Source organism: Eurosta solidaginis, chromosome 1, assembly GCF_040869045.1.
Source record: "Eurosta solidaginis isolate ZX-2024a chromosome 1, ASM4086904v1, whole genome shotgun sequence".
Classification (NCBI taxonomy): Eukaryota; Metazoa; Arthropoda; class Insecta; order Diptera; family Tephritidae; genus Eurosta; species Eurosta solidaginis.
This window is the reverse complement of record NC_090319.1, coordinates 357069566-357141654: the sequence shown is the minus strand read 5'-3', so window position 1 is coordinate 357141654 and position 72089 is coordinate 357069566.

Genomic DNA, 72089 nt, shown 5'->3' with positions numbered 1-72089 from the left:
ATATGTCGAGCAGAAAAAATTGCACGCTTGACGTACTAAATGTAATGCATATAGCAAATAACGAGTTAAGCACGAGCTTATATATGTATATATGTATGTATGGCTGTATGTTGTTAGGTAAAATAAAAAGTCGCTCAGGCGCTTTTGTATTCTATGCTAACAAAGTCGAGTTGCGTTTGGTTGCGAAAAATGATTTTAAATTAATTAGCACTAATGAAAACGTTAAATTCTACATATTAAGCGCTTTTTTGATTTTATTTTAAAAAAATTTTCGCTTTGCAAACACAGACAATTGAGTACTTATCAACACACCTACATACACACACACACTCATGTGCATTCGCCTGATTATATTTTGTTGGTAGAATAAAAAAGTTTTTAATTTCACATTTTCGTACTTTTCAGGCAATGTGGCTCGTCTATTGCTGGCCGCTATTGTAGTTGTTATTTTAGTTAGTGTTGTTATTACTGAAGAGAAAGAAGCTTTTATCGCTAAAACCATTAGCATTGCTGTTGACTGCCACTGGCTACTAATACAGCCGCCGCCATTGTTTCTGAGGACCGGTAAATTTTTTTTATTTGCAATTTTATGCAGGTATGTAAATTACTTTGTAAAAAATGCGACTAGTTTAGGATGAATACGGCGTGAGTCGCAAAGGAGTATGCGACTATAACCAGTTCTGATGTCTTTATATGGGTTGGAGTGTTCTGTTTTGTCTGAGCATATCCTATGGAGAGACCAATTGTACCCTGAACGGGTAGTATCGAACTGGTCTTCTTTACACCCTACTGGTACTGTCGGACAGATCCTTTTTGTAATGTTCGACACTTCCTCTTTGTACCCCTACGAGTACTGTGGGACAGATCTTTTCTGTACTGTACGACACTTCTCCTTTGTACCCCTATGGGAGGTGTCCGACAGGCGCTTTTTGTATCCATACGGGTAGTGTCGACATATTCTCTTCGTGCCTCTACAGCCACAGTCACTTAAGTCCCTTTTGTTCGCCTATGGTACTGTCGGACAAGTTCTCTTCACTGAAAAGAAAAGACTGGTAAACTCAACCAAAATACGGGTCAGTTGAAGCGAAATTTCTGTCAATTTTTATCCATCGCAAAAAGGTAATGAATCAACTGCGCACAAATCGTTGATTCGTAAATGACCGTTTTTATTAGCTATCACACCACGGCGGCCCCCATATAAATACATAAATATTTGAATACATAAATACGCATGTTTGCTACATATACATACATATGAATATAGAAATGAAATAGTAGTCACAAAACTGATTTTCAATTCTTTCAGTTGCAGCTCAGTTCATTCTCAATTTCTTCTCTCGCGTGTAGTTGCCACACTTGATTGTTTCGAAACAAACTTGTGGTATAAATGTTTGACGTAACATTTTCAAAAGAGAACTTGTAAGTTATAGAAAAGTAAAGAATCAAATCGCAGGAAGGTAATTCACCACTGGAATAACTTTACATGTAATTCGGCAAGTTTAATTGTCGTAATACTTTAAGTTAATACGATTCCAAAACAACTCAAATTTTTATTTTGTCGGAAACATCAACATTAAAAAATGATGTTTTTTATTATCTTATTAGATTCGTTCGCGTGAGTGAAAATTCATAAAAACTTGAACAAAATGTTACTAACTTTGGAAAAATCCTGTTTGTTCAAGCAAAACTTTTGCAACAAGAGGGCGCAATTTTGCATTTCGCTTGGAGGAGAGGGTGCAAAGTTGTACCCGATAAATATGTGTCCCGATATCTCATAGTTTTTTGCACAGTAAATTCAAAAAAGGGCTTTTTCGTTTTGTATTGATAACTGAAAAACTAGTTTTTTTTATTGTTTTCCCATTTTGTGTGTTTTCTTATTTTGTGTTTTTTTTTATCAAGTGGCACCATCGTCATAAGAACAAAGTAGAGAGCACAGTGAGCGTAAAATTGTCTTTGAAATTTGCTCATGTTGATCGCCATTGAAATGACCTGTAAGATCAGTTGTGTTGACAGAAAAATCAGTTAGATTTATTAGGAATCTGTCAATTTTACAAATTTTTGTTAACTTAAGAGCGACAATTTCTTTTCTGTTGAAATGACTAAACTAGTTTGTTCGCTTGACAGAGAACTCGGTCGAATTAACCATAAATCGATCAATTTCACCGAATCTCCTTTAAGTCAAACAACAGAAACGATTTGTTGATTTTACTAGCACCATTTTTTCAGTGTTTCTATCCGTACGGAATTTCTTACGGATTTAAAAATTTTTTGTACGCTTAATACAATATTCTTAATTTGTTTTAGAATAATAACAAGTAAGGAAGGTTAAGTTCGGGTGTAACCGAACATTACATACTCAGTTGAGAGCTATGGTGACAACATAAGGGAAAATAACCATGTAGGAAAATGAACCGAGGGAAACCCTGGAATGTGTTTGTATGACATGCGTATCAAATGAAAGGCATTAAAGAATGTTTTATGAGGGAGTGGGCCATAGTTTATTTCGCCCTGCAGAACTTTTTCATTTTCTTCTACATAATATGGTAGGTGTCACAACCATTTTATAAAGTTTTTTCTAAAGTTATATTTCGCGTCAATAAAACAATCCAATTACCTTACCATGTTTCATCCCTTTTTTCGTATTTGGTATAGAATTATGGAATTTTTTTCATTTTTCGTAATTTTCGATATCGAAAAAGTGGCACGTGAACTAAGTTCATTAAAGATATGTCGATTTTTGCTCAAGTTATCGTGTTAAAGGCCATGCGGAAGGACAGACGGACGACTGTGTATAAAAACTGGGCGTGGCATCAACCGATTCCGCCCATTTTCACAGAAAACAGTTACCGCCATAAAATCTATACCCGTACCAAATTTCAAAAGGATTGGTTAATTTTTGTTCGACTTATGGCGTTAAAAGTATCCTAGACAAATTAAATGAAAAAGGACGGAGTCACGCCCATTTTGAAATTTTCTTTTATTTTTGTATTTTGTTGCACCACATCATTACTGGAGTTGAATGTTGACATAATTTACTTATATATTGTAAAGATATTAAATTTTTTGTTAAAATTTTACTTTAAAAAAAATTTTTTTTATAAAGTGGGCGTGGTCCATCTCCGATTTTGCTAATTTTTATTAAGCGTACATATAGTAATAGGAGTAACGTTCCTGCCAAATTTCATCATGATATCTTCAACGACTGCCAAATTACAGCTTGCAAAATTTTAAATTACCTTCTTTTAAAAGTAGGCGGTGCCACGCCCATTGTCCAAAATTTTACTAATTTTCTATTCTGCGTCATAAGTTCAACTCATTTACCAAGCTTCGTCGCTTTAGCTGTCTTTTGTAATGAATTATCGCACTTTTTCGGTTTTTCGAAATTTTCGATTTCGAAAAAGTGGGCGTGGTTATAGTCCGATATCGTTGATTTTAAATAGCGATCTGTGATGAGTGCTCAGGAACCTACGTACCAAATTTCATCAAGATACCTCAAAATTTACTCAAGTTATCGTGTTAACGGACGGACGGACGGACGGACGGACATGGCTCAATCAAATTTTTTTCGATCCTGATTATTTTGATATATGGAAGTCTATATCTATCTCGATTCCTTTATATATGTACAACCAACCGTTATCCAATCAAACTTAATATACTCTGTGAGCTCTGCTCTACTGAGTATAAAAAGAGAACAAATATTACAATAATGGAACATATGGTCCTAGTATTATAGGTTCGGTATAGAGCTCTGCATTTAATCTTTTTATTTTATTCATTTCGTTGCTGTTTATTATACTCAGTTGAGCAGAGCTCACAGAGTATATTAAGTTTGATTGGATAACGGTTGGTTGTACATATATAAAGGAATCGAGATAGATATAGACTTCCATATATCAAAATAATCAGGATCGAAAAAAAATTTGATTGAGCCATGTCCGTCCGTCCGTTAACACGATAACTTGAGTAAATTTTGAGGTATCTTGATGAAATTTGGCATGTAGGTTCCTGAGAACTCATCTCAGATCGCTATTTAAAATGAACGATATCGGACTATAACCACGCCCACTTTTTCGATATCGAAAATTTCGAAAAACCGAAAAAGTGCGATAATTCATTACAAAAGACCGATAAAGCGACGAAACTTGGTAGATGAGTTGAACTTATGACGCAAAATATAAAATTAGTAAAATTTTGGACAATGGGCGTGGCACCGCCCACTTTTTAAAGAAGGTAATTTAAAACTTTTGCAAGCTGTAATTTGGCAGTGGTTGAAGATATCATGATGAAATTTGGCAGGAACGTTACTCTTATTACTGCATGTACGCTTAATAAAAATTAGCAAAATCGGAGAAGGACCACGCCCACTTTTAAAAAAAATTTTTTTTTAAAGTAAAATTTTAACAAAAAATTTAATATCTTTACAGTATATAAGTAAATTATGTCAAGATTCAACTCCAGTAATGATACGGTGCAACAAAATACAAAAATAAAAGAAAATTTAAAAATGGGCGTGGCTCCGCCCTTTTTCGTTTAATTTGTCTAGGATACTTTTAATGCCATAAATCGAACAAAAATTAACCAATCCTTTTGAAATTTGGTAGGGGCCATAGATTTTATGGCGCTAACTGTTTTCTGTGAAAATGGGCGAAATCGGTTGATGCCACGCCCAGTTTTTATACACAGTCGTCCGTCTGTCCTTCCGCATGGCCGTTAACACGATAACTTGAGCAAAAATCGATATATCTTTACTAAACTCAGTTCACGTACTTATCTGAACCCACTTTACCTTGGTATGAAAAATGAACGAAATCCGACTATGACCACGCCCACTTTTTCGATATCGAAAATTGCGAAAAATGAAAAAAATTCCATAATTCTATACCAAATACGAAAAAAGGGATGAAACATGGTAATTGGATTGGTTTATTGACGCGAAATATAACTTTAGAAAAAACTTTGTAAAATGGTTGTGACACCTACCATATTAAGTAGAAGAAAATGAAAAAGTTCTGCAGGGCGAAATAAAAAACCCTTGAAATCTTGGCAGGTATTACACATATAAATAAATTAGCGGTATCGAACCGATAATGTTCTGGGTCACCCTAGTCCACATTTTGGACGATATCTGGAAAACGCCTTCACATATACAACTACCACCACTACCTTTTAAAACTCTCATTAATACCTTTAATTTGATACCCAAATCGTACAAACTCATTCTAGAGTCACCCCTGGTCCACCTTTATGGCGATATCTCGAAAAGGCGTCCACCTATAGAACTAAGCCCCACACCCTTTTAAAATACTCATTAACACCTTTCTTTTGATACCCATATCGTATAAACAAATTCTAGGGTCACCCCTGGTCCACCTTTATGGCGATATCTCGAAACGGCGTCCACCTATGGAACTAAGGATTACTCCCTTTTAAAATACTCATTAATACCTTTAATTTGATATCCATATCGTACAAACGCATTCTAGAATCACCCCTGGTCCACATTTATGGCGATATTTCGAAAAGGCGACCACCTATAGAACTAAGGCCCACTCCCTTTTAAAATACTCATTAACACCTTTCTTTTGATACCCATATCGTACAGACGCATTCTAGAGTCACACCTGGTCCATCTTTATGGCGATATCTCGAAAAGGCGTCCACTTATAGAACTAAGGCCCACTCCCTCTTAAAATACTCATTAGCTCCTTTCGTTTGATGCCCATATTGTACAAACAAATTCTAGGGTCACCCCTGGTCCACCTTTATGGCGATATCTCGAAACGGCGTCCACCTATAGAACTAAGGATTACTCCCTTTTAAAATACTCATTAACACCTTTCTTTTGATACCCATATCGTACAAACAAATTCTAGGGTCACCCCTGGTCCACCTTTATGGCGATATCTCGAAACGGCGTCCACCTATGGAACTAAGGATTACTCCCTTTTAAAATACTCATTAATACCTTTAATTTGATATCCATATCGTACAAACGCATTCTAGAATCACCCCTGGCCCACCTTTATGACGATATCTCGAAACGGCGTCCACCTATAGAACTAAGGCCCACTCCCTTTTAAAATACTCATTAAGACCTTTCGTTTGATGCCCATATTGTGCAAACTCATTCTAGAGTCACCCCTGGTCCATCTTTACGGCGATATCTCGAAAAGGCTTCCATCTATAGAACTTAGGTCCACGCCCTTTTAAAATACTCATTAATACCTTTCATTTGATACCCATATCGTACAAACGCATTCTAGGGTCAACCCTGATCCACCTTTATGGCTATATCCCTAAATGGCGTCCACCTATAGAACTATGGCCCACTCCCTCATAAAATACTCTTTAATGCCTTTCATTTGATACACATGTCATACAAACACATTCCAGGGTTTCCCTCGGTTCATTTTCCTACATGGTTATTTTCCCTTATGTTGTCACCATAGCTCTCAACTGAGTATGTAATGTTCGGTTACACCCGAACTTAACCTTCCTTACTTGTTTTTTTATTGAGTTCTTTATTAATTTCAAACTGACTGTTGCAAAATATACCCAAAATGGACTAGAGGGGATCAAATATACCCCAATGTGGACAAAGGAGATCAATCGCAGACCGCTCTTCTTAGGGATTAATCGCACGATTTTTTGCAAGGAAGTATGTTTGTATGTGTGTGCGTTATTTTTTACAAACTCATCAACGAAATGAATTTGACGTTTATCCTTGCTGTGTCAGCTCTATGTGCTAATGTAATCTTTATCCTATCCGCTGCTCAGTATGCAAAGTGATTTTATCTTTGTGGTGCTGCGAGCTTATAATACAAAGAAATAAAATAGAAGGAAAAAAAACGCAAAGTATTGCCCACAATGTTGAAAATACATAACCGCTACATGAAAGTCATGCAACGCCAACAGTGAAAAGCGATCAGCGGCAGTTGCACGGTTGGCATTTGTTGGGCGATGAGAGGGCGTTTGTAATCATCGCTTATTACTTACAAAGCGTACAAAATTCGTTGGGCATTACAGTGGTGTAACAAAAACTAAAAAAAAATTTAAAAGAGAAAGGAAATATATAATGACTCAAATTTTAACTAGAAAAAAACGAAGACGTTACAATCTGGCGCCACCGGATGACTACCTTGAAACAAAGGGGTCGTACAACAGCTGCCCTTCCGAATGCGTCAACTCTTTCAACACTGTGTAAAATGAGTGCTAAAAATATGATTTAAAAATCAGTAAGAGATAGAAAAAGTGCTTTTTGTTAATTTTAATGAGCTTTATACCAACAGCTTTAAAGCTTCTTAAATAATTTAGAGTTTTAAAGCGGTGCTAAACTCAAGTTGGTTGATTCAAACTAATGATTACCAATTTAAATGGTTGTTGAGATTAACAGTAATATCAATAACTATACAATAGGAATTTGTATTTTTTATACTCAGTTGAGCAGAGCTCACAGAGTATATTAAGTTTGATTGGATAACGGTTGGTTGTACAGGTATAAAGGAATCGAGATAGATATAGACTTCCATATATCAAAATCATCAGGATCGAAAAAAAATTTGATTGAGCCATGTCCGTCCGTCCGTTAACACGATAACTTGAGTAAATTTTGAGGTATCTTGATGAAATTTGTATGTAGGTTCCTGAGCACTCATCTCAGATCGCTATTTAAAATGAACGATATCGGACTATAACCACGCCCACTTTTTCGATATCGAAAATTTCGAAAAATGGAAAAGGTGCAATAATTCATTACCAAAGACAGATAAAGCGATGAAATTTGGTAGGTGAGTTGAACTTATGACGCAGAATAGAAAATTAGTAAAATTTTGGACAATGGGCGTGGCACCGCCCACTTTTAAAAGAAGGTAATTTAAAAGTTTTGCAAGCAGTAATTTGGCAGTCGTTGAAGATATCATGATGAAATTTGGCAGGAACGTTACTCCTATTACTATATATACGCTTAATAAAAATTAGCAAAATCGGAAGAGGACCACGCCCACTTTAAAAAAAAATTTTTTTAAAGTAAAATATTTACAAAAAATTTAATATCTTTACATTATATAAATTATGTCAACATTCAACCCCAGTAATGATATGGTGCAACAAAATACAAAAATAAAAGAAAATTTCAAAATGGGCGTGGCTCCGCCCTTTTTCATTTAATTTGTCTAGGATACTTTTAATGCCATAAGTCGAACAAAAATTTACCAATCCTTTTAAAATTAGGTAAGGGCATAAATTTTATGACGTTAACTGTTTTCTGTGAAAATGGGCGAAATCGGTTGAAGCCACGCACAGTTTTTATACACAGTCGTCCGTCTGTCCTTCCGCATGGCCGTTAACACGATAACTAGAGCAAACATCGACATATCTTTACTGAACTTAGTTCACGTACTTATCTGAACGCACTTTATCTTGGTATAAAAAATGAACGAAATCCGACCATGACCACTCCCACTTTTTCGATATCGAAAATTACGAAAAATGAAAAAAATTCCATAATTCTATACCAAATACGAAAAAAGGGATGAAACATGGTAATTGGATTGGTTTATTGACGCGAAATATAACTTTGGAATGTCAGGAATGTCCAAATGGATTAAAATGAATAGTCTCACCACGTTTATAAAAGTAATACATGTATTTGTTTATTTAATTAACAAAAGGTTTAGGTTAAATTATAATTCAAATGTTAAGGAAATTGATTGTACCACGAACTGACTACCGTTCTGCTTCACAGTCAACCAGCGAATGCCCCTCAATGCTCTCACACGCAAACTGTCGGTGACAGCTCGGCCTTTCCTGACATTTCGTCCTGCATGGACGAATCATCGTCGTCGTCCATACCATCAAGTTCAGGAATCAATGCACACCACGGTTTTATGTGGTCCACACTACATATGTTGCAATAACGTCTTTGTGTATGTGTTGAGTCTGGTAGATCTTCAATAATATATCTGTCGTAGTTAAGTACTTTCGTAACAATATATGGTCCTTTAAATGCGGGATCCAGCTTATGCGAGAGACCTGTTGCATTTGGAACATGATCAATGACCACTAAGTCGCCAACATCATATTTCTTTGGAGTTTGGTGTCTTTTGTCATAACGCTCTTTCCACTTATGTCTCTCTGCCATTATATTTTTTGCTGCTTCATCACGTTTCACCTCGATATCTGGATTACACTTATCATCATCGTTTATAGCTTGTATCATTCGGTTGTATGTTACATCTCTGGGATTGAAATAAAACACAAGTTCATTAGGCGTGTATTTTGTTACCTCATTACGTTGGGAATTAATCGTCCGTTGAATGTTTGGAAGCATTTTATCCCATGTTTTGGCCGTTTCGCTCATACATTTCAAAGCGTTGATAACTGTTTTATTTACGCGTTCGGCCTGTCCGTTAGCTCTCGGTGTTCGTACTGCAGTTTTGTTGTGTTGAATACCATGATTGGAAATGAATTCTTCAAATTGCCTCGAAGTGAACGCCGTACCTCGATCTGATGTTATTTTAAGTGGTTGACCAAAAATGGCCATGATTTCTTCTAGTGCTTTTACGACTGGTTCAGTTTTCGTAGTTCTGACTGCCTTTAGGATTACGTACTTACTGAATCCGCATACAACTACTAATATGTACGAAAACCCTGATTTGCTGCGTTGGAATGGACCCACATGATCAATAAAAATGTGCCTAAATGGGATCGGCAACACATCGCTTACGTGCAATTGGCTTTGCGGTTTACCTCCCGTCATTTTATTTAAGCAACACTCTTCACAAGCTGCTATGTATGCTTTGACATACCTCCTCATGCGTGGAAACCAAAAATGTTTGCATAGTCGCTGTAATGTTTTTTCTAAAGAAAAATGTCCAGAGTCATCATGACATGACTTAACAACTCGCCATCTTACTGCCTTTGGTACTGCTAATTTCATTTCGCCCTTAGCTTTTCTAAATAATCGACTGTTATGGATCGTATAATCGGTTTTCATTTGCTTAATTGTAGCTTCATCTGCCGTTTCTTTCCCTGTAATTATATCGCTTATTCGTTTTAAATTTTCATCTTGGAGTTGCATTGAGTAAATCCAATCATCCATCGTATTGCCTCGGTTAAGTTTCAATACCTTTTCTGCAACAGTGTTTGTACCTTTCGATATTTCAACAGGCGCTCGACTAAGTGAGTCTGCGTGCTGCATTTTAGACCCGGTCGATATGTACATGTAAGATCAAATTTTTGTAGTTTTAGCCACCATCTGGCAATGCGCGGCTTCAACGCTGTCGTGGACTTAGTTGTTGCAATTGCATTGCAGTCCGTTCGTACAACAAATGGAGTACCGACTAAATAAACTCGTAATCGTTCAAGCGTCTCTACGATCGCCAATACTTCTAATTCATGTGATGGATACGTAGACTCAGCTGCATTACATCGTCTGCTGTAATAGTGTACCGGCTTCCAATCCTCGCCTTCTAGCTGCAACAACACTCCAGATAGCCCTATGGAACTAGCGTCGGTGTGTACTTCGTGGCTCTTTGTTACGTCAAACAAAACTAACACCGGCTGAGTGCAAAGTGCATGTTTTAATTTTTCAAAAGCTATGGCATGTTCGTCTGTCCACACGAATGTTTGCGCTTTCTTTAGTAACGTTGTTAGCGGCATAGCGGTACTACCATAATCTGGTATAAACTTCCTGAAAAACCCTGTTAAGCCAAGGAATCGACGGACTTCACTTACATTAGTGGGTTGAGGAAAAGCTTTAATTGATTTTGTTTTCTCCTCACCAGGCTTAATACCATCTTGGCTTACGACATGGCCTAAGAATTTAACATTTCTTGACATAAAAGTACATTTACTTGGTTTTAGCGTGAGACCAGCATTTCGTACTGCATCCAAAAACTCGGCTAGGACATCAATACCTTCACTAACATTCTTTGTTGCAATTATAACCTCATCAACGTAGCTTATAATTTTATCTCGGTTCCTCAAACCACGTACAAGTTGAATAATCATCTCCTGAAAGACCATTGGTGCATTTCGCAGTCCAAATGGCATTACATTATACTCATATAATCCCTCAGGCGTCAAAAACGCTGTGAACTTCTTGCTCTCCTCATGTAATGGAATTTGATAATATGCTGCAGTCATATCAAGGGTGGTAAAAAATGTATTACCCCCAAGCTTTGACAACTGCTCTTCTACTATTGGCATTGGGAATTGTTTTTTTATGGTGACCGCATTAAGTGCCCTAAAGTCAACGCACATTCTATCTTCCCCGTTTGACTTCTTCACTATTACAACTGGAGCTGCGTAAGGTGATGAACTCTGACGAATTATATTGTGCTTAAGCAATTCGTCAATTATCGTGGAAAGTACAGGTCTTTGGATAAAAGGTACCTGGTACTGCCTACCTGTAATTGGTTTCTCGGTGCTGACAACGATTTCCATAGTTGTTGTTTTACAACGTCCAAGCTTTCCTAAATCTTCTGCAAAACAATCATCGTATTTTTCTAGTAAATGAAGTACTTCATGCATTTCCTCTTTGCTTAATGATACATTAACATTAAAACCCTTTGCCGTATTTTTCTGTATTTGCATATTTCCCGACTGTATAACCAGTGAACAATCTTTTCGACACAAAACATCTCGTCCAATGAACAGATCGTATGGCATAAACTCGTCGGGTACTACATGCAACTTCGTATTCAGTGTGCTGCCTTCTATAACTAATTCTACTTCAATCTCTTCTTTACTTTCAACGCTTGCACCCCCAAATCCCTCTAACTTTCTACCACATACTTTCTTTTCCACATTGGTTGGTACTTTGGATTCGGATATGATTGATGTGTCGCTGCCAGTATCGATAAACGCCGAATACTGGTCACCATTCAGCAAGACCCTTGACATTAACGGTGGATATAAATTTTCACTAACTACCTTCGCAACCGTTGATTTTTCATAGCGGCAAGACTTAGAATCGTGTCCCACCTTGTTACATTTTGCGCATCTTTCCTTTCTTGCAGGCTTTGGACATTTTGCTGCAATGTGTCCATACTCGTTGCAATTAAAACATTTTGTATATTTTTTCTCTGTAGTAACATTTCGTGTTACCTCGTTTACATTTCTATTATCACTATCTGTACCTTTGAACGCACAATATACATTTGCTAAACTATCAAGAGATCGCAATAAATCGTTACATGTTGATAATTTCATTGCCATAAGGGTTCGTGTTAAATTGCTGTCATTTAACCCCCCAATAATATATGTATTGATTGATTCTTCATCAACCTTACCTCGCCTACCAATATTTAACATAGCGTAATAGTATTGACTATAAGTTTCATTTGTTCGCCTCTTTCTTCGTGGTAATTCCGTGTGCACTTCTGCCGTACACATTGTGAAAGGAAAATCTGTTTGAAATGCTGATACACAAGCTGACCATCGTTGAAATACGGTTTGTGCATTGAGCCATTCTTTGGCCACCCCTTTCAACTTTGATTGAGCGGCTAACAAAATTTCTTGCTCATACCATCCGTATGCTTCTCGTAGCTGTATAACTTTATCAACAAACTGTTTCGATGTTAAACTCTCTTTTAATGGATCAAAATCCGGTAATATTGCGATGATGTCGTGTACTGCACTTCTTTTCCATTCACGTTGCGTCATTGGGACTAACAATGGACGAACTGCTATTGGTGTACCATTAAAATCATGTTCCGATGAATTTTTGCATTGAGCCATTCTTTGGCCACCCCTTTCAACTTTGATTGAGCGGCTAACAAAATTTCTTGCTCAGACCATCCGTATGCTTCTCGTAGCTGTATAACTTTATCAACAAACTGTTTCGATGTTAAACTCTCTTTTAATGGATCAAAATCCGGTAATATTGCGATGATGTCGTGTACTGCACTTCTTTTCCATTCACGTTGCGTCATTGGGACTAACAATGGACGAACTGCTATTGGTGTACCATTAAAATCATGTTCCGATGAACTCCTTGGTATTTCAGCGTGAACCTCTGTTGTGGCAGTTGAATGGTGGTCGTGGCAACTTGCTTCTGCTGGAATCGTTGTGGCGTTCGACGGTGTTAACGTTTGCCTTGTCTGTACTGTCACCAAATCGTTTACAGACTTAGCTAGCCCCGCAATAATGCCACGCATTTCTTCCATTTGCTTCTGCATAGCTGTAACTTCGCTGCTTACCTCCAACTCTTCAGCATCAACTTCATCAACGCCGTACATTTCTGTCAATTTAATAATTTTTGTTGCTTTATTGCCCATTACCGTCGCACCTTGGTTTTGTAGCAATTTGTTGATTTGATCAACCTTTAAAGTGTTTAATTTGATCATTTTTCCCATATTATAGTGCAATTAACTTTTCTGCATGCAATTGTCATCCAAAAATATGAAAAAAATTGTCTTGCCTCTTTTTTTTTCCAGTTCTGCCGAAATTCACTTGTAATCACGTTGGTTTTTCTTGAACGTCTCGCCGTTGTTCAGCCCGTATGGCTCACAATAATTCTCCTCAATAGAATTCCAGAACGTTCTTTAATATTGCAGCTATAAACACCACTGCCCCTTTTACGTTGCTCTTAAGCCGTTGCCAAAAACACAAAACAAAACAAATCTACTCTTGCTGTTGTCTTATGTTTTTTTTTTTTTGTTGCGTTCTCGTTGTTTTATTTGTATCGAAGTCGTTGCAAACACACAAACTGCCCTTCTGCTTGTGTTCTTACATTCGCTACTTCGAATGTTGATTCGTTTGCGTTTACCTTTTGTTTTGTACGTATGCAAAGTCACTTGCCGTTGTAACTTTTCGTATGTAACTGTTGCAAATGATCTCTTAAATATGTTAAGAGACGTTTGAAGCAATTTTGTTTGCTCTTTTTCTTTTTAAACTTATTCGTTGATTCGCTTACTTGTGGTATTTCCCCTCGCTTGTATCGTTGATGGAAAATTCAATTCGTATGTAGGAATGGATGTAAAATATGTTCATATCACTTCTGAGATGTCAGGAATGTCCAAATGGATTAAAATGAATAGTCTCACCACGTTTATAAAAGTAATACATGTATTTGTTTATTTAATTAACAAAAGGTTTAGGTTAAATTATAATTCAAATGTTAAGGAAATTGATTGTACCACGAACTGACTACCGTTCTGCTTCACAGTCAACCAGCGAATGCCCCTCAATGCTCTCACACGCAAACTGTCGGTGACAGGAAAAAACTTTGTAAAATGGTTGTGACACCTACCATATTAAGTAGAAGAAAATGAAAAAGTTCTGCAGGGCGAAATAAAAAACCCTTGAAATCTTGGCAGGTATTACATATATAAATAAATTAGCGGTATCCAACAGATGATGTTCTGGGTCACCCTGGTCCACATTTTGTTCGATATCTGGAAAACGCCTTCACATATACAACTACCACCACTCCCTTTTAAAACTTTCATTAGCACCTGTTTTTTTTTATACCCATATTGTACAAATTCTAGAGTCAACCCTGATCCACCTTTATGGCGATATCCCTAAATGGCGTCCACCTATAGAACTATGGCCCATTCCCTCATGAAATACTCTTTAATGCCTTTCATTTGATACACATGTCATACAAACACATTCCACGGTTTCCCTCGGTTCATTTTCCTACATGGTTATTTTCCCTTATGTTGTCACCATATCTCTCAAGTATATAATGTTCGGTTACACCCGAACTTAGCCTTCCTCACTTGTTTCTTCTTCTCCTTCTTCTTTTAGGAGTGCCTAGCCCATCCAATCACTCACGTATCGTTATCCATATCCTCAAACCGAAATCCAAGATAATTTGCACTTTAAATAGGGTTGGTTGTTAGAGGCGTTGGTCCCATAATGCAAATAAAAAGATGGTTGGTGTAATGTCGAGACACATTACATGCCGGACATAAATTGCTTATATCGGGGTTGATTCCCCTGGGAAGGCTGCTTGCCTCAACTGAGAGTTTCGGATATTGGACTCTGAGAACGAGGTTCGGCGTGCTTTGGTCGGCATGGGACTTTGCCTTTTCATTGAAAATCAGGCTGCGGCCTGTGGTTTCTTCGTAATGCTTGCGAAGATGACTTGTATGTCCATGCAAGGCGGGACGACTTCAATCAGATGTCTGTTAGGATGTCCTGATTTTTGAGTGTTTAACATAAACTATTTGTTGAGCATTTCGTTTCTCTCCTATATGGGGAGTACTCCCGCCTGCCGTTGTAAGTGATATTCTGTCAACATGAGAAGGTATCCAGTGATGGTGTTTTGAGAGGCCTACTACTTTTTTCAGTATGTTGCCTTAAAGATCGGCTACCATATTGGAGACGCCTAGCGTACAAGTGGAGGGCCAGTACGTACCTATAAGTGTTTAGTTGTCTTTGCCACAAGTAATGTTATGAGGGACTTGAGGACTGTGTTGAAGTTCTGACCTTTAGGAATATTTGGGGATGCAGGCTTACAAACCCGGTATTATTTAGGTGTTGTACAGTGTATCGTAATGCCATGTCGAACGTCATAGATTGGGTCGATGATAGTGAAAAACTACGGAGGGCTATACAATTCGGAAAGACTAGGAAGATCATCAAAAATGGCCAGTAACTGTTGCCATTATCGTGCAGTCATCGAGATAGGAAACATCAAAATACCTACTTCATATGGGGAAGGATAAGTAAAAACAAGTAAGAAAGGCTAAGTTCGGGTGTAACCAAACATTACATACTCAGCTGAGAGCTTTAGAGACAAATGTTGGAGTTTAATTTTGACATAATTTACTTATATACTGTAAAGATATTAAATTTTATGTTAAAACTAGCTTATGCCCGTTGATTTTACCCCACGTTTCTATAAAAATATGCGGGCTACGGCCACGGGTAAAACTTAAATTGGTAAGATGGACTTCTGCTACAGCTAATGACTGTTGTTGTATGATATATTCATATTTGCAACAGGATTCCCCTCGCGTTGGTGAGGTTGACATTTGATTTGCAGAAGCCCTGAAGCTATAAAGGTTTGTATTGCGCTCATCAATCCCTTGATTCGCAGCTAATGGTCGTCCTTCAGCTTCATTGATATGGATAGGAAATTTGAGCCATTTAAAATTGGAAAGACATATCTATCGGTATCAATGGAATCCTTGACTTTAAACATTTTTGTTTTCGAAATTTTCCGATAAAATGAATTCCTTTAATGACATTCGTAAAAGTTTTGTGATGAAAGTGCCACTATATAAGCGTGGAGAATCGAAATAACGAAGCAAAAATATTATGATATTATGGACCCTTTTTTAAGGATCGATCGATGAGGTGATGTTTCTGATGGCTCAAAAGAGCTAATAAACTCAATCGGATATGCACAGTTTAGGACTCTTCCATGACTGTGTTAATAGAGTGGTAAGTTGTCTTGGTTCTAGTGATATTAACATCCTCATTTTAAGGTGCCTAAAATGCCTTTTCTCAAAGCCATTTATAGTTTCTAAAGATAGATTCAATATTTGGAAGAAACATTAGCTATTAAAGCTGCAGGTGATGTCATAATTTCTCAAAAATTTGCTGGAAAAGAAATCAAATCTGTTAGTAAAGAAACAGGAATTTTGCCATAGTTAATTTCAAGAAGTTGTTTAGCAAAAGCTGCTGCTGAAGTGTTTCCGCCAAATTGCCCTCTCGTATTTCTAAAGAGTGTAAATTTTTGTACGTAAAGCCGTCTAGACACGAAAAATTATGCATTTATTTCAACTACGGCTGTTCCAGCAAGTAACACGAAAGCACCACCTTTGCGATGGTGATTACACCTTGAATTCTTAGGGGTTTGGTCTAAAACTTGCACCGACCCTTTATGAGTCATGGTGCATACATTGCACACCCTCACTTTGGCCTGACCGTTTGCTCATGTTACACATCGGTTGTTTGCGGACAGTGGTCATGTAAATGCGGAGTTGTGCGTCCACTACACAAAGGGTGTCCCCGCGGTATCTGAGAAAGCAACTGCCATAGTGATTTCTCTTTTTGCTCTTACATCAACTAATATCAAATTAGACAGAAATGTTTTTTTCCGGTTCCTCCAGGCGTATCCAAAAATACCAACCCTGGAAATAACATAAACGGATACTAAAGGAATAACAACCAACCCCAATTCTGCAATCAAACTTTACGTGTTGAAATAACCTAAGTTTTTAAGGCAGCCATTGTTCTGAAAGTCCCATTTTTCTTGTTTTTTTCAATTCCATATATTAATGGTGCTGTCAGGACTTAACGTCATAGGGCTCCTTACCAACTTTCATGATTCCATTTGTATGGGAGGTGCCACGCCCCTTCTTACTCACCCCCTATTTTCTTAGTGGTGTTAGGGATTGATCAAATTTAACTCTTTACTGGATTTCAATGTTCTTGCATGAATACTTCCAGAGTTATGCTGTATCAAACATTCCATTTGTATGGTAGGTGCCACCCTTTTTTTATATTGAAGTTATGTTTAGCCTATGACCATCTTTGGAAGGTTTCTAGTGCGTGATTCACATTTAGTTGTGATCGGCTGATCCGTTTAGGGCGCAAACCGATTTATATCTACATACAAACATTCACAATTTTAACTTTATATATATATAGATAGAAGATGAGGATAGACTGAAGTTAACAAAAAATTTTAACGGCGGAAGATTACTAAACATCCAAAAGGAATAACAGCCAAACAACTCTGTAGTCAAACTTTAGCTGTTATAATAACCTAAGTTTGTACGGCAGCCATAATTCTGAAAAATCCCATTTTAAGAAGGTGCCACGCCCCCTTTTCCCAATTCCACATTTTACTGGAGGTGTTAGTATTTAACCTCATATAGCTCCTTACCAGTTTTCACTATCCTACCATTACTACATCGAGAGATATGCAGTATTATAAATTCCATTTATATGGGAGGTGCCACGCCCCTTTCTCCCCCATCCCAAATTTTCTTGGCGGTGTTAGGGATTGACCTCACATAACTCCTTACTGAATTTCAATTTTCTAGCATGAATACCTTCAGAGGTATGTAGTATCAAATATTTATTTTGCATGGGAGGTGCCACGCCCCTTTTCTATATCGGTATTATTCTTAGCCTATGACCATCCTTGGAAGGTTTCTGGTGGGTTGTGCAAATTTGACAATCCGTTTAAGACGCAACTCGATCTATACCTACATATATAATTTGAATTATATATATATAGATTTGACTTTTAATTTTTTTTTAAGTGGGCGCGTACGTCATCTGATTTTGATAATTTTTATTTAGAATACATATACTAAGTAATAGGTGTAACGTTCCTACCAAATTTAATCATGATATCTTCAACGACTGCCAAATTACAGCTTGCAAAACTTTTAAATTACCTTCTTTTAAAAGTAGGCGGTGCCACGCCCATTGTTCGAAATTTTACTAATTTTATATTCTGCGTCATAAGGTCAACCTACCTACCAAGTTTCATGGCTTTATCCGTCTTTGGTAATGAATTACCGCACTTTTTCGGTTTTTCGAAATTTTCGATATCGAAAAAGTGGGCGTGGTTACAATTCGATTTCGTTCATTTTAAACAGCGACCTGAGATGATTGCCCAGGAACTTACGCACCAAATTTCATTAAGATGCCTCAAAATTTACTCAAGTTATCGTTATCAAGGATGGACGGACGGACGGACGGACGGACGTGGCTAAATGAATTTATTTTTTCTCCCAGATCATTTTGGTATATAGAAGTCTATATCTATCTCGATTAGTTTATGCCGTTACTGGGTACCGTTATGCGAACAAAATTAATATACTCTGTGAGCTCTGTTCACCTGAGTATAAAAAATTATAAAAGAGCAACGTTTCGGAAAAATATCAGCAGGTGGTCACTTTGACAACTTTGTTGGCATTTTTATCATATGATTGTACGCAACAATTATTATCATATATAAAGTGTACAACCATATAGATATGTGTAGTATATCCATAAATAACTGTACTGCTGTCCAAATCAAAAAGGCAATAAAGTTCACATACTGCCTTTAAAAATGTTAATGCCAATAAATTTCTGCGTTTACAATGAACTCATTTACTTGAGTTGTATTCAGTTTGTAGCGCAATGACAAGTCTCTAATAAATTGAACCACGTTTTCTAGATCATCAGGAAGCATATCCCAATACTCCGAAAATAAAACCATGCGCCACCTGCAGATTTTTTCCCCATTTTCTTTAAATGTAGCGGTGTCCTGCTGCAAGTGTATGGTTTCAAGTTTTTAGCCCGATAGGAAGTTACTTAAAAATCGATCGCAATATTCCACGTTCCACGATGGGATTAGCAAATAATAGGAGCTATCGACGTGTTGGTTTGGAAATGAATCAAATCCACCGAATATATCACATATCTAGTCTTATACTCTGTTGTGCATAGCATACAATCAACACAATAAATTTTTGGGAAATATAATTGGAATACGGTGTCTATAGTCTTCCAAAAGAAAGACGCTAAACACGTTTTTAAAAATTATCTTCTATCTGGATGCATTTCTCTCTCCCGTTTTACACTTTACAATTCCTGAATTCAACTCGGTCGGAAATCCCTTTAGTGGTTTCTATTCGCGTTTACTCTGCAAATGTGGACGTCCAGTAGCTTTTCAAAGGTTTCTAAAATGAACTATGAAAGGTTAGTGGGTTTAAGGGCGGGCTTTTCTTGACCTCTTGTTTTGGCTTTTGGAATAAAGACCACAATAGTCATGGTTCTGGCGACCCCAAGCGCATCATGGAGGGATGGCCTGAAAGTTTAATATGGTCAGGTAAAGCGTTCCCGAGATGGTCGGGCTAGTATTTTAATGGCGCTTTATTACCGGAACGTACCGGATCTATACACATCAAAGGACCATCGACATCGATAAACCTCCCCAGGGCCTTCTTTATCGTTAATAAAACAACAACAACCACAATGCGGCCTCTATAATTTAGGGGATCATGATTTATACGAATACTAGCCTAAAATTAAGCGTGTAATTACTGGCATATGCTGATGACATTGATATCATCGGCCTAAACACCCGCGCTGTTAGTTCGGTTTACTCCCAACTGGAAAAAGAAGCGGTAAAGATGGGTTTGATGGAGAATGAGGCCAAAACGAAGTACCTGCTGTCATCGAGCAAAGAGTCAGCGCATATGCGCCTTGGCAACCACGCTACTGTTGGCAGCCATAATTTCCACTCCGTTGGAAAGACCAGGTGGATTTAAACTCCCTTGGTGTGACCAATTGGCGCCGGTTGGCGGAGCGAAGGAGCGACTGGCGTGCCTTGTTGGACGGTCATAACCGTTTAGACGGTTAAGCGCCAATTAAGTAAGTAAGTAAGCCTAAAATTAAAGATTCATTCCACCTAAGGTATCACTACCCAGCAGGTTTTCTGCAACATCGCTGGAAAGGGCCAATCTGGAATTTGTAATTTTTTTTGTGAAAAACTGCTTATTGCACATTAAAGACATTTTAGCCTTATTAGTTAGTTAAATAGCTGAAGGCTCTATTTGCCTTCAAATACATGAAAGCATCTTCGAATGTTTCAGGATCCATAAGTTGAAGAAAAATTTAGTTATTGCTACACAATTTTCACACATTTAATCCTTATAACTTAAACTATTTCTAATGAAATTGGACAAAATCGATATACAGCCACGCTCACTTTTTAAAATAGTACCAGATTAAGGGATCTGGGGATTTTGCGAATGGATCTAAACTTTTTCTTTCAAAATTTGTCGGCCTGTGTTATCTATGCACTTTTATGAAAGTTAGTGCACGTATTTTTAAAACTCGTAGTAATAAAAGTGACAAAACTAGAACAAATCGCTGAGTAGCCGGACCCACATTCCCAATGAAGATGCTCGAAGAATGTTATGTAAAAAGACAATGCCCAAATCTCGTAGCTGAATGTATAATACGAGCCGGACCCGTGCGCCTCTTGCGCAACAAATATGAAAGTCTCATATCAAATATCAACAGAAATCAGCATCAAAACATCTATAAACTTACATCCGCTTGCGCTGCTATCTGGCGAATGTTAGCAACTGCCGTTAATGCAGTGTTATACTAGGTACAAACACACACCAAATTGGCAATTTATACCATTTGGGCAATTTATTACGCAATTTGTCATATAATAAATTGTAATAATAAATTGCCAATTTAAAAAAATTTGCGTAATAAATTGTTTCAACCTGCAAATGCAACATTGTAAAGTGTGTTTATTGAGTATATTTAAACGTCACTTACGCAAGGCTGAACTATATGGTCGGCTCATTTCATCAGCTGATTTTATGCCTTTCATTTCACTGGAGTAGGGACTGTCAAAAGAAGATGGCAAAATCAAAATGAAAACAAAACACTGAACACATTTTCTTACAACACACAAAAATTTCAAAGTTTTATGTTTTCATTCCATACACCTAATACCAACACGCGCATTTTGACAGTCTCAACAAAGATATGTTGTTATTGTAGAGATGAGCCAACCAGCTATCAAATTACTATTGTGTAAGCTAAATAGAGTTGTATGAACACCACTCAATTTAAATCGAAATGGCCTCAATTTATTTTTCTGTTTGAACATAGTATTAGGTGTGAGGCAATTAACAAACTTTCATTCATAATACCAGGTACAAACACACACCAAATTGGCAATTTATACCATTTTGGCAATTTATCATATAATAAATTGTAATAACAAATTGCCAATTTAAAAAAAATTACGTAATAAATTGTTTCAAACTGCAAATACAACCTTGTAAAGTGTGTTTATTGAGTAGATTTAAACGTCAGTTGTGCATGCCTCAACTACATGGTTGGCTCATCTCATCAGCTAATATTATTTTTTTAATTTCACTGGAGTGGGAATTGTCAAAAGAGGATGGCAAACTCAAAATGAAACCAAAACATTGAACATTTTCTTACAACACACAAAAATTTCAAAGTTTTATGTTTTTATTCCATTGCATTCGCCTAATTTCAACACGCACATTTTGACATTCTGAACAAAGGTATGTTGTTGCTGCAGAGATGAGCCAACCGGCTATCAAATTACTATTGTGTAAGCTAAATTGAGTTGTATAAACACCACTCAATTTAAATTGAAATTGCCTCAATTTATTTTTCGGTTTGAACATAGTATTAGTTCTAATCAAATATTCACAATAGTGCCAAAGTACAAATAGATTTCTTTGTGTGCTCACTGTCTTTTATTTTTAGCAAATTATTTTAATAAAATATAGCTAAAAAAAAGCACTACGACTAATGCCCAAAACTCGCTAATAGCAAGAATCCCCAAAACCAAAACTTTATTTATAGATTTGGATTCCAAATAAGAGAAAAAAGGGACATAAAAATAGCAATTAGAAATAATATATTTAGATTCTATCACAATCGAATTCAAACTTTCTTACTTATTCTCATAATTTTTCTCTCGGAGGCGATCATAATTGCTAAATAGCCAATGTTCATTGAAAATTTCATAAATGATTGACATTGATTGTTCCATTGGTTTTCATTTCATAGAAAAGATTGTTCAGAGCTGTCACTCACAGACGTTCAATATTCCAATCAATTATATCAACTTCTTATTAAAGTAGCAGACATCTATTTGATTCTATTGAGTTATTTTAGGAACATGAAACAAAATAGTCTTTAATTATAGTTAATAATAATTTAATTGACCAGAGAAGTTAAAGATGTCATTGAAATATTTAATGTGAATTACTAAGCAGATTTCAATTTGTTGATTACTTTAATAGTGAAGAGCACAATAGAAGAGCGAAATATAATTTGCAGGCTCGAATTAAACGAAATATTTTAAAGTCAACATAGATAACAATTTAGTGGACACTACCTATTGTATAAGGGTGCTTCAATTGCTCTCGTATTTATCTGGGAATCTGTACCACATAACTTATCAGACTAAAGCCAAGGAATATAACATGCTAACTCCCCAAATCCAGAGTTGTTGTCTATTACTTTATTTGTATTTAGTCGCTTTCATATTTATCCTCAAATTGGGATATTTGAAAACTAGGTTTGAAACTGTGAATGTCTATGTAGGGAAATCAGTAAGTAGTGATACAAATTTGTGGTTTGGAACTAGATCTAAAGTACCAAATAATTACTGTTTCTTTTGTGTTTCGTGTAAGGAGCAAATGCTTTATGCGCTGACCGGGATATTTAAGCCCCGCTGCGAGACTCTCCGAGTGTAGGACTCCCTTCTTCCATGAAGGGCTACCTACTAAAACCCAACCTCCCACGGTTCGCGCAAATACCCATACCTGGGACCGCGTTTAGCATTACTTCGGGGAGGGGTGCGTGATACGTGAGCTCTATGGCTACTATCACGCTAATGGGCTAGGCATATGTCTTCTGGTTTACTAATAAGTATATGCCTCACATATTTGCTGACCGTATCCCATCTGTCTCTTAGGCAGGTCATGTTATTGATGACACTGCCCGGGGATAGGTCGCCAAGTATCTCTTCTATACTCATTCGTTCATCGGAGAAGTTCCCGCATTCGAAGAAGGTGTGGCGTACATGGTCTATTTTTCCATAGTACTGGCATAGTACTATCAACTTTGCCCATTCTGTGTAGGTACTATTTCCACAACTAGTCGATTTTATCTAGTTGCTAGCTTTAAGGAGTTTCGGATATGAGTATGCCTCCGGTACCTAAATTTTAAAGCCTTCCGCTAACATAAACTCTATGGCATACAGATAAGCAAAAAAAAGATAAGCAAATTGGCAGGAACGGGTTTCCACCAAGGGAAGTTTTGGCACAAATTCATAGAATTCATAGAAACTTTAAATTGACTCAATTCGTATTAAGCATGCCTAAGTCTCTCAGAGGGCAATGTTGGGGAATCAGAAAACATATTGCCTGTGCACGCACACAAATGAAAGGGTTTATCGGCTGAAATAATTTGTATCGGGTAGCCGGTGTTAGACTGATTCATGGGTATGAATTCAGAGAGCGGCCAAAAGCCGACAATGCAGAAAGGTACCAACTAAAATATCTTGAGGTTTTCTCTGGATTAGAGCTATCATCCAAAAGGAGTTTATATTTTCAGTGAAGATATTTATGAAGTAGTTTGGAACTCTCGAAAAAGGAGACAATTTCCACCGCCAGTTGAAAGCATGTGATAGAAATAGAGGGCGAACTAGTAAAGATTCCAAATGCACTAGAAGCCCACCAATTTTGAACTAGAAATTTTCAATACAGGGATATATCAGAGGTCGAAGACTAGATAAATTGAGAGAGAAAGCTATCGCTATGTGGGCCCAAAATCGTGATATTAAAAAAAATCGTCCGAATTTAGAACTTTCAACTTGCGAATTGGACATGTCGATGTCCTAGGTGGAAGACCCGGACATACTTCTGGAGAGGACTGCTTTCGCAATAAATTGGCAGGGTTTCACGGTAATTGTACAAATTCTGTTTGAATTCATTTATAGTACAAATTATATTTATCAACCTCAGTCTTATATAAAGGTAAATTAAAATAATTTTTACTTCGTGTGTGGCTTTAAGGTAATCAGGCATGTTACCTTCTGTTGTGTTCTTTATAAATTTCTTCGAATAGTATAAAAGCTTTGTTTAATACTAAACCAGCTTAGGGCAGCTTGCATATATCTGATGGGAACGTCATGCAGCTTGTGTAGAATGAATTTCACAGCTCTGTTGCTTGTTGCTTTTGTAATTTATAAATTAAAGTGTCTCTTATTCTGACAAATATTGCTGGGCAATAGATAAAATGTGGTTCGATTAGATTTCTGGCCTACATGTATCTTTTACTTAAGTGTCTTCAAGTTCTCTGTGTAAAATATAATTTCTTGGCTATTTCTCCCACCCTGTAGTCAACGTGCTTGTTTTTTATCAATTTTTACCCCTATGTATTTATTAAATAAATAAACGTTTTCAATCGGTTCATTGTAAATGCTATTTATGTTAAGATTGAGTAACTAATTATTTCTGAACTTTCTTTTGATATTCCATGCATTTTATTTTTCCGTCGTTTAAGTTCAACCTGTTTTTGCTGAACCAACAATTGACTCTGTTTAGATCGTCTTGTAACTTGGTGAAAATTTCACAAATACTACTTCCAGTTATCTTCAGCAATGTATCATCAGCAAAAAGTTTAATATCACACTGTTTTATGCAGCTAACAACATCATTGATATTGTAAAGAATTTAGTGCAATTCCACTTATTTGCAACCTTCACTAACGTTCGAATTGCTAAAATGATGAATAAATAACTCCACTATTCGATAATGCAAAATGGCCTTTATTAAAGTACTTCACAAAAATACTTCTACTTCTCTACAGATAGCGTGCTTAAATCAAACTGATTTGTCGTGCCTCAGCCGCTGCTGATTTTATACTTTTTGGTTTCCTCGTTGACATATTTCTAGAATTTGCTACCAGCTATAAAATTACCAGCTATAACATAACTACAGATGCAGGTTATAGCTTCTCATATGCGCGTGAGTTACATGTCATTACTCCCATCCCTTTTCCACCTTCAATTTACATGATAATTTCTCTTAAGTTTTCTCTTAGTTTTACGTACTCGTAGTTTTAAGCTTAGTTAATAAGAATATAAATATATGTACTTGTTGGAAACTTCCTCCTTCTTGAATAAACCTCCAGAGTAGTAAGTTCGTGTTTTATTTAAATGGCTTAAGCTCACAAATGTTATTGGCGCAGTCTCGTGAAAGGAACCAACAAAGAAATTAAATTTCTTCAATTCCCAGAAAATTCAAATATAAATTGAAAGAAAGTGTTTTTTATTTAAAAGGCTAAATAATAATCAGTAATGTGAAGGAATAAGTTTGTGCGAAAATAAAAGTTTTAATAAAAACGTGAAACATAAAAACCTTTGTAGTGAACACTTCAAAAATTATTAAATTGAAAAATTTTAAATAAAAGTGCTGCATTAATAAGAGATTGAGGACAACATTTTGTTAAACTTTTGTATAACTAATATTTAATTTTTGTTATATATATATACATATATAAATAAATGTGTACATAGTTATATGTGGATATACATGTTTGGCGAAAATTGTTCGTAAACAAGAAACAGTTATCGTAAAGGGCTGGCAGTTTTTGTCACATTTTAAGTAAACAAATTACCGCTACACGACGCTTATAATAAGAACCCGAACACTTTTTGCCAACTTTGGTAAACAAGTTCCAGTTACATGACAACGTGAAGAAAAGTTTTAGTTTTGAAAAATTGTGAATACATAAATAAAACAATACCAACAAAATACAAAGAAGTTATAAAGAAAAAAAAAAAAAAAAAAGAACAATATAAGCACGTTTTTTATTTTGAGTACATGTGCACCTTTATTAACTTAACAACAACAACCAATCCAAGCGAAAGGGAGGTGTCAAACTAATAACGAATGCAGTGTGAAAATAAAACAACAAATATATATACGTAATAAACCGGTTCGAATTACCCAGTATAAGCAAATAAAGCCAAAAACAAAAACAATACATGTATGGTTAAAATAGCACACAGAAAAGCAGCACGAAGTAAAATAACTAAATAACTAAATAAGAAACATTTAATGAACAAACGACAAAGTGTCTTTGATCGCAATAGAAAATTGTTTAATATGGAAGATCTTGAACAAAAAATTGCCCAGCTAACTGAGGTAGTTAATGAACAAGCTTTGGTTTTCCAACAACAACGAATAGCAATGCAGCAACTACAACAGGACGCAGCAATTCAACAACAACAGCAAAAAACAATGCAGCAACTACAACAAGATACAGCAATACAACAACAGCAACTGGCAAGTCACTGTTTTCAGCTGAGTGCAAAGGATGTTATACAGCAATTTCGGCAATTACGTCCCTTAGATGAGACACAATTTGTAGGCTCATTCATAAGGTCAGTAGAAAAAACTTTTGAGCTTTGTGCAAATAATGTTCAACTTAGGGAATACGGCCTTCATATAATTAGGAATGACAAAATTATGGGGGATGCTGGGAGAAGTATTCGTGAATTGAGCGAAACTTCCGATTGGGAGCAAATAAAAAGTAACTTAAAACAGCATTTTAGACCTCGTCAAACTTATGGCGAGATATTTAATTATTGTAGAATGGTCAAAGTATCAAATTTAGGAGAATTATTTAATGTTTTTGAAAAAGCAAAATTCGACTTAAGCGAATTGTACGAGTTTGATGGCAGACAATCGTCACTATATTCTCCAGTATGCGTTAATAGAGATTTAGTGGACATTTTATTAGAAAAAATAGATGGCCCAATTCGGGCTCACATAAATCCAAACGGTAGTTTAAGTGAAGTAGTTCGTAGATATTCTGAATTAAAACTTCTTGATGATTCAAGATGCATTGATTTTAACCACAAAAAAGAAGTAAATAGGTTTAAAGTAAATAACAATACTAACTACCGAATAAATACACAGCTATCAAATAGCAATAGGCCTAAGACAAAATTTTCAAGTAATAACCAACAAGATATGCAAAATAGCTATCTTGATCAAAAATATTTATATGGACAATCGAATAGATACCAAAATACGTATCAACATAGTGATAGACATATACAACCACCTACTAGAAATAATTATTCAGCGCAATCGCGAAATACTTATAATAATACAAATAAACAACATTTCTCAGATAATACAATTGAGCCTATGGATGTAACTAATATTGAACAATCGGTAAATTTTCTCGAGGAGAGTACTACCAACTGCTACCGGTGATAACTATCACTATTGAAAATGAAAGGATAAATTGCTTAATAGACACTGGTTCTACAACCAGTTTAATAGGGCCAAATGTTTTAAATAACTTTTCCGTTGAATGTTTGGAAAAAACATTGTATTTTAAGACTATAAATGGTATAAATAAAGTAAATAGTAAAATTATTACACCATTTCCTAAAGAATTTAAGTCATATGGAACAATATCTTGGAAAGTTGTAGATTTAAAAAACGAAAACTACAATGCCATTATCGGTCAAAATATTTTAAGGCCTTTTAAAGCGAGAATCGATTTTGAAAACGAATGTCTTGAAATTAATAAAAACAAAATATTTTTCCATAAATATCCTTTCGATATCCACCATATATATGCATTGAAACCAGTTCCTGATAATATTATTGAAAAATTGAGTTTAAATCATCTTAATGCAGAAGAACGCAAAAACCTCGAAAATCTATTATTTGCATATGAAGATTTGTTTTATAAGGAGGGTGAAAACCTTACAGCTACACATAATATTCAACACGAAATTATAACAACCACTAATAATCCAATCTATTCAAAAATTTATCGCTATCCTAAAGACCATGAGCAGGAAATAAGCAAACAAATCAATGAAATGCTACAGCAAAATATAATAACCCCGTCCTGTTCTCCATATAATAGTCCTTTATGGATTGTCCCGAAGAAAAATGATAAAAATGGCTTAAAGCAATGGAGAGTCGTGATAGATTATAGGAAATTAAACGAAAATACAATTTCTGACAAATTCCCAATTCCCAATATTGATGCGATATTAGACAAATTGGGCAGAGCCATGTACTTTACCACGCTGGACCTTGCCAAAGGTTTTCATCAGATTGTGGTAAAGCCGGAGGATCGTAAAAAGACCGCCTTTTCCACTCCTGATGGGCATTTTGAATTTGTGCGAATGCCTTTTGGGCTAAAAAATGCTCCATCGACTTTTCAAAGGCTTATGAACTCCGTGCTCCAAAAATACATAAATCGGGTATGTGTCGTCTATTTAGATGACATCTTAGTTTTTAGCTCTTCTTTAGAAGAACACTTTACAAATCTTAAACTTATTTTTGAAGCCTTGCGTAAGGCGGGTCTTAAGATCCAAGTTAATAAATGCAATTTTTTATGTAGGGAGACTGAGTATTTGGGTCATGTATTAACCTCGGAAGGAGTTAGGCCCAACATAAACAAAGTCGATGTTATTCAAAAATTGAAACTACCAAAAACCGACAAACAAATACGATCTTTCTTAGGTATAACGGGATACTACCGTAAATTTATCAAGGATTATGCAAAGGTGGCCTATCCTATGATATATTACCTAAAAAAGGGTATTAAAATAAATGTTAATGATCCAAATTACATATCCGCTTTTGAAAAGCTTAAATCATTAATAACTGATCACCCGATTTTAAGATACCCGAATTTTAGTAAAAGATTTAAGCTAACTACGGATGCCAGTAATTTTGCGCTAGGGGCTGTACTCTCTCAAGATTGTCACCCTATATGCTACGCTTCAAGGACATTAAATGACCACGAAAAAAATTACGCTACCGTAGAAAAGGAACTTTTAGCTGTTGTGTGGGCCGTTAATTATTTTAGACCGTATTTGTATGGTGTCGAGTTCGACTTACACACGGACCATCAACCACTTAAGTGGCTACAAGCTAAATATAATGGAAAAAGTATTAATCCTCGTCTCCAACGATGGCTTATAAAGCTTGGAGAATATGAAGCGAAAATAGATTACATACAGGGGAAGGATAATACAATCGCTGATTTCTTAAGCAGGATAAATTCATATACAAATGAAATCAATTTATTTGAAAACGATGATGGTAACTTTTCAACCATGGCCACAATTCACTCTCAACAGGAAGATTTTAACGATCATTTTCCTATCCTCGACACGGTCGTAAACCGATTTAAATCGCAAATATTTATTGTCAAAAGAAAAGCTGTTGAAAAGGAAATGGTATTGGGAAATCAAAGAGTATTTATTGAGGAAAACGATATTCCTGATAAAATTTCTGATATAGTGAGGAGACATATAAAATCCGGTAAAACAGCAATCTATTCAGAATTATCTGAATCGCTTTATAATATAGTTCAAAATACTTTAATACAACTTTTTCAAAATAGTAGCAATATTAAATTTATTAAATGCTCATATTATGCTAGGGATTTGAGAAACGAAGATGGAGCAACAAAACAAGTGGCATTATTTCACACGAAAGAGTCAGGACATTCAGGGATAATACCTAATTATCAAGACCTCAAGCGAAAAATTTATTATCCTAAACTTAAGTACATCATTCATGAAGTAGTTAATAATTGCGATATTTGTAGTTCCTCAAAATATGATAGAAACCCCATCAAAAAGAAATTTTTAATAACCGAAACACCATGTGATACGAGAGAAATAATCCATATAGATACATATGTAAATTCAAAACACTCTTTTATAGTTTTTGTTGATAAATTTTCCAAACATGCGGCGGCATTTTATTTGGAGGATCGAAATAACAAAACATTAATCGAGAAAATTAGATTGTATATCTCAATATTCGGTAAAATGCACAAAATAGTATGTGATAATGAATTCAACTCTGTCAATGTTAAACAGTTTTGCCAGGAGGAGGATATAAATATACATTTTACAAAACCTAATAGCCATACTGGCAACTCTGATGCTGAAAGATTTAATAATACTTTGACAGAAAAAATACGAGCTTTAAATATTGAAAATAAATTACCAATCAAAGATCAAATAAGTAAGGCTGTTGAAATATATAATAACACATACCATTCATCAATAGAGACAACTCCGAACAATGTCCATATGAATATTATTGATAAGAACGTAATAAAAAAAAGAATCGAAACAAAAAAACATAAAAATATATCTAAAGCGAATTTATGTAGAGAAGATTTTGTCGAAAAAAGGTCTGAAGGTTATATAAAAAATTATTTGAATTTGAGGCATAAAGAACAACCAAAATTCAGAAAGGCAAAATTAAAAAATGTCCACGAGTCTAACATTAAACGTCCTTTGAAATTTACGAATACTGTGTAAATAAATTTTTTTTTTTTTTTTTTGTGTAAATAAATTCCTTATATGAAAAATTTGAATATTTTGTAGCTATGAAACAATGAAATTAAAATGTATATTTAAGTGTAAATTAAAAATTTAAAAACATTGTATAAATATCCATATATGTATGCACTTGAATTAAAAATCAAACTAATAACAATTTCCGTTAATTTTTCACTTTGATTTTAAAATTAATTAATGAAAAAGTATAAATACATTTAAATTTAATTTATATTTTTATTAAAATTATCCGCCTTACAATCCAGGAGTATTTTAAAAACAAGGGGTAGAGGAGTTACATGTCATTACTCCCATCCCTTTTCCACCTTCAATTTACATGATAATTTCTCTTAAGTTTTCTCTTAGTTTTACGTACTCGTAGTTTTAAGCTTAGTTAATAAGAATATAAATATATGTACTTGTTGGAAACTTCCTCCTTCTTGAATAAACCTCCAGAGTAGTAAGTTCGTGTTTTATTTAAATGGCTTAAGCTCACAAATGTTATTCGTGCATATGTGAGTGATACTTCCACAGATAATTGCCTACATTTGGGAGCATCTCACATAAGATATATGCATGTGTTAGTGCGTATCTCCCCGCTGCGTGTACGCACATATGTATAGACATAATGATTGATTCGTTTATGTAGATAAGAGTGACTGCTTGCTTTATTGTTGTTGTGGCTTCATTTACTTAGCATCAGACTAGTGATGCGAGTATCACTTAGTGTCACTAATATTCGACATAATATAAATATTGAACAATATTGGAGCCAACACTGATCCTTTTGGTAGTCCAATTGAAACACTCCTTTTCTCTGATAAAGACGATGCAATTATTGTCCTCTAGCTTCTGTTTACAACTAAGCTTTCAAATCAATTTAGTTTAATTCCAGATATACCTATATTGAGCAACCTTTCTAATAGACGTGCTTGATCAAAAGCTCGCCTTAAGTCCAGGAAAACGGCTATGATGTGTCTCTTCCTGCTCAAGCCTTTTTTCCAGTTTACAATGGCTAGATTAAGAGCTCTGTCACAGGAATACATTCTACGTAGCCGTGCTGTGGTACAATAACTGTGTTTTTTTCTTGGTACTATATCACCTGATTTTTACGACTGTTTCAAAGATATTTTCACCACAAGAAAGGGTCTTAATTGAATTGATCTCGCCATTTGGTGCATATATCAATGTATTCACAAAAAATCACAAGTATAGCTTTCAAGGAAGGGAGATAAAGTTTTTCGTCAAAATTTTAATAAAACTGCGATTGAGCAAGAATCTGGAAACCCACTCATAGTTCAGAGCGCCGCAGCAACGAAACAAAAGGAGAAAATTAAAAGATAATTTTATCATTTTAAGTAAGCACTTCCTTAAAGTAACGTACATGGTCCTTAATACTTAATGTTGATGAATTTCAGATAATAATTGATAAAGCTACTGCTTGGCCTTAGATTCATGGGAGCTGTGTTCTAAAAGGATACGCAGCAAAGGGGATATTAGTTTTCGTTACTGAATTCTAGCCGAAACAATATTAATGGCAATTAGAGAAATTTAAAACTATCCTTTCAAAAAGGAATGATTTAAAAATAAACTCGATCGTAGTTGATTAAGGCATATAGATCTGAACCGATGGTCTCAAGTTATACTCAGATGTGGGGATCGGATTCTTTAAAGATTTTAAACTTATTTAAACTATTACAGTGTTTTTCAAGTGGAAATTCACGCGATTAGGCAATCCTACCCGCTATTTCGGGTTGATTACTAGCTCACCGCTCCATATATCTTGTTCTATAGCACAGAAATATCGACGCCGTTTCATTGCTTTTTTCCTGCTGACTTCAAACATTTGTTTGATTATTATTTTACTAAATAAAAATTCGTATTTTGTATCCCTGTTTAATTTTAAAAATAGTTTTCTAGCCAGTTGAACGTTTTCAGCTTGTAAAGTATTCCGCTCTAATACACTCTTGTCGCATATCTCTTTAGTAGTCTTCTTACACAAATAAATGTACAATCAATTTAACAAATAAAAACGTCAACAGTGAAATATTTCCACTATCATAAATACGTAGTACATTTTATGAGATTGTCGAAGAGCACGCATACGCCGTGTAGTCTCCATATGTTGAGTATAGAAGAAGAAGGCTACACTGCCGTCCATAGCAAAAAGCCAACAAAGTTTTAAAAGTGATATTGTAGGTAATGAAATTTTTATTTGGAAAATTTTAGATTTTTTAAGTAAACAACAAATTTAAAACATTGTTTTACGATGTATATTGGAACGATTTTCCGTCATCCCTTGTCAAATTTGGTTTTGAGACAAACCGGTTTCGGCGTTGTGCCATCATCAGTGTCGATTTTCGTTCTGATCTGTTGTTGTCGTTTGTCCTGTATTTATAGTTCGTAGGTATATGAGCAGGTATTGTCAAATTGATGCTTGTATATATTTAGTTATGTGTATGTGCTGCGTGTTCATTCAGAACCGAGGGTGGTTTACTAATCGATTTGTGTGGCTGACTGGGGTAGGCAGAAATCTGTGATTTTAGTCGTTTGACCTTTTTTGTCGGTTTTTTGTTTTGGTGTGTTAATTGTTTTGTGTTTATTTGTTGTTGTGTGTTTGTCTGTTGTACCTTTGTGATTAAGTTGTTTCCTGTAAACAAGTTTTAAAGGCTCGAATATTGTGTCAGAAATTGTGTTTATCTGTTCTTTTATTATTCTACCGTCGAATGTTTTCTGTTTGTAGATTTCCATGTTTGCGAGTACGTTGAGACGTCGGCCCTTTTCTTGTATGTGAAGAACCCTAACTGTTTTATTGATGTTTGCTGGGGAACATTCATTCTCGACCATGTGATTCGCGAAGTTAGACTCGCGTAAAATGTTTGGATTCCGTATTTTTTTGTTGTAATCCCTAATATGTTCTCTGAACCTCGTTCTTATTTGCCGTCCTGTTTGTCCTATGTAACTATGCTGGCATCCGCAGGTAAGCTTGTATACGCCGTGGCTGCTAAACGGATCCTCTGAGTTAATGTTAGTTCTTAGTTTTCGCCCTAGATTGTTCGATGTTTTGAATGCTGTGTTAATGTTGTATTTTTTAAAGAAGCTTGCCAATTTATATGTTGCTTTTCCAGTATATGTCATAGTCGTCCAGCTATTATTTTCCTTTTCATTATTTCTTTTTGGTTCTCCATTTGTCCTTCTGAGCTTATCTACTAGTGCTTTTTTATATCCGTTGTTTGCAGCGATATTATATATGACCTCAAGTTCTCTCTTATATGCCTCTTGTGTAAGAGGTGTTCTTTCAAGTCTATGTACCAAGTGCCTTAATGCTGCATTTTTATGCTGTTGAGGGTGATTTGAGGTATTGTGTATTATTGTGTCGGTGGCCGTTGACTTTCTATATATGTCATAGTTAAATCTTTTGGCTTCTTTATCAATATTTATCGTGAGGTCTAGATAGTTGATTCCTCCGTCTTTCTCGGTTTCCATTGTAAATTTTATATTTCCGTGCTGCTTGTTGAGGTACTCCAGTACAAGCTCTTCGTTATTAGTAGTTAAAACGCATATTATGTCATCCACGTATCTAGCATAAAATGACACGCCTAATTTGGACTTCAGCCCCTGTATGTACTTTTCTTCCAGATTTTGCATGAACACTTCCATAAGAATTGCTGATGTGGGGCTTCCCATTCCAAGACCATTTGTTTGTCTATATATTTTATTGTTGAATTGAAAATAGTTTTGACGTAAAGCGGTTCTTAGCGTATTTGTGATTTGCATACTTTTCACTTTGTTTTTGATGTTATGAACTATTGTTGAGCTAACTATGTCCAAAGTCTCCGATAGTGGTATAGATGGGTATAAATCTTTTATGTCAAAAGATACCAATTTGCTCTTTCTTGTTAGCTCTATGGTCTCGAGTCTCTCTATTAGTTCTGTTGTGTTAGCTATTGCATATTCGTTCCTTAGCTCCAGAGTATCTATAAATATCGTTTTTAAGTATTTGGACAGTTTGTAACAGGGTGCCGATTTAAAATTAACGATGGGCCTCACTGGCGTGTCCGGCTGGTGGATATTTGGTAGCGCAACCAGTGGAAGAGCTGAAGGGTTCATTTGGACCAATCTACCTCTTTTACCTTTCAATGTTATTTTAAAATTAGTATTTTTTAAGTTAATGAGTTCATTGTAAATGCAGAAATTTATTGGCATTAAAATTTTTAAAGGCAGTATGTGAACTTTACTGCCTTTTTGCTTTGAACAACAGTACAGCTGTTTATTGATATATTCTACATATGTAAATATATGTATGCATATGGCTATAGACTGTATATACGACAAATGTTGTATACAATCAAATGATAAAAATGCCAACAAAGTTGTCGAAGTGACCACCTGCTGATAATTTTCCGAAACGTTGCTCTTTTATTTTGTTTAGTCATTTCTTGCACGAAAGTAATTTTTACAATCTTTTTTATTATACTTTTATCGTTTATTTATTACTATTTATGTTCATTGTATTCATAGCTTTAGCCACATTCATTATGCTGAAAACAATGATGAAGAAAAAAGAAAAAAAAAAAATTGTTTGAAACTTTGGTTCGAGCGTCGAATGCAGTATTTGTTTATTTTAAGCTCAATCGCACAGTAAAAGTTTACAACAATGTTATGCTAAGAACAAAAACAAAAACCAGTAGATAAAAAAGAAAGTGTTATTAAAAGCGGTTAATAGCACGCCCACTAATAATGTCAAGCGACAGTTAAAACTCTACCGTTGTTCATGCACAAACAAACAAACAAACATAAACTGCTGCAACTACCTGTGACTAAGTTTTTTGTTTTGCAACAAAGCAACTTCATTGCTTGTAGAATGAATGACCACAGTTTATATTTATTTGTACCTACCATAAAGTTGCTACTCTAACCCGCCAACTTACTTATGACAAACTTGTTGGTATTTGTTCAAAGCCAAGCATACAAGTATATTTGTTTGTAGATTTGTATGTGCACCTAAGTATAGCCAGTTCTAAAATAGACTGAATAAGTCCCTGTGTCCGTTGTGTTACGAGACGTTTGTTTAGCAACCGAGCTGAAAAATCTTGTCGAAAACCAAGACCTATGTTATAAAATAACTTCGTCCTCTTGTCAAATACTTTTCTTGCTGCTTCTAGATCTGACCACTAGATCACTTCTTATAGGTGACGTCTTAGCCTGGAAAGCGCAGCGCACGAGCACAAAACGTGCTCGATCGTTTCCTTCGCGACCCACACTTCCTACAGCGGCCTTAGTCGATCGTGTGTAACTCTAGCTTTCTCTTAGTCTCGCCCAAATAAATGCGGACATCTACGGAACTTCGAGGGATGTGCCCTTTCTAGCATATTCATCCGCTTTTTCATTTCCGTCTACTTATTCTATGTTAGGTCCATGGGCATACGGAAATAGATAAGCTAGCTTAACAGGGCGCATCGCTCGAAGCTTGTTCTCTAGAGGCTCCAATTAGAAAAGACGTGGCAGAAAGCAGCAAAAGTCTTAGAAAGCTTGTGGTATTTACAAAATCAACGGATCTATAACGGATCTATTTATAATATAGGCCCTGGTTTCTGTAAGATTTTTTCATTTTGTTTGAGCAAACTTCTGGTGTCACTATGGACTCATTCAGTGTCGGTTCAGTCCTCACGAACCAGCTAATTATACTTAGCTTAACCTAGGAAATATTTCAATTGACTTATTCGCATTTGTATACAAAATTTGGCCAGTCTTTATACTGCAAAGTAATTTCAGTATTGCCGTTTGGCCATACATTTGAGTGCCGTTTATTTTGTTATCTTTCATGCACCCAGAGAAAGGCTCTGAGCCTTAAAACGATGATACACTTTATTTTTGGCTTACATATCATTAAAAGCAACTTGTTTTCTTATAAGGATAAAATACAAATATAGAGTTTCATTAAGGCTGATAGTTGTCCTTATGTTTATAAAATGCATGGATTGTTGCATGAGATCCGATATCGCATGCGACATTGTGATGCAGCCGTGAACGTTCTGATCCATTTGGGAGAAAACAAAAGGAGACAGGAGTCGCAGATAATCCATCAAACAGGACAGTCATGGACATAAACGCGGGACTGCGAAATCTCTCAGATTTTATGCAAATTCTATGATATTAGAATCACAAAGTGGCTCATATCTCTGAAGAGAGAAGACAAAAGGCTCATGATAGGCATATTGCCTGGATACTGTGTTCCAGCATCACGTGCTTATAAGTTAGTCCTCGTGTGTAACAGCAGATGTAGGAAGTGGGAGCTGAAGGAAGAAACGGTTGAGCATATTCTGTGTTCATGTACTGCTTTAGCTAGGTCAAGATCCAGATAATAGGGGTGGAAGAGTTACCGAATCTTAAGGCAGCAATTAACCTAGGTCAAATACTGGTAACACCATGAACACATTCAGTCTATGTGAGTTAAACCTAAGGTTAACTATACATCAGTTTCTCGTTATTAAAGCCTTCAACTGGGTATATAATGTTTCATGTCTGCTGTATTGGGACTTCTTTATTTCTCCTTCGTAAAATTGTTCTTGTTGAACTAAGTATGTATATAGATTTAAGTTTTCTTGTTTGGTTAACTTAAAGTTTTTATATTTATAAATAATGTAGCATCTATTAATTAGCGTACCAACAATCCAACATATCTGGAATTTTAAGTATCGTGGATTGTCTGGCAGTTGACATTGGCTGATATAGTCTTTGTTGTTTACTTTAAATAGGTAGTGATCAATACGGTTATTTTAAAATGTTGGCACATTGAATTATGAGGTAATGAGTAGGGGCAAAGTTCAAGTGCAAAGTCATAATAAATGACTGCATTCCATGGGTGGTTATGAAACTCTGCGAGCTTCAAGATTAATTATGGCATAATAAATATTTGTGCAAATATTTCAGAATCATGCTTTTCAAGACGTTAGTATAAGTTTTCATGTATACGTCAATACAGATTTGATGTATGAAAAGAACCTTCGCAGGATTTAAAGCCTACAAATTAGCGAAACATTTTTCTGTTTACTGAAATCGCAACAATTTTTTTTTTATACTCAGCATGCTTTGCACACAGAGTATATAAAATTTCATTGGATAACGGTTGGTTGTACACGTATAAAGGAATCGTGATAGATATATACTTTCATATATCAGAATCATCAGTATCGAAAAAAATTTGATTGAGCCATGCCCGTCCGTCTGTCCGTTAACACGATAACTTGAGTAAATATTGAGATATCTTCACCAAATTTGGTACACGAGGTTATCTGAACCCAGAATAGATTGGTATTGAAAATGAGCGAAATCGGATGATAACCACGCCCACTTTTTATATATATAACATTTTGGAAAACACAAAAACCCTGATTATTTAGTAAATAATACACCTAGGATGTTGAAATTTGACGAGTGGACTGATATTCAGACTCCTGATAAAAATTAAAAAAGAAAATTGTAAAATGGGCGTGACAACGCCCACTTGTGATAAAATAAATGTTACGAATATTATTAATCATAAATCAAAAGTCATTAAACCTATGGTAACAAAGTTCGGCAGAGAGGTTGCCTTTACTATAAGGAATACTTTGAACAAAAATTAACGAAATCGGTTAAGGACCACGCCCACTTTTATATAAAATATTTTTAATAGGGTCGTGGACGAAAATAATAAGCTATATCTTAGCGAAAAATAGCTTTCTATCAATAGAATTTTACTTTCTAAATTGAATTATAACATTAAATTGGAAAACTCTAAAATTTTTGAAAATGGGTGTTGCACCGCCTCTTTTATGACTAAGCAATTTTCTATGTTACGAGAGCCATAACTCGAAGAAAAATTAAAATATCGTAATGAAATTGTGTACAAATATTTTCTTTATAGCAGAAAATATTTCTAGTAACACTGGACGGGATCGGTTAAAAACCACGGCAACTTAGATATAAAATAAATTTAAAAGTGTCGTAGACTAGAATAATACGCTATAACTTAGCAAAAAATAGTTTTGAATCTATGATATTTCACTTATCAAGTTTTACTGTAAGAGGAAATGTGAAGACATTATTCTTTAAACGGGCGGTTCCCCGTGTTATGTAGACAAGTAATTTAGCTGAAACGAAATGAACAATTGAAGCTCACGCTGAGTATATAATATTCGGTTACATCCGAATTTTGACACCTTTACTTGTTCGAAGTAAGAAACGCTGCTGCGACTCAGAAAAGAAGGACGCTCTATATATAATACTAGTAAAGTGCTACTGTAAAGAAAGTGAAACAACAAATTTTAGTCGTTTAAGTTTTTTTGTTTTTATTTATACAAGACAAATGTTTAAGCACTCGCGTGGTGTCTTCTTCAGTTGTAAGTTTTCAACTAACCATTGTCAACAGAAATAACAAAGTTACAAAGTAAGCCTATCCAAATTTATCAAATATTATCGGCTAATACAATGAAAAAGCAAAAAGACATAAAGAGAGTATAATACAACAACAAAATTAAGTAATAACAAAATATGGATCAAACGAAGTTTAATGGAAAGCTGAGTAAAGATTTGTATACTGTGGGCCACTATCACGATTCACTGACACACTTTTAGTTACATAAATATGTAGGGATTCTAAAACATTTAATCTACTAATATTAGATTCTATTTTAATTAATTTACAGTCGTCTTCACTTATCGAGTGTTGATTCGATGATGCATGTTCGGCGATGCCACTTTTGGGCTCAATACTTTGTATGTATTTTAAATGCTCATTGAACCTGATGCGTACAGTGCGGGTCGATTGGCCTATGTACTTTGCACCGCATTCTACTTCGTCGTCATTTATGTGAGAGCAAGTGATTCAGTACACTCCAGAATTGTCCAAAATGTCACCTTTACCCTTCCATCTATGTTTATTAAAGAACTTTATAATAACACTTAAACTGGTTTTCAAAATAATACTGCTATTGCTCGACAAATAGCGTGCTTAATCGAAACTGCTACTAGCGCCTCTATCTGTCGCTGCCTTTTATACTCTTTGATTTCCTCGTTCGCATCTTCTAGGCGCTTCCATTTCCAGGATCTACTAGTTGGCCATCAGCTATCAAATTTCTCAACTGTAACTACAATTGCACAATTTTATAGCTTCTCTCATTGCATACTTTCGGGAGTATCCCAGATATATGCATGTGGTTGTGCGTTGCTTCTCAGCTGCGTATACGTACATACATATGTGTAGACATAATGATTGATTCGGTTATGCAGATACAAGTGACTGTCTGCTTTATTGTTGTTGTGACTTTATTTACTTAGCATCAGACTAGGGATGTGAGTATCACTTAGTGTCACTCATATACGCCACAGTATTTTGTATAATAGAGATAATTCAATATCAAAATAAGGTTGCCCAACGTCTGACAGGTGCTCCTACTCTTGGAAAAAATAATTAAATAAAGCAAAAAATGTTCTCGAAAAACTATTAGCCCTCAAATTTCGACGGTGGGTTTTGATTTAAAAGCCCATGAAAACATAAACGAAAGAAATGTAAAAATGTTCAAAGATTATAGACTCTCTTAGATTTCATAAATTATAAATCGGTATTTAAATAAATGCAGATGCCGTTCGGAGTCGGCATAAAACATGTAGGTCCCTTCCGGCCAATTTGTAGGGAAAATCAAGAGGAGCACGACGCAAATTGGAAGAGAAGCTCGGCCTTAGTTCTCTTCGGATATTATCGCGCCTTTTATTTATTTATTTATTTTTATTTAAATAACTAGAATTTTTACCTTAGACAATCGGTAATAATGAGCAAATTCTAGAGAAACCGATAGATCATTTGAACCGTAGTTGATAATAAAAAAAGTATGGACGGACAGTCCCTGCTGTGTCGAAGACATTATACCCTTAATGATTGGGGCTGGGAAATAATTTTATACCATACGTAATATCTGGTATTCGATTTTTTATGTATTGAGAACAGATGTACATAAGCGACATTTTCTATAAATATATAATTTGAACAAGTAAGTAAGTCTAATTTCGGGTGTTACTGAACATTACATACACAGCTGAGAGCTTTGGAGACAAAATTGTCTTTTTCATGGATACATACTAAAAAGTGGAACAAATTACCTTTGCTATTTTTCTGCAGCTTTCAATTCGTTTTATTCGAATATTTTTTTTAAATATGACAATGTGGTTAAATTTGAATGCATTTCTTTATAATTTTTTTTTTAGATCACGCCTGAAATATATTTGAAGCACTCTTAATTATGAGTCCGATAAGGGTCCGAAATTGTAGACCAAGAGTGACGTGCTTTGGAACAATTTCCTTCATCCTTTGTCAAATATGGGAAAATCACCATGTAGGAAAATGGACCGAGGATAACACCGAAATATGTTTCTATGACATGGGTATCAAACGAAAGGTATTAAAGAGTATTTTTGTTCCATAGGCGGACGCCTTTTCGAGATGTCGCCATAAAATAAGACCAGGGGTGACTCTATAATGTGTTTGTGCGATATGGTTATAAAATTAAAGGTATTAATTAGGGTTTTAAAAGGGAGTGTTGTAGTTGTATACGTGAAGGCGTTTTCGAGATATCGACCAAAATTTGGACTAGGGGTGACCCAGAACATCATCTTTCGGTTACCGCTAATTTATATATATATGTAATACCATGAACAGTATTCCTGCCAAGATTCCAAGGTCTCTTGATTTCGCCCTGCAAAACTTTTGCATTTTCTTCTACTTAACATGGTAGGTGTCATACCCAATTTACAAAGTTTTTTGTAAAGTAATATTTTGCGCCAAAAAACCAATCCAATCACCATGTTTCATCCCTTTTTTCTATTTGGTATAGAATTGTAGAATTTTTTTCATTTTCGAAATTTTCGATATCGAAAAAGTGGACGTGGTTATAGTCGGCCTTCGCTTATTTTTAACACCAAGATAAAGTGAGTTCAGATAAGTACGAGAACTGAGTTTAGTAAAGATATATCGATTTTTGGTCAAGTTATCGTGTTAAAGGCCGAGCGGAAGGACAGACGGTCGACTGTGTATAAAAACGTGACGTGGCCTCAACCGATTTCACCCATTTTAACAGAAAACAGTTATCGCCATAGATGATATGCCTTTACAAAATTTCACAAGGATTGGTAAATTTTTGTTCGACTTATGGCATTAAAAGTATCCTAGACAAATTAAATGAAAAAGGGCGGAGCCACGACCATTTTGAAACTTTCTTTATTTTTGTATTTTGTTGCACCATATCATTACTGGAGGTGAATGTTAACATAATTTAATTATATACTGTAACGATATTAAATTTTTTGTTAAAATTTATAAATATCGATCCAAATCCGTGCTGTCTGAAAAGAATTTTTTAGGATGTTCACATCCTTGTCAGTGTGTCACGTGCAAGTGATGGTTGCATCAGACAGGATGTTCTGGGCTAGACCCCTAAACGCGAAGTCCCGGTAACGTTTATAAATCTTTTGTGGCTCCTTGTTGTTTACGCCTAAGGGCGTTCCATAGTTTGCGCCTTACCGCTCCAACTACCTTCTAGCTGCCCCGCTACTCAGCAAGCCACAACAACACAGAATTCTGCAGTTAAACTGTAATGGGTTAACTGGGAAGATCACGGAGATAGTTGATTTCATGAAGCGGCATAACATCCGCATTGCAGCGATCCAAGAGGCCAAACACACAGCAAGATCTGCTTTGCAGACCTGCTCTGGACATAACGGCCACAGAAAAGAATGCGAGAAAAGAATCACCCATCACTCTTTTTAATATAATCTATTTCATCCCGACATCGGCATCACGCTACCGACTGCCTTACACCCTAATATCTTGGTTGAGACGTTCGATCACGATCTACATTTTGGAGAGCATAAAATTGCAATTGTACCAAAAATCCAGAGCCGTAATAAAATCCTCAAATCTCTTACCGGCAGTACTTGGGGTAAAGATAAAGAAGCGCTCATTATTACTTACAAAGCAATTGGCTGGCCGATTGCATGCTACGCGTCCCCGATATGGTCGCAAGCCTAAAGGTTACTCACCTGAAGAAAATACTGGCCTGCCAAAACACTGCCCTCAGAACCGCTACGGGCTGTCTTCTTATGTCCCCAGAACATTATGTACACAATTAGGCGAGAGAACTCCCCATTAGGGAGAGAAATGAAATGCTAAACAAACAGTTTCTGTTGAATACCCAGAAATATGGGCATCCCAACGGACATCTTATTGATGTAGTTACACCTTCCAGGGGCTTAAGGGGTAATCTCCGTAAGCATTATGAGGAAATACGGCACAAATTTCATATATTTCCCTACCGCCAAAAGCAAATTTTAATGATGTTTGAAAGCAGCTATATGCGCTAAAACTGCCCAAATATTTATCACGTCCTTATGGGTTAAAAAGCACGATTTTTTCCTTTCCATAAAATATTTCAAAAAAACGACATTTGCAAAATTTTGCAAAAGGACACCAGAAATAAGTTTTTTTGATCTCCTGAAAAGTTACTGAAAAACACATAACAGTTTTTGTGAGCGCAGTGACGACATATAGTAATTGGCGTAACATTCCTGCCAAATTTCATCAATATACCTTCAACGACTGCCAAATTGCAGCTTGCAAAACCCACCTACCAAGTTTCATCGCTTTATCCGTCTTTGGTGATCATTTTCGCACTTTTTCGATTTTTCGAAATTTCGATATCGAAAAAGTGAGCGTGGTTATAGTTCGATTTCGTTCATTTTAAACAGCGATCTGAGATGAGTATCCAGGAAACCAGATACCAATTTTTAATAAGATACCTCAAAATTTACTCAAGTTATCGTGTTTACGGACAGTCGGACGCACGGACGTACGGTCATGACTAAATTAATTTCTTTTTTCGCCCAGTTCATTTTGATATATAGAAGTCTATATCTATCTCGATTAGTTTATGCCGTTACGGGGTACCGTTATGCGAACAAAATTAATATACTCTGTGAGCCCTGCTCAGCTGAATATAAAAATAGATCGGTAATCCTCACACTAGATTTCACGTTTCGTGTTGTCTGCATAATATGTCTATCACCATGATTCACCTATCTGAACTATACATACATATATGACGTATACATAGGTATTCTGTAAAACTTGAAGCTTCTAGCTGTTAAAATGGGGGAGAACCGACGAAAAGCTCCTTTTCTGCACAATAGGTTTGTATGGGGTATATAATCCCTTTGATTTTTTCAGACAACAATATGTGGTACATACGAAAGCATGAGGTGAAATTTGAAGCTTCAATCTGATAGATTCTGATAGAAGATATAACAAAATTATTTTTTCTGGCCGGTTCCGACAAATGTCTAATCAGACGGACAAACCGGCAGTCACACATGGTTAAATCAGCTCAGCTCGTCATCTTGATCATTTCAGTATGCTTAATGGTGCAATTCGTGACAAACTTAATATATCATTCAACTTTCATCAAATGACTAAAAAACAGAAAAGCGAACTAATTGGGCTCTAAAGTAAAGTAGTTTTGAAATACTCATATGTCCACATGCTATGTAATGTTTATTATTATTTTGTTTATTCCTTATCTAAATATTCGCTAGTCTGTTGTTTACCTCTTTCGCTGATTAGTTGTTAATGTGTTTTACTCGCACCTATTACCTTGCAGTTTCATTCCATTTAATTGGTTAAGCTCTTCAGTGAAACACTTTGTAAGAAAAAAATATAAATAACAAGTAAGGAAGTCTAAGTTCGTGTGAAACCGAACATTACATACCCAGCTGTATACTTGAAATGCTGTTGTTGTTCGTTTTGTGTGCTTGATAGTGTTGCAAAGCTGCGCAATAATACATATGGGGTATTCCATCCCATTTCGACCAATTTTGAACCCGACCCCTTTAGAATTGGCTGAAAGTTTTTCTTCTTTTTCTAGGTTACGAAATACGTTTTTCAGAAATTTTTCAAATTTTTTCATCCAACTCAAAAAAAGTTATGAATTTTTAAAAAACACCGTTTTTGTTTTCAAAATGCTATAACTTTTTCAAAAATTGACTTCGCCCTTTTTTTTCCTCATAAAAAACTTCAAACAATTCTGAATTCTTTTTTTTTATTTAATTGAAAAAAAAAAACTTTAAAATTGTTTTTGTATTTTTTCCGAAAAGTACATTTAAAAACATATTAAAAAAAAAATGATCCCAAACGGTACATTTTTGAAAAAGCTATATCATTTTGAAAAAACACCGTTTTCCAACTCAAAATAATTTTTAAATATTTTGAAAAAACGGTGTTTTCTTCAAAATGCTATAACTTTTTCAAAAATTGACCGTTTGGGATCTTTTTTTTTTTAAATATATTTTTAAATGTACTTTTCGGAAAAAATACAAAAAAATTTTTAAAGTTTTTGTTTTCAGTTAAATAAAAAAAAAATGCTCGGCCCAACCCGGGATTAGTGGGGATGATTGCAGAATTGATTGAAGTTTTTTATGAGAAAAAAGGGCGAAATTCGAAAAATCTCGAAAAACTGAAAAATTACAAAAAAAAAAATCTAAAAATTTTTTTGAATTTTTTCCGAAAATTACATTTAAAAACAAATTAAAAAAAAAAGATCCCAAACGGTCAATTTTTGAAAAAGTTATAGCATTTTGAAAACAAAAACGGTGTTTTTTTTAAAATTCATAACTTATTTTGAGTTGGATGAAAAAATTTGAAAAACTTCCGAAAAACGTCCTTCATAAGCTAGAAAAAGAAGAAAAACTTTCAGCCAATTCTAAAGGGGCCGGGTTCAAAATTGGTCGAAATGGGATGTAATACCCCATATACATATGGTTCTATTCCGAAATAATTTTTCTTCGAGCTATGGCTCACGAAACATAGACAATTGTTTAGTCATTAAAGGGGCGATGCCACCCCCATTTCTTAAAATATGAATTTTTTCTTATTTATTGTTTTAAATCCACTTGGGAAATGAAATACCACTGATATAATGCTCTTTTTTGCAAAGACATATCTTATTTTATTCGTCCACGACCCTTTTAAAAATCTTTTACATAAAAGTAGGCGTGGTTCTTAGCCGATTTCGTTATCTTTTCAAAGCATTCCATATAGTAAAGCCAACTTTTCTTCCGAATTTTGTTACGATATGTTTACCGATTTTTGATTTATGATTAATAATATTTGTAAAATTGATTTTGTCACAAGTGGGCGTGCCAAGCCCATGTTAAATTTTTTTTTTAATTTTTATCAAGAGTTTCAATATCAGTCCATATGTCAAATTTCAACATCCTAGGTGTATTATTTACTAAATATCAGGGTTTTTGTGTTTTCCAAAACGTTATATATATAAAAAGTGGGCGTGGTTATCATCCGATTTCGCTCATTTTCAATACCAATCTATTCTGGGTCCAGATAAGCTCGGGTACCAAATTTGTTGAAGATATCTCAATATTTACTCAAGTTATCGTGTTAACGGGCAGACGGGTGGACTGACGGACCAACAAACGGACCGGCATGGCTCAATCAAATTTTTTTTCGATACTGATGATTATGATATACGAAGTCTATATCTATCTCGATTCCTTTATACCTGTACAACCAACCGTTATCCAATCAAAGTTATAATACCCTGTGTACAAATACAGCTGGGTATAAAAATATACCACAAGTCAAGTGGAAGAAACGGAACGCCATTAGGAATAAGTGCTTACGACATGAAAATCAACAAATCAGCAAATAACAAGAGGTGAGTAACGTAAGCAATTATACACCTTTAGTATCTACATAAGTGTATATGTGTGCGTTGGTATATGTTTTCGATTGAGCACCCTTTTGGCGTCACATACCGACCGCTTTCGCTCCACTCATTGTTCTCTCCTGTTTGAACACAATAAAATTAGCTGATAATATTTATATTACTGTAGCTGCCTTAATAATCCTTGGGCCTATTTGTTTTTGGCTGTCTACAAGCAGACGTACTCCTTTTACTCATAAGCATATGTATATTTGTATGTATGCACATATGTATTGTTTGCTAGATCGTATTTACTAGATTGGCTTTATTAAGTTTGCCGACTACTGAAATGGTCGAGCATTTAACCTGAAGCCACTAACCTTAAGTAAATAATTTTGGTTTGTGCACGATGTACTTACATATGCATATAGCTTTGTGTTAGCAATTGTTTGTTGATATGTGTGTTTTGTGGTCGGTCTGCTATTGTCTCCGCCAGAATATGCCGCATATCGCCAATTGTTGTACGTGATTGCGTTGGTGAACAAAGCAGTACGTGGTTTCTGTGCCTCGAGGAAATTGCTTTAACGACATAAACAACAGTGTGCCACAATAAAAATGTCTTTTGTATTGTATGTACTTTAGCACTAGTCAGCCTCAAGCCACATTGAGAATTGAGAAAGTAAAGGATTGTTGCTATGAAACACTACTTATGTCGTTTACAAGAACTCATGGAATGGAAATTTGCTGGAAATTACTCTGCTGGAAAATTGCAGCCTATCTGACTAATGTCGAGCGATTCCAATTAACACTGATGCACCTACTTGATACAGCAAAGAGTGATGAGTTTCAATGAAATTTATTGGAAAATACTGAAATTATTTAAAAGTCGGGACGATGGACCCTGCTGCTGCGTATACTTCTATGTTCTAGTTTTAAAAACCGATGGCCCGTACTATACTACAAAAAGTAAGCCGCTCAAGAATTTTGCATGTCTTTTTTTGCGTTATTATTTATTTTTTTTCTTTATTGACAACAAAGTTTAAAATTATTACAAGATTTCTCAAAAAAAAAGCGAAGTTTTTGCTATTTGTTATCAATTGTTATGAGAGGTTACAATGAAAGACAACAGTAAGTAAATAGTAATAATTAAAATTTAATTAAAACTAAAATTTAGCTTAATAATTTAATATTATATGAGTACAATTAAAAATTTAGTGTAGAACGTAATTTGCATCTAGATATTAAAATCAAAATTTGTAAGAAGTAGCCGTTTGACATTTCTTGCATTTTTAACTTCAACAGGAAGTTTGTTGAAGAGTTTAACACCATAATGTCTTAGTGATTTTGCACATCTTTCCGTTCGAAAGATTTGTGGTTTCATATTTATTCTAACTCTAAGTGTATATTCTGGGGTTGATTCTTCTGGAATGTCTAAATTATGCTTTATTAAGTTATTTTTAATTTTATAAAATAATATTAAGGTTTGAAGGATGGAGTTCTTACGTACATCAAGCCTGTCTTGGTATAGCAGTTCACTCGCTGTCTTTAGCGGCAGATTTAAAATGTTTTTTATTATTTTATTTTGAATTCTTTGTATTTCATTTGTTAGCTGTTCGGAGCAAGTGTTCCAAATTGGATTTAAATAACTAATATGTGACACGACCAAGGCGTTATATAGAAGCTACTTGTGTTTTGGTGGAATAAGTTTTCGATTTCTATAAATAGCAAAATTTAGTGGTACTAATTTCATTTTCGGCGGCCACCGTGGTGTGATGGTAGCGTGCTCCGCCTATCACACCGTATGCCCTGGGTTCAACTCCCGGGCAAAGCAACATCAAAATTTTAGAAATAAGATTTTTCAATTAGAAGACAATTTTTCTAAGCGGGGTCGCCCCTCGGCAGTGTCTGGCAAGCGCTCCGATTGTATTTCTGCCATGAAAAGCTCTCAGTGAAAACTCATCTGCCTTGCAGATGCCGTTCGGAGTCGGCATAAAACATGTAGGTCCCGTCCGGCCAATTTGTAGGGAAAAATCAAGAGGAGCACGACGCAAATTGGAAGAGAAGCTCGGCCTTAGATCTCTTCGGAGGTTATCGCGCCTTACATTTATTAATTTTTTTTTAATTTCATTTTCAATTTGTTTATATGTTCTCGGCGGTTTAAATTGGCATCAAACCAAATTCCGAGGTACTTTAAATTGTTGACTCTCGAAATAAAGTTGCCCTCCAAATAAATTCCATTCAAATCATTCAAACTGGGTATATTTTTATAATTTTTGAATAATATAAAGTTAGTTTTAGGTAGACTAATTTTTAATAAATTATGCTGAAACCATTGTGAAATTAACTTAAAATCTCTTTGCATATGAGCCTAGAGGTCATCAAGGCTATCAGTAGCATACAAAAAGGTCCCGTCAACGGCATAGAATTGCGGAATTCCATTCAAGTCAAGTTTAAATATGTTGTTTATATATAATAAAAATAATGTGGCAGCTTACTTCGTACCTTGTGGAACGCCAGATTTAACATTTTTAATTGAGCTTTTTGTATCTTTGATTTGGACAAATTATTTTCTATTAGTTAAAAAGTTTTCGAAGAGGTTAATAGCACTGCCATTAACTCCCAACTCCTTAAGCTTTTGGATCATAATATAGATATTTACTGAGTCAAGCGCTTTGCTGAGATCTATTGAGATCATTGCAACATATTTTTTTTTATCTAAATTTTCGTATAAAAAATTCTGTGCAATTGATACTGGCAGATAATATGCTCGAATTTTCGGTGATTCCAAACTGATTATCGCTTATTATATTGTTAGTTTTAATAAAATGTTTTAGTCGGTTCAGCAAAATGCTTTCGAAAACCTTATCGATTGCACTAAATTTTGTTATTGGCCTGTAGTTTTAGCAAACCTCCTTGCTTCCAGATTTGTGAATGGGAACTACAGACCCGATTTTCAATTCATCTGGATACTGACCGCTCTCGTAACACTGATTTATAAAATTCGACAAGGGACCAAATAACACGTCTTTATATTTCTGTAAAAAATTTGTTGAAATTCCATCGGGCCCGTTGGCCGACCTTGGGTTAAGGCTGCAAATTGCACGGCTTACTTCCCCGATATTGCAGTGACTCATATCAAAAGGATGAGATATTTCAGCATCGGGCTCTGGGGAATACTCAAAGTTTTCCGGAGTGTTTATAATGTTTATAAAAAAGTTATTAAAAGTATCGGCTATTTCAGAATGTTTTGTTAAAACTTTATCATTGTATTCTATTTGTGAGACTTCCAGAAACGATGCATTTTTTAGCCCATATATAATCTGATTAAGAACCCTCCATGTTTTAGCACTAGATTCGATATTTTATCTATCTGGCTTCCATAAAACTATTTTCTTGCTCTGTTTAATTTATTGCGCGTTAAAGTTTTCAAAGTTCTAAATTGAGTTTCGAAATACAAGTTATTCTGTTACTTCTTCTTCAATTTATAAAATTTATTTCGCTCTTTGATTAAAGATAAAATTTCGTTATTCATCCATGTTTTTTTAATGTTTTTATTTGATTTTTTGACACATTTAGTGCAATTTTCAATACTTATACATAGCTTCCTATGAAAGTCTAAAAAGTTTGTCTGATTTAAAATGGTATTTAAATGGTTATTAATTTCAAACCGGCTGTAACCAAAGACTTTTATTTAATTTTTTTGCTGCTCAAAATTTTGTATATTATTATTCACAGTTAGTGATAAAAGTATATGATCAGATAAAGCAATGTCATCCAACGATAAAGTATAAGCGCATTCTACTAAATCTGTTAGAGCAGTTATAGTTTTTGAACCATTTCCTTTTCTAGTATACATCTCGTGATTCAAGTTATTTAAGAAAAGAAACCCTTTACCAAATACGGCGTTCACATAATTAATGATGTCGTTATTTGATTTTAGTAGGTTTAGGTTAAAATCACCAATTATGATGGATCTCTTATATTTCAAAACATTATTCTCAAACTTTTCAACGAAAGAACCAATATCGGAAGCGCAGAATATATAGATACATGATACATGTATATTTGCTTTGATTAATTTTACGGTCAAAAAGCTGCTTCCTTCATATTCAATTGCAGATACTAATGAGATGGAATAGTTTTATGTAAGAAAATGGCGCATCCAACTGCTCTATTGGATGTTCGATTTGCAAAATAAGCATTATAATCTCTTAGATTAAAATACTTGTTCTCATTTTCATATATCCATATTTCACTTAGCGCTGTTATATGAATAGTTTTATCCTCGATTAATTTTTGGTGAATCAACATATCTAATCGTTTACTTTATTTTTAATGCTTTGATTATTTAAGTATAGTATATTAATATTGTTATTATTATTGTTGAATACCAATTTGTTACCGTCATACTTTACACTGACGTTTAAAGTTGCTTTATTTATTATATGTATAATATCCATTTTTGAAATAAAGAATATACAAAATATAAAAAAAACTTAATTTTTAAGCAAAATCGGTGCCACATCAGTCGAAAAAGTTCACATGTCACTTGCAATGGAACAATGTAGTTCTGAAGTCTTCCCAACTCAGTAAATTTCTCTAAGTTCATTTGATTTGAAAGAACGGAGAAACCACATTCAGAAGCCGTCAGAGCGTATTTGTACATTCGAGTAACGTAGTCAAAAAAATTGTGATTTAAATTGAGGCACTTAACACATATCTGCGTTAATGGCATACAGCCCACCTCTTCCTATATATGGCATTCTCTTAACATATAGGACCATAAATATTTCGAGATATACCTTTTTAAATCCACAGACCAGAAAGTCGTTGCCGAGGCAGTTGGCATCACAGCAGCAAGTGATTATAGCGGATCGTACTGGATTCATATTGCATATATCTGCTACGCTCTCAGACCTTTTCGAATCTATCCTTATTAGATGTGAGACACATACTCATACGACGATATAAAAATCTTGGCATTCAGGTCGATCAAAATTTACCTGCTAGAAGCGTACAGTTACTGGCCTTGAAATGTTTCTCTAATCCTGTTCGTTTTTCCGGTCCCTTAATTTGTACATCGTTGTATTGAATTCTATTCCACGGGATCACTTTTCCAAAATGTCCGCTAAATCGCAGAAGGATTCGCCACTTTATTACCCACCTCAGAAACATGCGAAGTTTCAACACTACCTTAAAAACTAAAGCTTTGATGTCATATCCCTTTGGCTCAAGGCTTACATCCATATGAGTGCTGTTATTTATTGCCACTATTTCCTCCTATTGTTGAAGCTATATTTTTTCCGATTTCTGGCTTGTGGCACTCGATGTAGTTATTTGATCGCTGTTGGTGTGTCTCTTCCCTTTAGTCTCTCTGATCGATGCAGCTAACCGGCTTCACTGTCTTATAATTAGATTCTTTCTGCCTGATGAAAGCGTGATGATTGCCTTCAGTCAAATATAGCCTATTCATATCATTCAAATCCTCTTTCTGCTCATACCGATGGGTTGGGTGTTCTTGGTTGCCGAAACCTCCCCTATAAGGCGAAACGCTGTAGGTCCAAGCCCCAAAAGCGTTCGGCGGCATAGTCGGTCGCTTTGTAGCTCTCTCAAGCCGTCACATAATCATCGTTATATAAAATTGTGGTCTCATTGAGTATATGTGTGTAATTCGTATTGCTCTATATAAATAACGCCTGTTGTTCTAGCAGCGGCAAGGTACCCAATTCGACAAGCACTTCTCATGGCCCTATTACCATGCCAAATATCAGGCCTCTTTGGTGGATATTTCTCAAGGCATTTAGCTCACAATTTTGGGAAAAAGTATACGCCAAATCCCCAAATCCCCAGTGTCTGGATTGTTGAGAAAAGGTGTATCCTAAAGTCTGCAGTTTGTGGCAGGAGGCCTTTGTTGTCGGGGCAAAGGTGTGACGCCATCTCCAATGATATGCCGATGATAAAAGGGACTATGAAGGGTGTAGGCTGCGATTGCTCATGCTACAAAGACTATATGGACTCTCACTAATTTTTGAATTTAATTTTTTTAAATAATCATAAGTTGTGAAATAGATCGAAGTTAAACCCAGAGAAGTCATATCGCGGCTTTGAGTTTTTTTGGTGAGAAATACCCATTTATTACGATGTCTGCTAAAACAGATGCGATTGCTCTAAGAAGCTTTTAAAAATAGAGAAATATGGGGTCGCAAGTTTCATACGCCGACAGAGATCTAATTTTTTTCTATCTGCGCAACATGTTACGAATTGCACTGGTCAACAAAGAAAGTATAAAAAAAGAAATTGAATACACACATTAATAAAATAATAAAATACAAGGCGCGGAAGTCTGCAAAGAGATTTTAAGCCGAGCTTCTCTTCCGATTTTCCTCGTGCTCCTCTTTAATTTTTCTACATTTTGGATGGTTGGGATCTGCATGTTTTACGGCGACTCCGAGCGGCATCTGCAAGGCAGGTGGATTTTCACTGGGAAGCTTTTCATGGTAGTAATACACTCGGAGTGTCGAAGGGCAACCCCGATTATAAAAACTATTTATAGTTAAAAAAAACTGTTTTCTAAATTTCTGATGTTTCTTTGCCCGTTGCTTGAACCCAGGATCTTCGCTGTGGTAGGGGAAGCACGCTACTACTACACCATAGCGGCCACGCACATTAATAGCCACATGATTTAAAGCAATCGCCGAAACGTGAGAGATAAAAAACCGAACACTGACATTTGCTGAAATAAAGCGTTATATTTTCAACTGCGTTAATTGGATGTCATGTTCAGAGGGCACACTTATTCACAATATCGTAAAAATATCTAACAAACATAAACAAAGCTTAATATTTTTCGGTCCTTAGGTTGGGTGCTGCCAAGCAGATCGTGTCCCGTTATTGTGGTAGTAATTCTCTACTTTCTGCCTCCAAGCACTCCCCTAGTATTTCACTCAATGGTGAAGTGAGCTGTAATTAGGAGCTCGTTTTGTCCGATGATCGACGGAAGCAGTTTGCGCTGTAGAAAACCTTAGAACCGACCTTATGCGTATAGCTAAGAGCCCTTCTAGGAACTTTAGAGCGAAGAACGTAGGGCTAATAGGCCTGTAGTCTTTAGCCTTTTTATGTGATATTCTGTTGGCTTAAGGTATGAAAGTATCATTAGTTCATGTGCAGCTTTGAAGAATATAGGATACATTTCTCATCGGCTCATCAAGCTGCTGTGGTGTTAACATAGTGATACAGTCAGGGCGGGGTGGTTTGTAGGGATTGAATTGTTTATAGCGTTTTTTTTTTATTATTTGTTTCTCTGAGTTCAACAGTCTAAACAAAGGAACCAGCGGGCTTTAGGCGTTCACAAAGATTGATTAGAGATTTCTCAAAAGATTTCCTCTATACCACAACTTCTCCTCTCTTAAATACTTAGTCATTTTAATGTTATTTGGATAGAATTTTATGAGTCTCGAAGACTTTTGGCTGTTGTTGATTGACAAGCACAAGGAATGTCAAGATCTTCATTTGGATACTATTGGCACTGACCGGAGTAGAGTTGTTGCAAGCAGACCTGTTAAGTAATGATTACTAGGCCGGATCGATTTGTGGGGAGGCAAAAAAATCGCCCATTGATCTGTGAAAATCATATTCTAGGGATCAAAAAAAAGAAACTTTGCTGAAGGAACCATACCTCTAAAACGAATTCTGATGCTTGTGTTGTTTTTTTTAAGCCACCACAAGACACAGCAGGTAGAATTGAAATTGCCCCTACCCAAAAGTTCGACCCAAAGGGGGGGACATCAGAATTCGTTTTAGAGGAATGGTTCCTTAGGCAAAATTTCTTATTTTGATCCCGATATTACGATTTTCATAGAGCAATCAGCGAGTTTTAAATCGACCCGCCCTAGTGATTACTAATCTTAGTGAATACCGATTTAGTTTATTATTTTATAAAGAAAGCATTTAATATTATTTGCAATTAACTTCCATTTCTTAATAATTATTTTCCAGCTGATTGAAAGAAAGTGAAGATCTTTTACGTTTATTAAAAAAGGAGAAAAAATCAAGCATACAAATTTTGTTTAACTACAAATAACCAAATTAGTCAAAAGATGCTTTTTTGATTACTATACAATTTTTTGATTCCTCGCAATAATCATAATTTTTTGCAATGGTTAGGTTAGGTTAGTTTGGGGTGGCTGCCCGAGGGCACACTTAGGCCAGTAGTACTAGGCCCGTTGTGATACCACGAAAAACACCGTTACCTCTCCTCTTCGAACCATTTTGAGGACCTGATGAAATCTACCAGGTCCTTGACGTCATGCTCCACAACCTGACTCATAGTATCAAGAAATGGAGCTCCCAGAAAGCGCTGCCGTGCTCCGCTTAGCGCTGGGCAGTTGCAAATGAGGTGAACCACCGTTTCCTCCTCCTCATCTTCTTTACAACTCCTACAGCAACGACGATAAGGCGCTCCTAGCCTTTCTGCATGCCTACCTATGAGGCAATGACCCGTTAGTGCCCCTACAAGTGTGGAAATTGTATCCCTTCTTAGGTTGTAAACGCGACGGGACCTTTTAGGATCCCATTTAGGCCAGGTTTCTTTCGACGTTCGACATCCCGGTGTTTGTAGCCATCTTTCGTCGGCTTGACGGTAGATGTGCTCTTTTAGCATTAGCTTGCATGTGGACAGGGGCATACCTAAGCGTTCTTGTCCAGGAAGAACCGGCTTGGTTGTACCCTGCCTAGCGAGTTCATCTGCAATACAGTTTCCCTCGATGTCCCTATGTCCAGGGAACCATGTGAGGTGTACACGGTTCTGTTGAGCCATCTCTTGAAGAGATCGGCGACAGTTTAGTGCTAGTTCAGAATTGAACGAGTGGGAGCCCAGAGATTTTATGGCAGCTTGGCTGTCGCTGAAGATAAAAATTTCTTTGCCGACAATGTATGTCCCTATCCTAGCTGCGGCTTCCATTATAGCTGCAACTTCTATCTGGAATACACTGCATTGGTCGGGTAGTCTGAATGAGAGTTGGAGGTCAAGGTCCCTTGAGTATACTCCACCCCCAACTCTCCCGTTTAGCTTGGAGCCGTCCGTGTATATGGAAATGCTGTTGCCCATAGCAAGGCACTTGTCCGACTCCGTCCAGTCATCCCTGCTGGGTATGTTTATCTTAAAGTTGGTTTCCGCAACTGTTGTGGTCGCACAGCGATCCGTGCTAGGAGGGAGGAAACTGTATTTGTTTAGTATACTTGAGTGTCCTGTGGTCCTGTTGTTCCAGCACGACAACTCCCTTAGACGCAGGGCTGACGTTGCCGCTGCTCGATGACCAGCCAGATCCAGTGGAAAGATGTCAAGAATGACCTGAAGAGCTTCGCTAGGCGTTGTTCTTAGAGCCCCGCTTATGCTTATCATGCTGGATCTGTGGACTTTACCCAACAAGTTTAGGTTTGACGCCTTGCTCAAGGCTGGCCACCATACGACTACCCCATACAGCAGTATGGGTCTGATAATCGCGGTATAAATCCATCTGCATATGTTGGGGGTGAGTCCCCATTTTTTGCCAATGGCTCTTTTACACGTATATAATGCAATGTACGCTTTCTTTTGTCGCTGGATAACGTTGTCCTTCCAGTTCAGCTTTTTGTCTAAAACTACGCCTAAAAATTTGGCTTTATCTGCCAGGCTTAGGCGCACCCCATTTAGTTCAGGTAGGTTCAACGATGATATTTTGTATCGTTTGGTATATAAGACAAGCTCTACTTTATCGGAGTTGACGCTGAGTCCACATCGGGAAGCCCACAAGGAAACCTCTCGCAATGCTACCTGCATCAAGTCGCACAAAGTTTGAGGAAACTTGCCTCTGTAGATAATCGCTAGGTCATCAGCATATGCCACGACCTTCCCGCTCCCCCAACTAGTATCTCTTAATAGCGAGTTTACCGTTAGGTTCCATAGTAAGGGGGAAAGGACACCACCCTGGGTCGTGCCCCTTGCGACAAATCGTGTTACCTCAACCTCCCCAGTGAGGAGAGCACTTTCCTTCCCCTGAGCAGTTGATCAATTAGTCCCACAAGGGGTCTATTTACGTCCAGATCAGTTAAAGCAATGTTAACGGCGTCTGGACTTTTGTTGTTGAATGCTCCTTCAATGTCTAGGAAGGCCACAAGACAATAATCCTTTTCGAACAAGGATGTTTCTATAGTAGAGACTAGGCTGTGTAGCGCAGTCTCCGTAGATTTACCTTTGGTGTACGCGTGTTGATAGTCCGAAATGAGATTCCTATCAATGCTTGTAGTGAGAAAATCGCTAACTATTCTCTCTAGGGTCTTGAGTACGAAGGATGAAAGACTGATAGGTCTATAGTCCTTCGGCTCGTAATGAGAGGCTTTGCCTGCCTTAGGAATGAATATGACCTTGGCGCTCCTCCATGCACACGGAATATAGTTCATAGCCAAACAAGCGGTATATATGTGCCGCAGCCAGTTGGCTGATACCTCCAAAGAGTAGATAAGTTGAGCGGGTACAATCCCGTCTGGTCCAGCAGCCTTAAAAGGTTTAAAACTTTTGACTGCCCTCCTCACTCTCTGCTCAGTGATGAGTATATTCACAGCTTGGTTTGCTGCAGGTACTTCCGGTGCGTTTGTCATATTTCCCGGGAAATGTGTGTCCAGGAGCAGCTCTAGAGTTTCCCCTTCTGTGCTGGTCCAGGTACCATTCGGTCTCCGCAGAAAGCTAATAGCTGTTTGTGTCTTAGAAAGCACGCACCGTAGCCTGGATGTGTCCACGACACTTTCGACTCCAGTGCAGAAGTTTCTCCATGAAGTTCTCTTCGCTTGTCTCAGGACTTTTTTGTAGGTTCTTAGTTTGTCCTTGTATTCTAGCCATTGTGACCCGTTATCAAAGAATTTGGCTTTGTTAAACTGTTCTCTACAGGATTTACGAAGTAGGTCCAGATCATGGGACCACCAGTGAGGTTTACGCTTACCGCGCGGTTTTGGCAATGGACAGGCCTGTTCTAAGGCTTTTGAGAAAGCCGATGTGAAGGTTTCTACCAGACCCTCTAGCTCCATCGTTGATGAGAGGCTTTGTGGGGGCAGTTCTGGTAGTTCTCTTGCTAACAGCTCATTATGTAGTTCCCAGTTTGTATTACGTGGGTTACGTCTCGCAATGGGCTGATCGACGAAGAACTCTAACATTACTTCAATATAGCGGTGGTCTGAAAAGGAATGTTCCTCAAGAACACGCCATTTTTTAACCCACCCATAAACGCTTTCGCTACAAATAGTGAGGTCAATAACCTCTCTACGGTTTTTAGTAATAAAAGTTGGTTCATTACCTACATTGCAAACTACAAGGTTAGTTGTTAAAAGGTACTCAAAAAGTGACTCACCCCGAGTGTTTATGTCGGAACTACCTCAATGCTCGTGGTGGGCGTTTGCGTCTGTCCCAATTAACAGATGGCCTTTGCTTGAGTCGGCCACCAGATCCTTTACCGTCTTTTGCGGAGGAGGTTCCTCTGCGTCGTACGGCATATAAACGGAGGCTAGCGTTAATTGGGTGCCTCCGCTTGACAAACTGGCCGCTGTGACGTCACCATTGCTATAATTAGGCAAGAGAAAGATATTTAGCTCAGACTTTACTAAAATGCATGTTCTCACTTTACCTTCATCTGCAGCTCGGATGAGCTTAAACCCAGTGGCCCCCAATCCGCAAATCCTTGAGTTGTTCACCCAGGGTTCTTGGATAAGGACCACTTCGACGTCGCCTTTAGAAAGGCGACTGATGAGAGCAGCCGAGGCTGCCTTACTTTTGTGCAGGTTTATCTGGAGCAACCTCAGCATGAGCTTGCTCAGACTCCCCTGCCTCCATCACCGTGATGTTGGGATCCTCTCCATCGCTATCCAGCAGAGCATCCTCCATCGACAAATTGCCCAGAGCCCCTGCGCAATTTGACGTGGCGGAAACCAGGCTTTCGGCGTCGGAGATTTCCGCTTCCACTTCGGGTGCCTCAATGTCCGTGTCCAAAGAGGCACTCGAAAGGGATGCGCGCTGTGCGTCCCCACGGTATACGTGAATTACGACCTCCCCGAGGCCGTAAAACACTCTTCCTTTGCTCCGTCTAAGGGGCTCGAGAGCTTCCTTATTCAGGGCTAACACGACCTGTCTCCTAGGTCCTACAGCGTCCTCGACTTGGATGACACTCCAGTCCTGCGTTGGGAGAGCCGGGTTCATCAGTTGCAGCATCCTGAGAATTCTCTCAGGTTCTGCTGGAACCGCTGGAACCCATGCCCTGGCCCTTGGCCGAGCCGGAATGTCCTTCCAGTCAACGACCTCGATAATCGCTGCGGGATAAACTTGTCCCAGCTTTGCGGCTGCTGGCTTGTACAGCGCAACAGACCTTGCGTCCTCGCAAGCGAGTACCTTGATTTGGCCCTGGTACCATCCTGCATCAGAACCTCGCGGCGGACTACCCGGAGACTCCATCAGCACGTCGAGAACGGCGTTGCCGATTTCATTCCGGACGTACGGCCACTGGTCTTTAGGGATTGCACCACGGTCATTCCCTCGGTCCAGGATTCCTATAAGGATCCGGCCCTTGGCTACCTCGGCAAAGCTGGGTTTGGCTACCGCGGGGTGATTCTGGTGCATTTTCGGCGGTGGTTTGATATCCTCATCGGACCTTTGACGTTTATATGGGGTTGCGCTTGTTGGCAGAGAACCCCGAAAATTCGGCAGTAGAGCTCGCGCCCTTTCCAGCGAATTCCTGGCGTTCTCTGACAGCGTTTCCAGCGGAACACCCTCATACCTTGACAGGACTTTTGCAGCCCTTCTTTTGTTCCTGTGGAACGATCTCTTGTGGGAATCTTCTTGAGAAGGGGTCCGCCCCTAGTTGCCCTCGCGGTCGTACCCCCGGATGATGTCTTCATTATGGCTCCTTTCTCCTTTGGCTCAGTGTGACCAGATCGTGGGACCCCTGTCACAGCCGTGGGGAGAATAGTCGCCATACCGGCGTCAGACGGGCGCCCAGCATCAGCAGGCGCGTCAGTGTTCGCCGCTGCCAGCGCAACTACCTTCGCCGCCATACTGGTTCTTGCCCCCGTCCGATCACCTAAGACTGTGTTGACTGAGGTTGCCCTCTTGTCGTCCATGGGGAGCCGACCCGTCGTTTCCAACGCAGTCGCTCCCCCGGTTAAAATAGCTGTTGCGGCCCCGTTTTCCCTTGGCTCGGAGTGGCCAGGTCCAGAGACCCCTGCCACAGCCGTGGGAAAAAAGGTCGCCGTTCCGGCGCTTGGTCGGTGTCCGACAACAGCAGGCGCGTCAGGGTTCGCCGTTACCAGCGCAACTCCCTTCGCCGCCATACTATTGCCGCCCCCCACCAAGTCGCTCTTTACTTTAGCGTTGGTTGCAATGGTTATCAAAGAATAATTTTTATTTTTGATGTAAAACAATTGAAATAATAATGTATATTTGAACGTTGCGAATACCAACCAAATTACATAGGACAAATGGCAAATAAGAATGAGATTCAGAGAACACATTAGAGAGTACAACGAAAAAACACGGAATTCAAACATTATACCACAGTCTAACACAACTTCGCGAATCACGCGGTCGAAAATGAATTTTAGGGTCCTACATACAAGCAAAAGGCCGACATCTAAACATACTCGGAAACAGGGGAATCTATAAACAGAAAACATTCGACGGTAGAATAATAAACGAACATATAAACACAATTTCTCACACAATATTCGATCCTTTAAAACTTGTTTACAAGAAACAAAGTAATCACACAGATACAAGAGACAAACACACAACAACAAATGAACACAAAACAATAAACACACCAAAGCAACAAACCCATACAAATGGTCAAACGACTAGAATTACTGACTTTTACCTTCCGAATTCAGCCACACAAATCAGTCAGTAACAAGTAAGGTAGGCCAAGTTCGGGTGCAACCGAACATTACATACTCAGCTGAGCGCTATGGAGAAAAAATAAGGGAAAATCACCTCGTAGTAAAATGAACCTAGGTTAACCCTGGAATGTGTTTGATTGACATGTGTATCAAATGGAATGAATTAAAGAGTATTTTAAGAGGAAGTGGGCCATAGTTCTGCAGATGGATGCCATTTAGGAATATCGCCACAACGGTGGACCAGGGCTGCCTTTAGAATTTGTTTGTACGATATGGGTATCAAATGAAAGGTGTTAATGAGTATTTTGAAAGGGAGTGGCCCTAAGTTCTATAGGTGGACGCCTTTTCGAGATATCTCCATAAAAGTGGACCAGGGGTGACTCTAGAATTTGTTTGTACGATATGGGTATCAAATGAAAGGTGTTAATAAGTATTTTAAAACGGAGTGGGCCTTAGTTCTATGGGTGGACGCCCATTCGAGATATCGCCATAAACGTGGACCAGGGTTGACTCTAGAATGCTTTTGTACAATATGGGTATCAAACGAAAGGTGTTAATAAGTATTTTAAAACGGAGTGGGCCTTAGTTCTATGGGTGGACGCCCATTCGAGATATCGCCATAAACGTGGACCAGGGCTGACTCTAGAATTTGTTTGTACGATATGGGTATCAAATGAAAGGTGTTAATGAGTATTTTAAAAGGGGGTGGACCTTAGTTCTATAGGTGGACGCCTTTTCGGAATATCGTTATCAAGGTGGACCAGGGGTGACTCTAGAATTTTTTTGTACGATATGGGTATCAAACGAAAGGTGTTAATAAGTATTATAAAACGGAGTGGGCCTTAGTTCTACGGGTGGACGCCTTTTCGAGATATCGCCATAAACGTGGACCAGGGCTGCCTTTAGAATATGTTTGTACGATATGGGCATCAAATGAAAGGTGTTAATGAGTAATTTAAAACGGAGTGGACCTTAGTTCTATAGGTGGACGCCTTTTCGGAATATCGTTATCAAGGTGGACCAGGGGTGACTCTAGAATTTTTTTGTACGATATGGGTATCAAACGAAAGGTGTTAATAAGTATTATAAAACGGAGTGGGCCTTAGTTCTACGGGTGGACGCCTTTTCGAGATATCGCCATAAACGTGGACCAGGGCTGCCTTTAGAATATGTTTGTACGATATGGGCATCAAATGAAAGGTGTTAATGAGTAATTTAAAACGGAGTGGACCTTAGTTCTATAGGTGGACGCCTTTTCGAGATATCGCCATAAAGGTGGACCAGGGGTGACTCTAGAATACGTTTGTACAATATGGGTATCAAATTAAAGGTATTAATGAGGGTTTTAAAAGGGAGTGGTTGTAGTTGTATAGGTGGTCGCCTTTTCGAGATATCGCCATAAAGGTGGACCAGGGGTGACTCTAGAATACGTTTGTACAATATGGGTATCAAATTAAAGGCATTAATGAGGGTTTTAAAAGGGAGTGGTGGTAGTTGTATATGTGGAGGCGTTTTCGAGATATCGATCAAAATGTGTACCAGGGTGGCCCAGAACATCATCTGTCAGGTACCGCTAATTTATTTATATATGTAATACCACGAACAGTGTTCCTGCCAAGATTCCAAGGGCTTTTGAGATCGCCCTGCAGAACTTTTTCATTTTCTTCTACTTAATACGGTAGGTGTCACACCCATTTTACAAAGTATTTTACTAAAGTTATATTTTCCGTCAACAGACCAATCCAATTACCATGTTTCATCCCTTTTTTCGTATTTGGTATATTATTATGGCATTTTTTTCATTTTAAGTAATTTTCGATACCTAAAAAGTGGGCGTGGTCATAGTTGTATTTCGGCCATTTTTTACACCAATATAAAGTGAGTTCAGATAAGTACGTGAACTGAGTTTAGTAAAGATATATCGATTTTTGCTCAAGTTATCGTGTTAACGGCCGAGCGGAAGGACAGACGGTCGACTGTGTATAAAAACTGGGCGTGGCTTCAACCGATTTCGCCCTTTTTCACAGAAAACAGTTATCGTCTTGGAGTCTAAGCCCCTACCAAATTTCACAAGGATTGATACATTTTTGTTCGACATATGGCATTAAAATTTTCCTAGACAAATTAAATGAAAAAGGGCGGAGTCATGCCCATTTTGAAAATTTCTTTTATTTTTGTATTTTGTTGCACCATATCATTACTGGAGTTGAATGTTGATATAATTTACTTATATACTGTATAGATATTAACTTTTCTTTTAAAATTTGACTTTAAAAAATTTTTTTTTTAAAAGTGGGCGTGGTCGTTCTCCGATTTTGCTAATTTTTATTAAGCATACATATAGTAATAAAAATAACATTCCTGCCAAATTTCATCATGATATCTTCAACGACTGCCAAATTACAGCTTGTAAAACTTTTAAATTACCTTCTTTTAAAAGTAGGCAGAGCCACGCCCATTGCCCAAAATTTTAATTATTTTCTTTTCTGCGTCATAAGGTCAAATCACCTACCACGTTTCATTGCTTTATCCGTCTTTCGTAAGTAATTATCGCACCTTTTCGGTTTTTCGAATTTTTCGATATAGAAAAAGTGGGCGTGGTTATAGTTCGATTACGTTTATTTTATATAGCGATCTGAGATTAGGCCAGGAACTTACATACCAAATTTCATTAAGACACATTAAAATCTACTCAAGTTATCGTGTTTACCGACAGACGGACGGAGGGATGAACGGACATGGTTAAATGAATTTCTTTTTTCGCCCAAATCATTTTGATATATAAAAGTCTATATCTATCTCGATTAGTTTATGCCGTTACGGGGTACCATTATGCGAATTATGCGAACAAAATTAATATAATCTGTGAGCTCTTCTCAGCCCCCCCCCCCCCAGCAGGTTAGGGGGTTAGAATATAATCGCGGTAGGTATGCCTGTCGTAAGAGGCGACAAAAATACCAGATTCAAGGGGTTGTGTAGCGCAACCTTTTCAGGTTGCAAGCGCAATATACAGCTTCTCCTAACCTAATTGTCAATTTCACCTTCGAGCGGCGAAGTCCGTTTCAATAACAGATGAGGCTCTGGCGACCCCAAGCTCCATGGGTGGGGAGGGAGGGATGGCCTGAAGGTTTAATGCGGCCATATAAATCGTTCCCGATATGTTCGTGCTAGCACCTTAATGGAGCTGTGTTTCCGGAGCGTACCAGATCTGTATCCGGCAAAGGGCCATCACATCGATAACACTCCCCAAAGACTTGGGGGAGTAACATTATCGCTACAACAACAACAACAACAACAGCTCTGCTGAGCTAAGTATAATGAGTCAAATGAAATAAACTTATCCAATAAGAAAGCGTTTCTAATTAATTGATTCCTAACCCTAATTAAAATTAACAGGTTTGGTTATAGGAAATTGTGAGGTTGTTTATATACGATTTCGTCCAGCTCGTGCAAGTTGGTGATTGTATCAAAACTTCATGACGAAGAAAAGTTTGTGGTAGTCGGAAAGACGAGCTGTTTGAGCGTCATATTTCGTTGAGAAATTAAATTTAATCATGTTATCTTAATCATTAAAAGTTCTTCTTAATTCATATCATTTCATAAAGCTGCTGTTTTATGTTTGATCCACCGACTGAGATTTGTATATGAGAATGTCCACATTTCAATCAACAACCAAAGAAGAGATTAAAAGTTAATAGGCTCATGGCATGTAATGCATTGAGGGCTTCTGGGGGGCTTTTGGATCATAAAACACTCAGCATGCTGTAACATTTAATATGCCAAAATAAATAACCATTTACATATTTACACACTAATCGAAATGAATATGCAAGTATATCATGCTATACAAGGAAATTACCGAATTCCCAGACAACGAATTATATGTATCAGAAATCTAACCAACCAAACCAGCAATAACAAAATCGATCAGCCTACAAGCACTAAATATAATCATGGTCGAGCGCGCTGAAAAACAGTCATTAAGATTTATTGCAAATTCATGTAATGTACATACAAACACATATACATACTTATTATACATAAGTACTTGTATTTGAAATTGTTACTCGTTGCTGTAGGCAATGTAATTCAGTGTTTGGTTACACCGTATAAGAGATTGAAGGCATAGCAGGGAGTTACTAGCAATTTAGTTTTGTATCATTTCGAAATTTGATTTGATTTTGTGCTGATATAATTTTGTGATTTTGCAAGCATTTCTCGAATTATATGCCCGTTTATCATATTTACTATACCCAGTTGATCATATCCGGTCAGGGTATTATAATACTCATAACAAATATTGGAATGTAGATATGTACATTAGTAGCGGATCTATGAGTTCTCGAACGGGCAAAAGTGGGAAGTCTTCATTTCAGCATATCAGTTAAAGTTCGTTATTAAGATATAGGCGTATGACTTTTGAAGATCGGGTCAAAGAAATTTTATGTTTCAATCGATTTAGACATATGTATATAAAAATAAATTCTGTGTGTGTGTGTGTGTTCGCTATGGAAACGTATTTCCCACACTTCAGTCATCACCAAATTTTGGCTATAGGTTCCTTCGATCAACACGAAGGTTTTAGGCTAAAAATAATTTCGATATATAAAAGGGGCGTGGCACCTCACATACAAATGTAATCTTTGGTACTGCATAACTCTGAAGGTATACATGCCAGAACATTGAAATTCAGTCAGGAGTTATATGAGGTCAATCCCTAACACCACCAAGAAAATGTGGAATTGGAAAAAAAGGGGGCGTGGCACCTCCCATACAAATGGAATATATCATACTGCATATCTCTGGATGTAGTAAAGGTAGGATAATGAAAATTGGTAAGGAGCTATATGACGTTAAGTCCTAACACCTCCAGTAAAATGTGGAATTGGAAAAAAGGGGCGTGGCACCTTCCCTACAAATGGGATTTTTCAGAACTATGGCGGCCATATTTAGGTTATTTTAACGCCTAAAGTTTGACTATATTGTTGAGTTTGGCTGTTATTCCTTTTGGACGTTTAGTAATCTGCCGTCGTTAAAAAATTTAATAGCTTCAGTCTATCTACATCTTCTGCAAAAATCAAATTCTGTGTGTGTGTTCCCTATGGAAACGTATTTCCCACACTTCAATCATCACCAAATTTTTGCTATAGGGTGCCTCGATCACGACGAATGTTTTTCATATTTCAGAATTAAGAATTTTAAATTAAAATTTTTTTTGGCTGTGCGAACGAGCAATCTTAGCTCCCAAAAATGATCATGTTAACAAAATCAATGATCGCATTCAAAACCAAATTCCTGGTGAAGTGACGAAATATAAATCGAACGACACTTTTACATATGAAGATCAAATTGCGAATTATCCAATTGAATTTCTAAACTCTTTAGAGCCACCTGGAATGCCTCTGCGCATATATTAACTTTGAAAATTGGCTCACCAATAATGCTTCTGCGGAATTTAGACCTACCAAAATTGTGCAACGGAACCAGGCTTTGCGTTAAGAAATTAACGTAATCGAAGCAACAATCATCAGCGATTAAAGCAAAGGTGAAAATGTGCTCATACCACGCATCCCAATGATTCCTACAGATTTGCCATTCCATTTTAAGCTCTTACAGTTTCCAGTACGCCTTGCATTTGCAATTACAATCAACAAAGCACAAGGACAATTTAGAGAGTCCGTGCTTTTCCCATGGCCAGCTATTGTTTATATTTACACGTTTGCACCGAACGAAAAAACCAAAACTATTGTGTACCCACATGCATTACAATAACATGCAATAATAAAATGTTTTAAACGAAAATTTTACCAAATATCCGTACAAAATTCAATTCAATTTACAAAATAATAAACTAAATTATCAACAAACAAAACAGAAAAAATAACGCAACATTCATTCGATCTCAGGCGTTACAACGTACGCCGGATAAAGCTAGTATAAATATAAACAAATAGGAAAGCAGCGACTAAGCTAGTATATAAAACGGTGCGTTATTCTGGCAGCAGGCTAATGCTAATTAGAATTATATGAGTCATTTTTAAATATGGCCCGGGGTAGAAAAAATTATTAAAAATTCCACAGATATAAAGTACATTGAAAGACATTGTCAAAGATGGGAGGGTCGGAATAGTGCTACTAACACAGTCAGTACAACGAAATGGTTGGGGGAGCTAAATGCAAGCCGCAAGTTTATGTTGGCTGATGTCTGCAGCGTATTTCAAGCGGAAATTGCTCCGATTTGGGATGCGGTGATTGAAATGCAATCTAGTACTACTAAGGTTAGGGAATTCAACATAACTCTGATAGCCAACCCGCTATGAAAGCCTTAAGTTAAACTATAGTGTGATTGAGTGTGGTCTTGGAGTGTCTCACCTTGCTTCCAAATGCATCGAACTATTTTATAATTAAGATTATGTGAGTCCCGGCCATTTGTCAAATGGATGTTTTAAGCCCGCATCGGTACAGTTGATCCGAATGAAGATGACTGCAGGGATTACGAAATTCCTCTGGCCGCCTGTGGTCTGCTCTTGAATGTATGCGCAGCGAGTCAGCTCAAGAAGCGTTGGGTGGACACCACCTTTTGCAGCGTACCAAGATCCGTCTGGCCGGAAATAGATGGCAAGGTGTCTGTCGAAATGATTGGACTGACTACAGCTCATTTATTAATAGTCATTGGGGCTTTGAGCGGCCACTGTCCAATGGAAATCCACGCGGTACGTCTCAAAATATTGTAAACCGCATTTTGCTGAGCCACTTTATACTTGATTGCCCAACTTTTGCCAGAACTAGGCGAAAGTAATGCGATGGCCACTCATTTGGATCTCCAGAGGATTTATGCGTGATAGAGATCGGTCTCATTAGAAACTATATCGTTGCTACGCAATGATTCTCTAAGTATCTATAACTATGTCACCGTTATTTTATGCGTTATTACAACGGACCTTCATGCTGTCCAATAGAGATTCTGCTACCAGTGCAGTTGCCACCTAACCTAACATTAACAACAAAATATAATACAAATACATTTTTCTTACAATGTTAAGTTTCTAGCAAAAATTCGGAGTACCTTTTCTATCCTGAACGAGTATGAGAGTACTTAATCCACAACTTATCATCATTCATTCAAAAAATATTGTCCAATTTATATTACGTTGCTCCATAACATGATTCCAACTTAAGCTCGGAATACTTTATTTCTTTGTGTCTGCGTACCCCATGGAATACCTACTTGTTTCATGGAGCAATCAAAAGCAAAGCGAGAGCAAAAGTTGTAAGTCCATACTGGAGTAATAGACAAAACTGGAACACATCTTCATAAAAAAAATACTTGAAGAGACTTTATTCCGAAGCGATTAAGACCGAGCTTCTGTTCCAATTTGTGTCGAGCTCGATTTTAAGTTTTCCCTACAAATAGGCCGCAAGGGACCTACATGTTTTATGCTGAAACCGAATGGCAGATGAAGGGAATGTATATTTTCACTGAGTAGCTTTTTATGGAAGAAATACACTGGCATTGAAAAAAAACATGTTTGCTTTGCAGGGGGCTTGGATACAGGTCGTTTGGAGTCGTACACCACGTTAAACGACTAAAAGTTGTTGTTTCATTTTCTTTACACCACGTTGGCCGCTGCAATCACTAAAAATAAATAACACATCGATAAAAAACTGATTGTACATGGATAACATTTATTATTGATAATAAATTGATTGCACAATTAGAAAATTTATCTATACCGCGTATATGAAACGCCAAAAGCAAATGGATAGCATACCCCTAACACATAAAGTAAAGATGGATACCACGCCCAAAATCATTCGATAATAATCCGATAACTAGTAGCTAACGGCTGTAATTAATAACAACCCGCTGGGTTAGGATGACGTGGCTGCCACGGAAACACATATAGACCAGTGTCAGGAGGCCCATTGTGATATCATAAAAAGACACCATGGCACAGGCTACCAAATTCTTGATATCGTACTCTACGAAGTGGCGCAGCTTTTCAGAAATGGAGCTCTCAGGCACTATTTAACACCGGTCAGTTGCATATTAGACGATCCAACGTTTCCTCATTTTCTTCATCTTTCCAACTCCTATAGCATCAACAATAAGGCACTCCTAGTCTTTCTGTATATCTACCAGTTAGTGCTCCTATAATTGTGAAAATCTCTTCTTAGGGTGTAAACGTAACAACACCTCTTAAGATAAAATTTTGGACAGGATTGCTTACAACTAAACCTTCGATACTAGACTGATAATACGCTGGCCCTTTTCAGTTCTGCTTATGGTTCTGGGTTTTCATTTTTCCTCTCCTATCCCTTCTTTTCTTTTTATATTCAGTTGAGCAGAGCTCACAGAGTATATTAAGTTTGATTGGATAACGGTTGGTTGTACATATATAAAGGAATCGAGATAGATATAGACTTCCATAAATCAAAATAATCAGGATCGAAAAAAAATTTGATTGAGCCATATCCGTCCGTCCGTCCGTTAACACGATAACTTGAGTAAATTTTGAGGTATCTTGATGAAATTTGGTATGTAGATTCCTCATCTCAGATCGCTATTTAAAATGAACGATATCGGACTTCGAAAAACCGAAAAATTGCGATAATTCATTACAAAAGACAGATAAAGCGACGAAACTTGGTAGATGAGTTGAACTTATGACGCAGAATAGAAAATTAGTAAAATTTTGGACAATGGGCGTGGCACCGCCCACTTTTAAAAGAAGGTAATTTAAAAGTTTTACAAGCTGTAATTTGGCAGTCGTTGAAGATATCATGCTGAAATTTGGCAAGAACGTTACTCCTGTTACTATATGTACGCTAAATAAAAACTAGCAACATCGGAGAAGGACCACTTTTAAAAAAAAATTTTTTTTTAAGTAAAATTTTAACAAAAAATTTAATATCTTTACAGTATATAAGTAAATTATGTCAACATTCAAATCCAGTAATGATATAGTGCAACAAAATACAAAAATAAAAGAAAATTTGAAAATGGGCGTGGCTCCGCCCTTTTTCATTTAATTTTTCTAGGATACTTTTAACGCCATAAGTCGAACAAAAATTAACCAATTCTTTTAAAATTTGGTAGTAGCATAGATTTTATGAAGTTAACTCTTTTCTGTGAAAATGGGCGATATCGGTTGATGCCACGCTCAGTTTTTATACACAGTCGTCCGTCTGTCCTTCCGCATGGCCGTTAACACGATAACTTGAGCAAAAATGGACATATCTTTAATGAACTTAGTTCACGTACTTACTTGAACTCACTTTATCTTGGTATGAAAAATGAACGAAATCCGACAATGACCACGCCCACTTTTTCGATATCGAAAAATGAAAAATATGCCATAAATCTATACCAAATACGAAAAAAGGGATGAAACATGGTAAGGTAATTGGATTGTTTTATTGAAGCGAAATATAACTTTAGAAAAAACTTTATAAAATGGTTGTGACACCTACCATATTAAGTAGAAGAAAATGAAAAGTTCTGCAGGGCGAAATAAAAACCCTTAAAATCTTGGCAGGTATTACATATATAAATAACTTAGCGGTATCCAACAGATGATGTTCTGGGTCACCCTGGTCCACATTTTGGTTGATATCTGGAAATCGCCTTCACATATACAACTACCACCATTCCCTTTTAAAACTCTTATTAATACCTTTCATTTGGTACCCATATCGTACAAACGCATTCTAGAGTCACCCCTGGTTCACCTTTATGGCGATATCTCGAAAAGGCGACCACCTATACAACAACCACCACTCCCTTTTAAAACCCTCATTAGTACCTTTAATTTGATACCCACATCGTACAAACACATTCTAGAGTCAACCCTGATCCACCTTTATAGCTATATCCCTAAATGGCGTCCACCTATAGAACTATGGCCCACTCCGTCATAAAATACTCTTTAATGCCTTTCATTTGACACATATGACACATGTCATACAAACCTCGGTTCATTTTCCTACATGGTTATTTTCCCTTATGTTGTCACCATAGCTCTCAACTGAGTATGTAATATTCGGTTACACCCGACTTAACCTTCCTTACTTGTTTTCCTTGTCTTTCCTTTCATTTCCTCTACCCTTTTTCTTTTATCTTGCCTTTCCTTTCCTCTCCTTGTGCAAAGAAGAGTAGAAAAGGCATAAATCGCGAATTAATCATTCAAGAATAAAGTTGCCACACCACGAGGCCCAGGACCACAATTTATGCTGAACGATAGTGTGGCGTTAGCCCTAAACAATCAATACAATATTGAAAAACTAAACAAGGTACAACGGGCAGCGTGTGCAGGATTAAAAGGGGCATTTATGTCGTGTCTAACGGATGTGTTAGATATTATTCTTGACAAAATGCGATAGGGCATGTAGCATGAAGCAGTATGGCTATAGTGGTATCATAACTATGCTCTCGAATGGTAGTTCGCCAACAGATTATCTCTCACTCACATTGAACTTTGACAAGAATTTTATGGTAAGGGTAGCCTCCAGAATGGAATGCTCATTCGGGTCCAATAAAGACTTCCGTTTTGGCTCCAAACACAGATAGTGTCTCTCAAGCAGAGCTACTAGGAATATCGAGAGCCTGTTGGGGAATTCTGTAAGTAGTTGAGAGGTACGAATACAAGCGCTAATCGCGTTAGATTATCATTTATGTCCATCTTCTAAAGCTGTTGATAATTGTAAGAAGTGACGGACTTATCTGGGATCAGCAAACAAGTCTGGCCTAACTACAACCAGAATTGACGAGGGGATTTACTAATAATGTCTAGGAAAGAAATACATATATAAGATAACAGCTAAAACTACAGGAAATTGGCGATTTGACGCACACGCGGAAAGATTCCTGTTTAACGACAGGTGTAAAAGCTGCAGCAAAGAGCATTTCTCATTTCCCATGCCAATGCCTAGAGCTGGCGAAGATCAGGTATCGAAATCTAGGCGGTTCTATGCTGTCCGATCTAAGAGCGGTATCAAAATTTTCTGTAAAGGACGTCAACAGTTTTATTGGTTTAACCAAAGCGTTTGAGTAAAAACAAGCTCAAGGTACAGTAATTAATATACATTATTTGGTTTCAGGAGAAAATGGTGCCTATAGTACTACTTGCAGACTGTTATAGAATTTGAGCGATCGGGTGATTAGGGAACCTTTCTAGAAATAATGGAGATTACTTTCTAGAAATGAAAAAAAGAGGTCAGCCTTTCCTTGCAAATAAAGTGGATAATGTGTGAGGCTGACTATTGCAAATAAAACTACGGCTAATTTTTTTATTAATTCCTTCCTGATATGGTCGAAACAACGTTGGTTTTAAAAGCAACAGTTGGGTATATAATGTGCGCTTCTGCATAAATTTAGATTTAGCTATTTATTTGTATGAGTTATGTAGGAGCTAGTACTGTGCTTGTTTGTTGAAATACAAGTTTTTATGCCTATCTATGTATGTATTTTTTTTACGACAGCGCGTCCGCTTTGGCGGATCAAAAGTCACTCACCGGGATTGCTTTATTTCAGTTACAACTCA